The sequence below is a fragment of the Tauraco erythrolophus genome, chromosome 5 (genome assembly GCF_009769465.1).
Source record: "Tauraco erythrolophus isolate bTauEry1 chromosome 5, bTauEry1.pri, whole genome shotgun sequence".
In the NCBI taxonomy this organism is placed as follows: domain Eukaryota; kingdom Metazoa; phylum Chordata; class Aves; order Musophagiformes; family Musophagidae; genus Tauraco; species Tauraco erythrolophus.
Genome location: NC_141469.1, coordinates 29,724,866 through 29,785,813, shown reverse-complemented (window position 1 = coordinate 29,785,813; position 60,948 = coordinate 29,724,866). Strand labels below are relative to the sequence as shown.

The 60,948-nt window shown below is 42.0% G+C and overlaps 1 protein-coding gene across 1 annotated transcript; it reads left to right on the top strand.

The window, feature by feature from the left end:
• Positions 1-4,602: 4,602 nt before the first annotated feature.
• LETM1 (leucine zipper and EF-hand containing transmembrane protein 1) lies at positions 4,603-34,447 on the top strand. Its single transcript, XM_086611717.1, is given in 18 exon segments — positions 4,603-4,681; positions 9,152-9,209; positions 11,834-11,933; positions 11,935-11,998; positions 12,001-12,026; positions 12,028-12,288; positions 17,149-17,295; positions 18,295-18,432; positions 23,201-23,404; positions 23,897-24,016; positions 24,618-24,749; positions 25,372-25,551; positions 26,145-26,300; positions 29,077-29,211; positions 29,789-29,979; positions 31,950-32,088; positions 33,488-33,546; positions 33,548-34,447. Coding segments are annotated over 18 exon segments (2,277 nt in total). The 3' UTR covers positions 33,636-34,447.
• Positions 34,448-60,948: the final 26,501 nt, after the last annotated feature.

Genomic DNA, 60,948 nt, shown 5'->3' with positions numbered 1-60,948 from the left:
TTCTCTGCCTGCACATCAAATTTAATTAATGACAACCTAATATGTTATTTTGTGTTGCTAATTTGCGTCAAGCCTATGCAATCTTTTAAAATACCACTTTTTGACTACATCTGAGCAGGTAATTATCCTTGGATCTGGAATGACTGTTTACAGCACGTTATTACTGTCAAGGAAATCTCGGAGGAGCTTTTCACCGCATTGTTTGAAAAGGCACCCAGGGCAGATTGTTTCTGTGCTGTTGCCAACGTGTAGCCACTGCTGCTCGGTTTTGGCACATTAGGAGTGAACTTGTGACCTGGACGTACATACAGAGCCAGTCTGCAATCCAGCGACCACTTGAACTTTTACCTTTGGGCTCTAACACTTACAGAGAAACGGGCTTCAGTATCCTGACAGCCTCTCCTAAAAATCTGTGATGATGAATGGGAGCATTTAAAAAAAAAACCCTACTAATAATCTGTTGGTTTTCTCTCGAGTGGAAACTTAATGCAACTTGCTACAAAGTAATGTCTTTTTTTTTTTTCTGTCTCTCCAGATTTACACTGAACAGCGGTGAATAAAGATGAGGTTAATCCCATATTGTTAAACCTATTCAAGGAGACAACCTGGGATTGCCATGGAAACAGATTCTACAGACTGAAAGCATAATCCTTCTTTTAAATACTGTACATGGACCTGTACCACTGCGTAGCTGATAGAATCGCATCGTGTACACAAACATGATCTTGCAGCAGAGAGATGGCACACCTGTCTCCCGTCGCATCAAATGCTAATTATGCTCCCAGCTCCTCCCGTTTACAGCCCTGAGCATCAAGCATTGCACCTCCTTCCCCTCCACCCACATCCATCTGCTGCCAGCTGGGCTTGTCAACCGGCTGTGACGGGGAACCGTGGCCATGCCCGTGTAACTAACGTGGTGGTTCCAGCAAGAGCGTTACAGGTTTTGTATCACTGCACAGCCACTTTCACAACGTACAGGGCAACTGACCATGTGTCTGAAGTTGGGAGTGGGAGTCCTGTTATCCGTCCTCCAAAAAAATCAACAAGACCTAGGAAGTGCTTCCTGGGACACATCCCCAGGGAAGGGGTAACAACCGTGGTGAGCATGGAGAGGGGCCCCATCCAGCTCTGCGGGTGTTTTTGGCAGGGCGCAGAGGGATCCTGCCCCCTGTATGCATCCACCTACCACCCACGAGAGCTTGTAAGATGGCGAAGAGGGAACAAGTCAGAGACAATAGCAGATAACGTTTTCATATAACTATTTACTAGGGGAAATCTGTTGCACTGTGAAACAGAGATTTTCTGAAAGAGTAAACTGCGTATATAGCTGTTACCCTGCAGTTTTGCTCCCTATTCATATTGACGTTTGCCCCCCAGTTTCTAGACAGGTCTCTAACTTCCTCAATGAGAATTACAGGTTCATCTGCTCCTTTCTCCACATCTATGCAAGTAATGCACAGACGTAGGCATATTCTGTGCTTTTACAGGTCTTGCGCACATACCTACCTTTTAGACAAGTAGAACATTCTTGCTTTTTTCATATCACTGGGCTATGCTCATATATCAGTAAATACGTGTTTTGATATTCTCACAGACTATGGAATCATTATTTTCTGTTATTTGGAGTTTGTAATTGTTTAGAGAACTCTCCTCTTGCATTTGCTTCCATTTAACACTCGGGGGGGGGGGAAATATGTTTAATACTAAATAATAATCTTACTTTTGTTTAAATATCACATTTATTTTACTCATTCTCAGATCCTTATTGAATCTGTCTAGAAAGAAGGGTTTGCATTTCTTCCTTTTAGTCTCTCACCCTGTTCCTCCTAGAAAACACATAATTTTCAATAAGATGGCTGACAGTTTTTCCAAACAACATGGTTGCTTTAAGAACCAGGTCGAAAATGGCCATAGCAGCTTAAGTTTTTTTAAAAATAAACCCCTAGTAACTATGTGTATCGTGTTTTAACCTGGGGATGAGTGTTTTCATTGTGGACTCATAGGCTGTTGGTCTGGATGGAGCGAATGAGTTTTTTCTTTAAAACAAAAACTGAGTTGCGTGGAAGGCCCATGTGTCACCTACAGTCACTACGCCTTTTCATCTGGGAGCAATTCGTACAACTACTCGAAAATTATTAATACTTCATCTTTTCTTAAGTGTTATTTCACAATGCTTAATAAATATGCAAAATCAATCAGTATTTTGAAACTGTATCCGTTTAGGAATTTTTCAGAGTGTACTATCATTCATTTTCATATACCGTATATGAAAACCATGAACTTCCAGGTATAAACAAATCTGGAACAAAAGACTGTACAAAACCATAACGGATTCAGCTCTGAAAAGGCTCATGCATGTACATTGTCTGCTACCCTGAATACTAATGAATTTAATGAAACTATTGAAAGTCTGGTTACTTGTCTGCATAAATGTATTGAGACCTCTGTAATCATCTGTTTGCTGTCTGAAATCTTGTCAATAGTTTAATGACTTCAGAGCATATTATTCTTCTTGTATAGGCTTCATATAATGTTTCTACATAATTAAGCAGCTTTGTTAGAGGAACTGCCATTAGTTGCCCCATTTCATTTGGTTTTGTTATCAGCCAACCAGAAAGAAAAAGAATAACAAGAGAAGGCTACAGACCCAGTCTAGTGAGAGAAATGCATAGATTAGGATTTTGTTGTTGTTGTTTTTTTTAAGATTGCCGTATTAACATAAAGCACTATTGTTAAGTTGCACATTTTAAACAATTTTAACTATTTAAATGTACTACATGTTTAAATGCTCGTAAAGCAAACACAGCTGCCTAAAAATCTTGCAATACATTTGGGAGCCTAACACTTTAAAAGTAGCTCTAATAATAAGTACATTAATAATACTACCAATTTTTTAATAGTCACTTAATTTAAACACTGGTGTGTCTGTAGCCAACAGAGTCAAAAGATGTGAGAAAAGGGTGTCTTGATTTTTTTTTTTTTAATTATTTGGTCAATTGTATAGTCCATCTTTACATATTTTTTTGAATTAAAAATACAAGTAGTGTAAATTAAATCTAAATTTCTCATACTTAAGAGTAACTCATAGGATTTTCTTTAAATACATAAAAGAACTTTAAAATATTACTAATTAATTTCCTGCATTTGCCAAGTCTCAAGCATGAAAGGATGACTGCAGACGCATTTGCTTTTTCCTGCTCTATGAGATGCCGTTTCAGTCATGTTTGGGTCAAACCTGAAGCTTCTGCTACCTTTTTACATTAAAGTTAAACAGCACCTATTTTCTTTGGGGCTTAGGTGTGTGCATAGGGGAACAAATGCATGACATTATACTCTGTGAAATATAAGAGGTCTGAAGCCATGGTATCCTTGTCACTTTTGGGCAGCCATCTTGTTGACAGGGGGTGTCAGCCATCTTGTTGAAAAACACTTCCAGCAGCTTTTCCCCCATTTTTTTGAAGTAAGACATTAACACCTAAACCTCACATACTTTTTTTTTTTTTTTAATTTCACTATTTTCAGATTAAATTATAATTTCTGCAGTTTCATTCTGGTTATTCCTTGCATCTGTCTATACAGTTAAAAACTAATGAAAAATAATGGTACTATTTAATACTGTTTCAACTGAGTACTGAATTATTTGCTAAAAGATCCTAATGCTGGTCAGGAGTAGACTGATATTTGAAGAATAGCGCGCTCCCTGTAGCCAAACTCTTAACCAGCACCAGCAAAACACATCTTTGGTGGACTAATTTATGTATTATATCAAACATATCTTGGCTCCACACGGAAGGTGTTTTTTCTGTCACATCCCGAGATCCACACGCAGTGAAACAACCGCTGCTAAGCAGCACTTAACAGCGGCATAAACGCCAGATTTTGGCCCCAAACGTGACGGAACGCCGCTGCGCACAGGACCCGGTACTGGTGTGCCGCACTTAGCGCTACGGTGACGTGCTCGTTGGCCACACCGGCCCAAACCGCCCAGGACGGCTTCACGAGGTACCAGCGCCCTCCCCTTCGGCGGCGCTCCGTCAGCGCACACGGCCGCCGTGACCTTCCCGACACGGTCGGGGCTGAGCGGGCTGCGAGCCCACGGCCCCACCGCACGCCGTTTCCACGGTCGCCTCGGGTGAACGAGCCCCGCGCTGCCTCCAGAGCGGCTCACGACAGCCGCCTGCAGCCCCGGCTCCTCGCAGGTCGCTCAGAACCGGCCACCCGCTGCTCCCCTCCGACAGCCGCCGGAGAAGGGACACGACCCCGCGTCCGGCGCGCCTGAGGGACGCCTACATCTCCCAGCATGCACCGCGCCCCGCCCCCCGAGCGCCTCGACGCGCGTCACGCCGCACCACCCGGGACTACAGCTCCCGGCATGCCGCGCGCCCCGCGCCCGCGGGCGCCTCACCGTGCGCCCCCCGAGGACTACACTTCCCGGCGTGCCCGGCTTCGCGGGGCGGTGCTATGCAAACGCGGGCAGCAGTCGCGGCTCGGCGCTCCTGGGCGTGTGGCGATCGCAGCGCGAGGCCCGGGCAGCGGGACATGAGCAGGCCAGCAGCCCGCCGCCGCCGCTAGCCCGCCGCCCAGCCGCGCGCCAGCGCCAAGATGGCGTCCATGCTGCTACAGACCTGCGGCCGGCGGGCCTGCCGCCTGCCCCGAGCGCTGCGCCGCCAGGCCCAGCTGGGTGAGTCTCCCTGCGGGCTGTCAGGCGGCTCCGGCGGCGGGGAGGGAAGCGCAGCCGGCCCCCGGCCCCGTCCCGCCCTGGGGTGCGGTGCCGCCGCGCTGCCGCCCGGCCCGCGAGGGCCTGTGCTGCCGGCGGCGCTGAAGGCCTCGGGGCGGGGGGAGGGGGAGGGAGGACGGGCGGAAGCGGCGGCGACGTCTTGGGGCTCCCGGTGTGGGCGGAGAGGTCGTTGCGGGAGGGAAGAGCCGCAGCGGGGCCATGGCTGAGTCCCCGCTGTCCCGTTCTGCGGAGCCGGCGTCAGCGAGCCGCGGCCGGGCACGGCGCTTTTCCCCTTAGCCGCATCCCGGTGCTCCTCCTGGCGGGGAGCTGCTGTCGGCACCGCCGCGGGGCAGCGGCGCCCTCGCTCCCGGCTGCTGTGGCCGAGCGTGAGCAGCTCGTCTCTTCCCGTTTGGTTCCCTGTCAGGGTGGTCTGGGGGGATGCGTTCCCCTAATGGCAGTTAGGACACATGCACCTCTTGATGGCAGCTGGCTGAGGAAGAAAAAATCGTGTGTTTTTCATTAAGGTACAGGAGTAAGTTATTACATTTCAGACCTGCCTGCCTTGTTCTCACGATAGCTTGCCTGTGAAGTCGTGTTGTCACTAGTTACACACTTCTCAGTACCCTTTGAGAAAGTACGAGAGGTTATTTTCTTAGTTTAGATTAGAAAGGAAATGTCAATTTGCCTTTTTCCAAGTGGCTTCGAAAGCTTGGGAAAATAAAAAGGAAACGCAATGCGTGATACTGTTTCCGTTAATAATCAAGATAATTTGGTGGTTTATGTATCTTTGGGCGGTGAAGTTTAATGACATGAAACAGCTGATGGCGTGTGACGTGCACGAGGCCTGTGGTTGCTTTTTACGTCCATGAGTTGGATCGGCAGGGCTTTAGTGAGGAATGAGTGAAATCTTAACAGGCAGCGGTTTGTCACCGACACTGAGCTCTGACTTGTCACTGAAGTGCTGTCATTAGGAACAGGGTATCTGCACACTCAGATTCTGTCAGACTTGATCAACCTTGTGGATGCTTGTTCGTTTTGATAAATAAGCTGACTTGTTGGTTACCAATAATCACTGGAGTGTGGTAGCTGCTTCTTGTGATGGATTTGGGATTTTTTTTTGCTACTGTTGTAAAGGCATTTATTTAGGTTGAGCTTGTACAGTAGTGACCTGAACGAAAGCCTGGGGTATCTTAGCCATCCAGTTTATTTAAAACAGGGAAGAAGCACATCCATGTACCTTGAAATTAGATGGGAGCTTTGATTCTTCTCGAGGCATAGCATAAGAAGAATGCTAACGATCACTAGAGTCTTGTGTGTCTTACCCCACATGAAAATTCTCATTTGTTGAATACTGCGATAGAATCAAATAATCTGTGTGCTGTGATGCACTCTGCTTGTGATACAATCAATGGTTTTATTTGTAGCGTTAATCTGTTACTAACATGTTATTGTGTGGTGTATTTTTTATATAGAGTTTTGCTTTACTTAGCTCATCTTCTTTGCTTTGCGTGTAAGTAGTCTAAGATTAAGTTAAAGCTAAGTGCTTCTAAGAATCCTAAATGTTCTTCCCTTAAAGATCAAGCTGTTAAGTACTGCAAGCTTATACTTCTGTAGGGACTCACTTTATGTTAGCCTTTTCTTTTTAAAAACTCTAAACATAGTAACAATACACAGCTTTTCTACAGTTAAAACTTCAGTTTTGATGTTTCATTAAATTAAAAATAAAATTTCTCATGACTTCTTTTCCATGAGGAATATGTTAACTATAGCTTTTTCTGGCACTATTGCCCCTTCTTACTTCTAAACTAAGTAATTCTAATGCAGGTGCTCATATGCTGAATGTGTACTCAAACGAAGTGTTGAGTATGGTAAGCTACACTGACCTTGTCCAGACACTTTTGGGTGGTTCTGTATTATCCTAGAAGCAAGGAGTATGGACTTGCTCCTTTCTGAAGAGAGTATATGTTTTATTTCAGGGCTGGCTTGCAGTTAGGTACGTGGTTAGAACAGACACTGCAAAACATGAAGAGCTCTTGTCAGAACTGGCAAAGTTGAAATTAACAGTTACTTTACAGAATCTTTTGATAGAATGATATTTCTGTGTGCCCATTCACACTCTGAATGGCTGTATGGCAAAAAGTGTTTGAGTCAGCGTATTTTCTAATGATAACCTTGTAATTTTGTTCTTTGACCCCTTCCTTAGCATCTGATTGAAAAAAAATAAAGTGAAGTGAAAGTGTCTTACTGTTACGGAGATTTATCTAAGAAATTTCAAGCAGTTTTGATCTCCGATCATCCTCCTTTGTTCTAAGGGCACCTGTCTGTAACAGGTAATGTCCTCTCCTAGTAAGACTCTCATTTATGGCATATAGGCTTTGTGTGCTTCCCGGCACTCAGGTGAGAGAAACAGATTACCTTGCTGCGACTTATCCCTCAAGACTTTGAGTACTTCTCTGATTTACTCAGCTATTCCTTAAAGTCAGGGACATCCCTTCTGAGATGGCTAGACTCTTGGGTCAAGAGATTCAATTACTGATGTTTCTGCAAATATTGGAGAGTATCAGAATGCCTTCACAGATTCTCGGGGCTTGATTTTTGAGCCAGAAAGAGACAGTTTTTTGCCTAATTTCTCCTTGCAGTGGCAGTGAGTACCTGTTAGAGTTTGATATGACTTGAGATGGGTAAATCCTTTTCCTTTGACTTTACAATGCCATAGCTTTTGCTATAATGACATCAAAGCCACTTAGCATGGACATCCCTTGCTTATTGAGATTTTTCTTGGATAAGTTAACTTATCTTTCTCCACCCCCCTCTCTCGTTTCCATACTATCTGATTGCCGCACCTTTTCCTCTAATAATTAGGATATTTTGTTGGGGAGGGCTTTTTTGCGATCAGCGTTGAGTGCTGTGTTTTCTCAGATACATCTGTCTACTTCAGGTTCTGTTCATAGGCTATATCTTAGCTTAATGGTGGAAAGGTCGACCACTAACCTCTAAAACGACCTTTCTATCCTGCTGTCTCTTAGGATTGACCAGAAACAGTAGGTTCCAGGGGGGAGAAACAAGCCACAGCATGCCCACTCCATCAGGGCTTCCATTTTGTTTTATTACGGTGAATTCTGACAAGATGGCCAAAAAGAGTCAAGGCATTTGGGGTCTTGCTCATGTGATTTTCCTTTGTTCTGTTCAGGAGTCTTTTTGCACTGCGATATTGAGTTATTGAGCTAGATATCAATACAAGATTTTTTTTTTTTTTTTAATTGCTTTAGGGAGATTGATTCTTTTCTGGTGAGCTTGAGGGTGATTTGAGTGATTGTACATTGCATACAGCCACTAGGTAGCTTTTTACGTAGCTGATGGTGCCATGGCGTTGGATGATTGGAGGCTTTCAAGCATGGCATGTGAACTGACTTAGATAATTTGTCATTTCATGGTCTCCTTAATTTATTAACCAGACTGGGTTCTGCTTGTCTCTCTACCTGGATAGAGAATGCCCATATATAGGTGTCAGTCCTCCTCGTGGACTTTATTAGTTATTATTAGGATCGATTCTGAGTGAACATTTCAAATAAAATTCATTTTGAGGGACACTCGCTGGAAAACTAGCCTTTCATATTCTTTGGATCAGTCTCTTGCCCTTCAAGACAGTCTGTATCCTTTTCAGAGAGATCCAGGGGTAGAGCTATTTTTACCTGCTACTAATCAAAATGGACAGCAATGTATTAAAATGGTGTTGTAGTTCCACCTCTCTAGCAAAGTGTGTTTAGGTTCCTACTCACATTTTATTTGTTGTCTTACTTAAAACAAAAAAAAAACCCAAACATTTTCATCCTAGACACTTGGCAAGTGCTCTGTTTAGGTCATCTAATACTGTGTTGTCATGGAGCATTCAAAAATACATTTGCTGTCAGTGAAGTTTTTCTACAGTATAGTTGCTTGTCTGAGAGACTTGAAAACCTGTCTTCAGGCAATTGAACAAGTGCAGGCAATATCTCACAGAGTTCGACTGTATGCACAGACAGTTTGTGTCAACGCTTATGGAGCTGTCATCTGTGTTACAGAATTGCTTCCTACTTGTTTTCTCTTTTTTTATCCTATAAATTGGGATTACAGATTGAGAGAAAAAAGAACAAGGCATGTGCTTTGACGTGTTGGAATAGGATGAGGTGCTTGGACTTTAGTACTTCACATGGTTGTTGTCAAAGAGTCTTGGCTTTTTTTGATGCACAATCATCCAAAGTGTGAATGTGCTGAGAAACAGTGCACCATAAGGAAGTCCAGTTGCTGTTAAGCAGCATCATTTTTGTGCTTTGAGTATTAGCCATTCTTAAGTAAAGGTCAGTCTTTTAAATCATATATTTGTGTACAGTTCACTATATGGATAAATGTCTTCCTGAGTTTCAGAATTAATGCTAACTGTTGGTATTTTTCTAGGTAACTTGGGAGATCGGGCATGTCTTAGCTGCACGTCCCTGAGGATGGCAAACAAAATGTGAGTAAACGTGAACTTTTTTCCTAAACTCAACACTGTACAAAACCATCAGTTAGTATACTATCATAGAATGTAGGTTTAAATCTTCTAGAAAAAGTGTGAAAATATTAGCTTCAGCTTGTGTTACTGACAGATTAAAGGAAGTCTGAGTATTCTCTCTTCACCTGCTTGATAGTGTGTGGGAGAGAGTGAGATCTTCTTTTTTTTGCCTGCTTCTTCCCTTTTTGTTATGCTTACGATGTGAAAGCGATAGAATATTAATCTCATTTTTGAGTGATTCCAGGTGACATCACGGGATATCATGGGTTTCTTGCATACTTTCTCTGTGCTATGGAGTAGAGAGTCATAGCTAGTTTGAAAAACATAGTTTACAGTTAGGATTGTAGATCATTTGAGTTGTATCTTTATTAAGCCAAAGTAGTTTTTATTGTGTGTTACAGCCTTAGGTGAGGCTCTCCTAGGAGATGGCATCCTCTTCTTAAAACGACTCCAGCCGCCCTTGTGGAACTTAAGGAGTTGGATGTTGGCAGAATCCATTCTCTGTTTCTGACTTGGCTCACAAGGCATACTTGTGGATATGAATTTCCTAATGTCTTTCCTTGGAATGTTAAAACACGTTTTCTCTAGTGTATTTACAGTCTAACTCCTCAGGAAACAGTGACTATTCTTCAATTTCCCAAGTTTCTGTTTTAGCATAAGGGTATGTCTCTAGACGTAACCCTTTCATACAAAAAAACCCAACCTAATTCCTTTCTTTTCTTAGTCATGTTAGTTCTATATCACTGTGTAACTAGTTATGAGAGTTTTTAATACAGAATACGTTTTAAAATCTGTGTGCTTTTTAATAGATTATTATATGGCACCTCTCTGTTGGAAAAATGGAGACAAATTTTAAGTCTGGTGTATGAGCAGCAGAATATTGGGACAGAAATTTTTGTTATTCTTTTGAGAAGTTTTTTTTTTTTTTTTAAACCAAAAGCTGCTGTTATTGTAATGTTGTTGCTTAAAAGAAAACAATCTAGTGCCTACTCCCCACATGACCCAGATCCAAAAGCAACGGACTCTAATGATACAAGTGCTGAGGACAGCTTGGGATAGAAGTTTTGTGTCTGACATCCTGCTAGTGAAAGCGTGTTCAAAGAGAAACATTCCTTAGGAAGACTTTTTTCCCTGCAGCTTCAGAACCAGCTCTGCTGGCAGAGCTGCCTTCCTCTCTGCATGCAGAAGAATGTATATGTGTGTAGGTGGAACTTGGTTGTAGGCCTGGAGCTCTGCTTTGGGAATCGACTTAGATCAGGATGGGACTGATTTATTGCAAGGTTTAATCTGGTTTTGAACGTGTACGTATTTCTAAAGACACCGTAATTCTCATTAGTTAATCTCTGTGCAAGTGTGTAGTTTTCTAGCTAATGAAGAAAATGTTTTGTGTAGCTGTGTATGTTTCAGCAGTTGTCTGACCAGTGAATGGTCAGATGCTTAAAACTTTAGTTGAGCTAGAACAATAAATTATGTGTCTTTAAAAAGTAACAATTAGTATTTTTATTTGTGCAAAGCTTCTTGAATAACATTAAATGGATAAAAACCATTCAAGTAATTTAAATTCATTGGATCGTGGTGAGGCTAGTACTCATTGAAGTGAGAGACGCTTCTAAATTTTCAATAAACTTTTTTTCCCCTTAAACTTACTCAGAGCTGTAGAGCCACTTGAACCTATTTTCTGTTCATTGGCTGAAGACAAATAGATATTCTGATTTTGTTTTGGTAATACAAGAGCTCGGTGAAAAAACACCTCAGTCATTTCTGTCCTGGAGATGACTTAATGCTGGCATTTCAGTTTGAGGGATACCTAATGGAACTCATTTATATGAAATATTTTATCTACTCTATACTATTTTATTTTATCTACTGTTTTATATTATATATATTATATATATACTATATATATATACTAAAATACTATAATATTTTATCTACTATACTACTTATAAGTTTGTCATATCCTTTTATAAAAGTGTGTACAAGCCTACTATAGTGAGTAGTTCTTCTGTGTGTTTAATGAGTGGGATGTTTGAGCAATAATGGAATTTTGTGCATAAAGTTTCTGCTAAAAAAGGAAAACTAGATGCATGGAAATAGTAACAGAGGAGCTTTAATGAAATTGGATTTCTCTGATACTAATTCTCTTCCTCTAACTCAGCACCTATCCCAAGTCTACACCTTGTATTTTTTTCTCAAGTGTTTTGTTCAAACAGGAGAAGTAATAGAAGGGGCTTTATGTTACTTAGGAATTTACAGATTTATTTTCAAATGTAGCTTTCTAAGTGGAAAGCACTTCTGCTTGTAATTTGTGTAAAATAAGCCATCTTCTGAAAGCAGTTCAATGGAAAATTCACTGCAGGTTATTTTTTGTCATCAAGTACAGCCAAACATTCTTCTCAGGTAAAGTCATCGTGAGACGTTTTGAGAGTCACAGGTTTGTTTTTTTTTTCTTAAATATGCAGTAGATATTTCTCAAACGATGCATTTTAGAAGTACGTAAGTTTATATAACTGTACAAATATATATAAATATATAAATAGTTTATGATCTGTTGCTAATTCTTGAATGCTTTTTTTCTTCTGAAGGACTGTACACTTTAAATACTGCACTAGTGTCCCTCCTGTTTACACATACTGCCAAAAAGATCGCTACTGTTGTGGACTAAAGGATCTGAACAAAATACACTTTTACTCTTACGAGCTCTTCTGGCTCATGGACCGCCACTAGCACCCTGGGTGTTTTAGGTCCCCAGATCTTCCAGTTAGATGGTGGCATTCATTCACGTCCCCTTCAGCATGACTCCATAGTGAACAGTCACTGGAAGTCCTTAAAGGACAAAAACAAGAAGTTGGAAGAAGGAGGTCCTGTGTATAGTCCAACAGAAGTGGAAGTTGTGAAAAAATCCATTGGACAGAGGGTTGTGGACGAACTGAAGCACTATTACCATGGTTTTCGGTTACTGTGGATTGACACAAAAATAGCTGCAAGGATGCTCTGGCGAATACTTCATGGAAACACTTTGTCTCGTCGAGAACGGAGACTAGGTACTGAGCAAATAATTTCGTTTGAGTATCCTGAGCGATGCTCCATTTTATTTAACTGAGTTGTTTCTTTCTGTTGTCTTCTGTTCCTAAAATTAAATTGCTAGTTGTATTTTCTTCCTCCTCCTATGTGGACACTAAAAATTTTAGATTTTGACTCCAAAACATTTTAGCTCTTGTTTCCCACTATTGAAGATAAATTAGGTATTTTCTAGTTGGAACAGCAGAGGATTCTTCTGTTTTGTCATGTGGACAGCAGTTGTGGTTTATTCTCAAGCTCCCATCCATGTGCTACATGTGTGTACAGGGCTGCTTTCTCTGCTTTTTCACTACAGCTGGAAAAATAGAAGGAAAAGACTTCCATTAAAGATTGGGTTTGTGCCAGTTCTGTTGTGGTGGTTTTTTTTAACAGAAGAAAAGCTTCAGACTGAAATGCATGATTGATAATCAGATATTAGTACGGTCTCAGTCATAAATATATTTCTGAGATAATTGTAGTCCAAAGAAGATAATTTGAGTAAAGTTTTTGGTTTATACTTTTGTTTTTCTTTATGCCATGTAGCTTACATTTATGAAACTATAAAAATGCAACTCGTAATTTTAAAGAAAAGAGGAAGGAATGAAATCTGGAGTGCAAAATGAGAGTGCTTTCAAATTCGAACTAATCTACATGCATTTCAATAGTAATTTTCAGTTTGTGGATGAAGAAATATGCTTATTCAACTATTCAAGATACGTGGATATTTAAAAACATTTGATGTGAGCTCTTATATATGAAACACTGCAAAATAATAAACTGTTTTAAAACTGGTATAGTTTGAAAAAAAATTTTGAAAGAATGCATGGTATTCAACCTTCACCAGTTCATAACAATATATCCTTTTATATAACAATATATCATTAACTGATTTAATAGTTCTCGTTTTACTGTTTTTAAAGACAAGACGTTTAAGCCATTTATACAGATAAAATATGAAAATCTGTCTTCCTGTCTTCCTTTTTTTTAAAAAAAAAGGCATTTCAGCTGTTGCAGGAAAAAAAAATGTGCTGGAAGAAATGTTGGAGAGTGAAAAGTGTATGTACTCTGGCAGCAGGAGTGAATAGTGCTGCTTGCAATCACGGTCTGGTTTGCTGCACTTTGTACACTGTACACACAATGTGTTAGGTTCACATCTTTGCCTTCAAAAATTTTGTTAAATGATCAAAAATATGAATATTTTCTCTTTGGTTAAATAATTTCCTGATAAAATTCAGTACGTAGTTGAATATTTCAACGTGTAATTAAAAAAACATCACTTCTTAATGCGGTATACGGAAGTTTATTTTCTATATTCACAAGGTTAGACAAAAAGATTGTTAAATGCACATGTAGCAGTTTTTATCTGTGATTATGTTTGGTCTCTTTCTACGACAGCACTGGTTGATGGTATTTGGTCTCAGCATCTTTGTGTTACTTATTTTTGCCCTCTTCCCTATGCTGTTACAAGAGCATGCTTGGCAGCTGATCCAGCTGAAACATTGCTCAGCAATAAATATAACAGTGTGCTGACATAAGAGAGGGGATTATGTAGTGCCAGGATGGAGTAACTGAGGATAGGGGGGAACGAGGACCACAGGACTGCTTGAAGTTGCAGTTCTGGCTTGTGCTGGCTTATTGAGAGCTTTGGGAGACTTGGAAAACCAAGTGAGACAAATTAATTCATGGTTTAAAACAGAATTGGAAAACCTTCAGAAGGCAAGATTGGAACAGTTGGTTTCCCTGCCTGTTCCATGCTCAGTGAGCCATACTTCTGAGAAATTGTACAAACAACAGCAAAATATGGATATCATGGAAATATTTTTGGTGAAAGATTAGGACTACTGTATTCTAGAAGTAACACATTATCTTTGGACGCATGCATTGTTCCATCAATAGATGGATTTATTCATTTGATTGCCTTTACTGTCATCACCTAGTGATGACAGAGCTGTCTTTCTCTCATTTATGTAGTGGTCTGGCACTTGGCCTTCCTGAATATTTTTTTTTTTTTTTTGTGCAGATGTGCAATTTCAATATCAATTCCCTTAAATAAGACAGGTTTCTTGTGCAGGTATAAATCAGTGTTTGCATTCATGCAGCCTGTCTCTTATCTAATGATGTGTGTGTGCATATGTCTGTGTGCGTGCAATCCAGTGTAGAAGATGTCGAGAAAATAGTTTTAAGAACTACAGTAATGTTGTTTTCTCAATCCAGGTTTTCTGTTTTCTCTATATGGAGGTAGAGTATGTTCTGTCTCTTGAATGAAGTCACAGTAGGCTTAGAAGCCAGGGTCACTGAAAAGCAAACCAGCCTTCAGTTGAACAAAACCCTTTACATTTGCTTTTTTTAAACCTTATTTAAAATTTGTTTCGACAGAGTTAATCTTTTATCAGTTCAGTCTTAGATTGTAGTACACTGACTAATTTAAAGAAGTCTTAAAACTCTGATGACAGATTAGCTACAACTTTGCAAAAGTTGCTCCTGAACTTCTTAAAAAAATAATAAATTTGAAGTACATACTGCTTTAAATATATGAAACTGCATGTGAACTGACAGTCCGAGAGAAACCTTACCTTCACGCAGACTGACAAATGAGTTATTTCTGCCTGCCCTTTCCTTCCTCTTTGGAGGCAATAATGGAAAGATATCCAAGTAATCTAACCACATGAACAAGCCATTGCAGCATGCGAGGGAGCTATTGCTTATGTAAACCAAAAGTCGGTTCCAGATTCTGCTTGTACAGTTGCTAGTAGGGTTTGGATTCAACAAGATTACCTATCTGCTCTTAGGAGAGAAGGCAGGAAGATGTAAAACATGCAAAATGTGATACTGGCTGTTAAAAACTGATTGCTCTCTCAAGTGCTGCTTCCTACAGCAGGGATGGTTCAGGGCATGGAATTGAGATGGCAAAACACGATGGAGTTTGTAGCGAGTGTATCAGCTTTTCCAACTCTTCAGCCCTGCAGAGGAGGGAAAAGTGGATTACGTGAACTGTAGCGGCAGATACAGAGTAGTCACAAGTCTTTCATGCTGTGCTGCCAAATAATGTGTGTGTAATCATAAACCATTGTATTAGATTCCTGTCCAAAGTTGTTTTCCTTGAGTTAGCGGAGGGTGTAGTTTCGGGATTTATGTAAGCTGATCCAGGAGAGTGCAGCTGCAAAAAAGGCTAGTCCTGCTGCTTGGTCTTTAAATCAAGTTTTCCTACGTTCCCCCAACCCCTGCCCCGCTTTTGGTTTCTACTGATGCTTTTCCGCTTGTTTGTGTCTGTATTTAGGTTAGTTTTAGCTGGATCCCTGGTGTACCTTTGCATTGTGACTACTTATGTCCGTTCATGACTCTGTGCGTTTTCTCAGGTTAGCGTTAGGTCAGCTTAATCTGGTTGTAAAACTGCTTCCTTACATACGGCTTTTTGCCTTGTGCAAATACGTGCGTGCGCTATCTAAAAATAGATATGGAATATAAATAGGAACTCTGTACTATTTTTGTAGAAAATAGAAATTTTTGAGCTTTTTTTTTTTTTAAGGGAAAATGTACTTGTTCTTCTGGCTTCTAAAATTTTCTTCCAAGCTTTCTTACATATTTTTGAACTCCCTGGTAGTCATTTGTCTTCTATTGTTGGAATGAATGGCAAAATCTTTGTGCCTGTAAACAATGGACCAAAGCATCCCTTCTGGGAAACTGAATTTTTTATATACAAAGAAATGTGTCGAACTTTGGATCTGTGGCGTTTGTGCATGCCTCAAACTGTATTTAGTATTTTGTCTGGTTTTATGCTAAGAAAATGATGGTTAAGAGCTTTACTGGTTCTGTATTCTAGCAAAGTGGTCCCAGTGACGTGCAATCTATACTGGTGGTTGCTGCTGTTCCCCTGGTTTGGCAGGGGATGGAGGGAGGGGAAAGCATGCGTTTACTTGTGTAATAGCATTTATGTTGCCAGTTTTTGCCAGTCGTAGCTGTGTTTATCAAATCACAACGTTGAATGACAGTGCTGAGGCAGTGATGTACTGCAGTGTATGTCTGACCTCCAGTCTCTGATTTAGGAACTGACATTGTTCCCAATAACCAGTTATTTGCTTTGTGAAATGAGGTGGAGTCAAACAAGATCTGCACTCTCCAAGAGAAACCAAGTTGTTAAGCTTCCAAGGAGTACTGAAAGATTTGAATATAGACTGTACAGCCTAATATATACATTTGTGGGTGTACAGAAATCAGAAGGACAATATTTATTTTATGCAGTTCAAGATTTGGTAACTAATGCATCGGCCTCTTTCAGAGGATTACTGCTCTAGAAAAGCAGTTATTTAAAAAAAGAAAAAAAAAAAAAAGAATCTACCAAGCTGGGCTCATTACCCTGGATTTAAATGTACATTACAATTGTTATAAGGCAGAGGAGGACGAATCTTTCATTTTATTCTTGATTACTTAGTCCACAGTAGCTCATGCATGTAAGAAGTGGTGGAGCACAAATAAAGATGAATAAAAGAAGTTAAGCAGCTTTAATGACAACAAATGACCACCTCCTGTTTTCAGGTGCTTTTAAGAGGTTTAAATGAGATACTTGTTCAATAATCCTATTGAGACACAGTGAGACTTTTGAAATACTTTCTATAAGTGTTGAAAACTGGTGAAACTCTGGCACTCTGTAGTATATAGCAACTTGAAGAAAAAGATATTAAAAACTGACGTCACATCATTTTTCTGTGTTATTTTACATTTCATTTGTAGCAAATACATGTATGTGAGCTTAAGTGATAATGTAGATGATCATATCAAGTATTTTTAAAATAAATATTTAAAATTTTCCGTATAAATACATGTCTTTTTTTTTTTTTTCCTCCAGTTTCTTCGAATATGTGCCGATCTTTTCCGCTTGGTCCCTTTCCTAGTTTTTCTTGTTGTCCCATTTATGGAATTTTTGCTTCCAGTAGCTCTTAAATTGTTCCCTAATATGCTTCCCTCTACATTCGAGACAAAGTCTAAAAAGGTAAGCAGGTCTGAATTTATAATCCAGTAATATGTTTTGAAAAAATAAAAACTTTCTTCTGTAAAGAAAGAAATCAGAAAAATTCTAAAAATTAGATATTTTTTTTTAACTTTTGTCTTCTTTATGTTATTTTGGTGATCTTGCTGTTAGCATACAATAGTGAACCAGTGCCATTCTGGTTTACCTTTTTGTATGCACAGGTGCTTAGCTATCAGGGCTGTAAGCTTCTCGTGTCTTTTTTGCTGTCCTCATCTCCATTTTCTATGACTCTTACAAAGCAGAAATGAAAGCTGCGAAACTTTATTTTTCTAGTTTATATTAAAATAGGTAGACCTTGTTTTAATGAAAGTCCTTGTTCTTCATGCAAGGATTTTTGTATATATAATTAATATGTAAAATAGCTTCTTATTCATTATTTTTAAAAAACTTTTTTAGTTAAATTTTCTTGGAATTGTTTGCTTGTTGTAAAACCATACCAAAAAGCCCCGCAAGTTCTCACTTTCAGAGCGCAAAATACGTGAGGTTTGTACATAGTGAGCTCCCAGTCAGTCACACACGATCAATCATGATTGTATACTTGGATCTAAGTAACTCTAAGTAATTTCTAATTCTGTGATAAATTCCTGTTTGTTTGGATGAGATGTAGCATAGGATTTCTGCGCTGGTTACAAGAGTTGGGAATTACTGAAACCCAAATTGATTAGTTTCTGGTTTTTTGTTACTAATTCAGAGGATATGTGTTAGTTTTAGTAGGCGAGACCACTCATGCTGTACTTCACTGTTAGCATTGCATCTCATGCTTCCTGGAGCTTTGAGCTGATCAGCCTATTTTTCAGTGCGTTTTGGGAATCTTTGCTAAGCTTGAATGTCCTCTTGTGATGTGTGTGTTACAGCAGAGGTTCAGAAGTACTCCACATAACTTGTCAGAGGTCAGAAGAAATGGTATTTAATACTCATATTTCTGGAAAGAACTTTTAAAACCAGATATTTTTTTAACAGGAGGAAAGATTGAAGAAAGAATTGAGAGTAAAGCTTGAATTGGCTAAATTCCTTCAAGACACGATTGAGGAGATGGCCTTGAAAAATAAAGCAGCCAAAGGAAATGTTACAAAAGATTTTTCAACATTCTTTCAAAAGGTAAAATAGTTTTTAAAATGTAATTTCTCTTCCTACCAAAAAAAATAGCTTGGTGTTTTGTTCTGTTCTACAGTAATCATCAGATACCTTAGTTCTGTTAGATTTGAAGGAGCAGAATGTAATAGTGGTTTTAGGATAAATTACTTTTTTGCAAGTAATACTTCAGTGTGCTGAAGTGCTACTGTGCTGAAGTGTTACTGTTCTTAGCTTTGATATTCTAGCTGGTACTTTCACTCTCTGATTCTAGAAGCAGTATATTTCTGCTTATTCCCTTCTCATTCTCTTATTTTGTTAATAAGTTAATTCTATCATCAAAACATGATGTGCTCAGTGATTACTCAGGTAGTTTTTCACCATTTTTTTTGAACATTGGGTGCAAAAAGTGGGGAAAAAGGTCTGTCTTAATGAACTGATTAAAACTTAGTGGGAGAAAAGGTAAACTTTTTTTGTCAAATTTAATTCTACTTATAAAACCAGTTTTTAAATGCACAGTTGCTATACTGCTGAAATCCTTTTGGATACTGACTGGAATGTGGTATAATCTGAGGTTTTGCTAGCACGTGAGTGCTGTGATTAGTACAAAATTTTTCTGTCAACGAGCAGTTGCTGACACAGAGACTAAATGTCCGATATCTACCTCCTATGTTGTGGCTTTTAGGTTTGACAGTGTTTCCTTTCACCAAGTAGTAAGTAAGGGTAAGGTATTTCCTAGAGAGATGAAAAATACCTTCTTAAATCTTCTCAAGATGGGATTTATCTCAGTCCGCTCACACTTCTGGTTTCTCTTAACTGGGAGGCTACTGAATAAGAGATTGAGCTTCCAACCATCGCTAGGTGCTTTGTTGAAAGTCAGAGCGTGGCCTCCTCCTTTGGGGAGAGCATGTATGTGCACTGAAAAAAGCACATAAGCCTGGGGGGTTTCAGACTTGAATAAGTGATCAAGTTAACCGGGTGATCAGTTAATGATAATGATAAGTTAACTGGGTGATCAGGCCCAGTCAACATGGGTTTATGAAAGGCAGGTCTTGCCAATCAAACCTGATCACCTTCTATGATGGGGTGACCCGCCTGGTTGACGAGGGAAGGGCTGTGGATGTAGTTTTCCTTGACCTCAGTAAAGCCTTTGATACAGTTTCTCATAGTGTTCTGGTTGAGAAACTGATAACTGCTGGCCTGGATAGGCACACCCTCCTTTGGGTTAAAAACTGGCTGGATGGCCGGGCCCAAAGAGTGGTGGTAAATGGGGCTAAATCTGGCTGGAGGCTGGTCACCAGTGGGGTTCCCCAGGGCTCAGTGCTGGGTCCAGTTCTGTTTAACATCTTTATCAATGACCTGGATGAGGGGATTGAATGTACCCTCAGTAAATTTGCGGACGACGCCAAGCTGGGAGGCTGTATCGATCTGCTTGAGGGTAGGGAGGCCCTTCAGAGGGATTTGAACAGACTGGACAGTTGGGCTGAGGCCAATGGCATGAGCTTTAATAAGGCCAAGTGCAGAGTCCTTCACTTGGGGTATAAAAACCCCAGGCATCGCTATAGGCTCGGGGAAGGGTGGCTGGAGAGCTGCCTGGAGGAGAAGGACCTGGGGCTGTTGGTTGACTACCGGCTTGATATGAGCCAGCAGTGTACCCAGGTGGCCAAAAAGGCCAATGGGATACTGGCGTGTATCAAGAATAGTGTAACCAGCAGGAATAGGGAAGTGATCCTGCCCCTGTACTCGGCACTGGTGAGGCCGCACCTGGAATATTGTGTCCAGTTGTGGGCCCCTCGCTTTAAGAGAGATATTGAGCTCCTGGAGCGAGTCCAAAGAAGGGCGACTAAACTGGTCAATGGTCTGGAAAATAAAACTTATGAGGAGCGGCTGAGGGAGTTGGGGCTGTTTAGCCTGGAGAAGAGGAGGCTGAGGGGAGACCTGATTACTGCCTACAAATACTTGAGAAGGGATGGTGGGGAGGTGGGGGAAGGGCTCTTTACATTAGTGTTGGGTGATAGAACAAGAGGAAATGGGTATAAGCTTAGTCAGGGGAGATTCAGGTTGGATGTTAGAAAGTATTTCTTCTCTGAAAGGGTTGTCAGCCACTGGAATAGGCTGCCCAGGGAGGTGGTTGAGTCCCCATCCCTGGATGTGGTTAAGAATAGGGTGGATGAACTACTTAGGGATATGGTTTAATGGGGGATTAGGGACGGTTGGACTCGATGATCTCTAAGGTCTTTTCCAACCTAGAAATCTTGGAATCTATGAATTTTACAGGTCCTGCTTGTCGGTGCTGAGAATAAAGTTTTGAAGAGTGAGGCAATAAGATCATGTTGATAATGCTGAGTAGGTTACCTCAGGTAATGATATCGGCAAGTTTTGCCAGTCGATATCTGCTTGCAAAGTCCACGTGCTTTGAAGCTTCTATACAATCATCTGTTTCTGTTTTTTTATCTGTGGAACATTTAAACTGGTTAGTTATAGCAGCTAGTAGCTGAAGCACTGACACTGCAGACTCTGGGAGCATGCCATTGCCATGCTTCATGTTTGGAACATCTCATTTTCTTCTGGAAGAACTGCTAGTGAGAATTTGCATTTGACGGTTAATTTCTGTGGAAATAATGACGTATCACTCCATGTTTGCTGGAGGAAGTCCCAAGTTCCTCTGATGACTAAAAAGAACTTTCAAACTTGCATTTCTTGTGTGTGGGTGTGCTTTTTACAGCTATAAATTTCTCATTTGTGCCATGGAGACAAACTTCATTGATCTCTTTTCACTGTACTGAGTAAGAAATGTCAGAGCAAGAAGAAATTTAAATGTTTCCCACCTTTTTGCTGTTCTTTTATAGCTGTTTCTGCAGTGAAGTATTTGATGGTGCAGGAACCATTGATTACAGGCTTAAAATGTTTGCTGCAGAATTCCAGAATTGATCTGTGTTGCTTTGTAGCTAGTGATGTACTAGAAAGTTTCAGTTTATGCTCTCAAGAAACGTCTCTCTGTCAAAAATCAGCTTTAAACAAGGAAGAAAATACTTTCTGTATTTTTAAAGTTCCATTTTTGGCTCCTGTAGTGAAGGAGCTGGTGAAGTGGAACAACAACACGTTTGACCTTTCTTTCTCTGACTTGGTTTCTCTGCTACACAAGCGTCCTGGCGGTTAATGATCTCAAGACCATCTTGTCTGCCAAATTTTCATCTTTTCCTGTACTTGGTAGCTGTTCACTAAAAGATTTGAGTTGGCAAGTAAAACAGGTAGGCGTAATAAATCAGGCTGTATAGGTTATGTTAGGTTTTCAGACTGTACTTTGTATCACTTAGCTTGTGTTTTCTTTACAGGGTTTTGTGTTTTCTCTTAAAAAGGTAGAGGGATTGGGAAAAGTGTGTTTTGGATATCTGTGTACTTTCTGTTTAGACTGAAGGTGTTAAGTGGCTGGGAGTACTTCATAGTAAAGTTCTGTAGATTTTGGATTCAGTAATATCACTAGTAAGTGCTTGATGGTATACTTAAAATAGAAAAATCAACATTTATACAGGTGATAATGTTCTATTATGACCTGATAAGACTAGGGAATTATTTTTTTCCTACTTCTTTGAACTGTTATTTCCACTTCCAGTGTTTGGATTTAATTGCTACGGTAAATAAGTTAGTTTTTTTAAAAATAATTTCATGTCTTCCTTGTGTCCTATTTCCTATTATCAAAATTGATACAGAGTACTTGATAGATGAGGAGAATATTTTTATTGTTCAAAATAATCATAGGATCATAGAATGGTTAGGGCTGGAAGGGACCTTCAGAGGTCATCTAGTCCAACCCCCCTGCAAGGAACAGGGATATCTCCAACTAGATCAGGTTGCTCAGGGCCTCGTCCAACCTGGCCTTGAACGTCTCCAGGGATGGAGCATCCACCACCTCTCTGGGCAACCTGTTCCAGTGTTCTACAACTCTCATGGTAAAAAATTTTTTCCTAATATCCAATCTGAATCTACCTCCCTCTATTTTAAAACCATTACCCCTTGTCCTATCACAACTGGCCCTCCTGAACAGCCTCTCCCCATCTTTCTTGTAGGCCCTCTTGAGGTACTAGAAGACCGCTATAAGGTCACCCCGGAGCCTCCTCTTCTCCAGGCTGAACAGCCCCAACTCTTTCAGCCTGTCCTCATAGGAAAGGTGCTCCAGCCCTCTTATCATCTTCGTGGCCCTCCTCTGGACCCTCTCCAACTGGTCCATGTCCTTCTTATGTTGGGGGTTCCAGAACTGGACGCAATACTCCAAGTGAGGTCTCACGAGGGCAGAGTAGAGGGGGAGAATCACCTCTCTTGACCTGCTGGCCACGTTCCTCTTGATGCAGCCCAGGATGCGGTTGGCCTTCTGGGCCGCAAGAGCACATTGCCGGCTCATATTGAGCTTCTCGTCCACCAGCACTCCCAAGTCCTTCTCCTCAGGGCTGCTCTCGATCCATTCTCCACCCAGTCTGTATTTGTGCCTGGGATTGCCACGACCCAGATGTAGGACCTTGCATTTGGCCTGGTTGAACTTCATGAGGTTGGCATGGGCCCACCTCTCTAGACTGTCGAGGTCCCTCTGGATGGCATCCCTCCCTTCCAGCGTGTTGACGGCACCACACAGCTTGGTGTCATCGGCAAACTTGCTGAGGGTGCACTCCATGCCACTGTCCACGTCACCGACAAAGATGTTGAAGAGGGCCGGGCCCAACACGGACCCCTGAGGGACGCATAATGCCCAATCGTAACATTTGCTTTGAAAAGCTTTGTGTGTGTTTGTTTTTTCTTACAGATCAGGGAAACTGGCGAAAGACCCAGTAATGAGGAGATCTTAAGGTTCTCTAAACTGTTTGAAGATGAGTTAACTCTGGACAATCTAACCAGGCCTCAGTTGGTGGCACTTTGTAAATTGTTGGAACTTCAGTCAATTGGGACAAATAACTTTCTCCGCTTCCAGCTGACTATGAGGTTGAGAAGCATAAAAGCAGATGACAAAGTGAGTTGTTCTAAATAGGCACTGGTTAATAATTTTGACATATAAGAGTAATGAGCATGTATATATAGATGTATGTCTTTCTAGGCATTGTCCTTTGTCTTAATTGCCTTATTTTTGAGCTAACTGAGAATGAAAAGGCTTGAAGAACTTAAAATCAGAAGTGTCCTTATTTTCAAAGAAAGAACCGACCTTTTTTAATCTACTATTAATTGCAATGAAAGTAATTACGTTACAAAGAAAAGCATTTCTATGAAACTGTGATTCGTAAGGGAGTTGATAGAAATGTTAAACTTAGAGAGAGATTGACATTACCATTATGGAGCTGTTAAGAATACAGTATAACGTCCACTGTTTAAAAAGTGGAGGCTGTTTAGTGTTATCACAGCAGCCTCTAGTGGCTGTTGTAAAAATGCAGACTTGTGGGTGTGCATCGGTGGTGGTTCTTCAGTTTTGAGCCGTTACATGTTAAAATTTATTTTGCACTTTCTGCAGCTGATTGCTGAAGAAGGAGTTGATAGCCTGACTGTTAAAGAGCTTCAGGCAGCTTGTCGTGCCCGAGGTATGAGAGCTCTTGGTGTGACAGAGGAACGTCTCAGGGAACAGCTGAAACAGGTATGGTTTTGCGAGACTGAATACACAGACCTAACTTCACTTGCTAGCTCTGATTTTTGGTATGATTCTGAGAAGTCATGTTGCTCTGTTCTCATTAAAGACTTGGCTAAAACAGCCTTTCTCCTTAATAAGCTTTTGTCATGTGTCAAAACGTAAGTATGTAGTAGCAATGGGTTTCTGGCTTTTGACTGGGCCGTGATGCTTTGGTGATGCAAATAGATACTTAAAAATATCCAAAATACGTTTGAAATTTTGACAGTTTGTCTTGTTAATGATTTCTGTTACTCTGTAAAGAACTTTTCTCCAAGTAAATCAGTTCTTTGCCCTTTGGTATTGCCTGGTTTAGAGGAAAATGTGTGTGAAACAAAAAAATATTCGTTCGATACCTCTTGAAATACTTCTTCAAACAAAATACTGCTTCTTATCTTTCAGTGCAATTGCTGTAATTTTTAGCTCTTATAGCCTGTAGTTCCTGTGCTAGGATATTGACTGATAAGTAGTGATAAAAAAATTAGCATTTACTTTTTTGTGTGTGCTTGATTTATCTGTAAAAAAGAAAAATAGTCCAAGGTTGAAGATTTGTTTTGTCTTGCATTTATAGTGGTTAGATCTACACCTGAACCAGGAAATCCCTACTTCGTTGCTCATTTTATCCAGAGCCATGTATCTTCCAGATACCCTTTCTCCAGCTGATCAGCTCAAAACAACGCTTCAGACACTACCCGATAGCGTTGTAAGTATTGATGTACATAGCTTGTAACCAGCTTTCAGTATCGTCACTGTAAATCCATTTAGAGAAATAGATATTCTTTTTGGTTCCGTTCTTTTCCTTGAAAAGCTAAGCCATAGATAGTTTTATTTGAGTAACCTTCAAACAGAAAGAGTTGACTTTTATGTGGAGGAGTCTTGAGAATAAAGCAAATAAAAGGCAATGTTTCGTTGCATGATGGTAGACAGGAATAGCAGAAGAAGTTTTAGAATACACTTTTTACTGATATAAAAAACAATCTATGCTTCAGGCAATAGAAAGACATTAATATGTTGAAAATGCTGATGATGTTATGTAGATAGAGAAATGATCTCAGTAGATTATTGGGAGTCTTGAAAGAAAGAGAATAAAGAACACGTACGATTTCAGGGTGGAAACTTCTCATTTACGAACAAAGAGAATCATCTTTTTCTGAGAAATGCAAAAATAGGGTAACTTTTGAGAGTTTTAACTATATTCATTAGCATACCGGTACTATCTATCTCAATAAAGATGTATAAATGTATAACATTATGTAGACATACATATATACACACACACACACACACACATAGAGACTTTAATAGATTTCTTACATTATTTTTAGGCCAAAGAGGCTCAAGTCAAAGTGGCAGAAGTTGAAGGTGAAAAGGTAGATAACAAAGCACGACTGGAAGCAACACTTCAGGAGGAGGAAGCCATCAGAAAAGAAAATGAAGAAAAAGAGATGGAAAGAATTTCTGAAGCTGCAGAAAAAGCCAAAGAACCCCTTCAAGTTGCAGCTGTGGTAAGTTCTGCTCTCAACTGTTGAGAAATAAATGTCAGTGGTCTAAAAACTAGCATGTTTTGAGGTACTGTGTCTGCTCTGGATGTTGCCTGCAAGAAACTGACCTTTAAATTCACATATGGAAGATGTGGGAGAATATTAAAAGACTGCAATGCGGAAGGGTTCACTGTGAAACAGGAAAGATTGTCTCAGTCTTATGTATCTTTGATTTCTCTTTCCTCTTAATTGGAGTAATAAGAGGAGCCTTTTGTTCCTCGAGGAAAGGTGGTGGTTTAAATCTTCTTATCTTTGGCTCTTTCTATTTGTCATTAACTGATAATGTCATTGTATGATACTTGACTACAAAAGCTGCTGGCCTGCTTTACTGGTGAATTAAGCCTCAGGAGCTCATAGGCATAGTTCACTAAGTGCGGGTGGGTATTTTAGTGTGACACCACTCAGTATGTTGCAGTTTTTTAACGTTGTCTTCTCATAAAAATGTCTGCGTCTATTTTGGCAACTATCTCCATTTTGAGAAGTCATTCTTTACTGATGCTAATACAGATAATGTTACCTTTGTTTCAATTAAAACTTTGTGGGTCTCTCAAATTTAGAAAGAGGTGGAGTCAGTAGTAGATCTTGAAGCAGCTACTCTGCAAGCTAAAAAAAGTCAGATGGCTATGGATGCTGAACAGGAAGTGGCAAGGGCAGATACGGCAATGCACTCGGAGACGCTGAAAGATACAGCACCGGTATTGGAAGGCATTAAGGTAATCTGGATAACTGTACGTTTTTATACTTTTCGATGTAAAGATTCAAAACATCCATGTAAGAGCCATGATAAGTTGCCTAGACATCCTTCAGTTTTAACCCTCTCACCACATTCTGTCAGTTAAAACCAGCTGATTAGTAGATTGCAAATTCTTAACCACCAATGCAGAAATTGATGCTGGCACAAAACGTCTCTTGAGTATCTCCTTTATCTTCTTTGTTATTGATACTAATATACCTATTCTGGGGGACGTTTGCACTGGCTGTAGACCTAATGAATCTGTCCATGTTCAATCTGTGCATAGTTAACACATGAAGATGGAGAAGGCAAGAGTAGGTAAAGGTGAGTGTTCCTTTCGTTTGAAGGATGTAGCTAAGACCAAAGGACTAAGTAAGGAACTAGATTTGGACTTGACTGTACTAGATTTGTATTGACTTCCTCTTCAAAACTGATATGTGCAGTATGTATACACTGTAAAACTTTTTAGCATACTCTTTCACTATTTCTTTAGTATGATGTTGAACGTATTTTATAGCCCTGTTAAAGTAACAGGTTAATTTCTAGGATTAGCATGCTTTGTTAGTCAGAGCATGCTGTTTTTAACCATTTGCTACCTGACTGGCCTGTAGCTCCCCAAATTCTCCTCCTTGCACTTGCTGAAGATAGGAGTGACATCTGCTTTCTTCCAGTCCTCAGGAATCTTCCCTTATGACTATGTCCTTTCAAAGATAATCAAGAGTGGCCTCTCAGTGACATCAAACAACTCCCTCAGCACTTGTGGTTGTATCCCAATAAGTCTCATGCATTTCTGTGCGTTCAGTTTGTTTAAATGTTCTCCAACCTGATGCTCCTTCACTGACAGTAGATTCTCCTTGCTCCAGACTTCCCCACTGGTCTCAAAGACCTGGGATTCCTGAATGCCAGCCTCACTAGTAAAAACTGAAGAAGGCATTGACTACCTCTGCCTTTTCTATGTCCTTTTACACCAGGTTCCTTGTCCCGTTCAGCAGCAGGCCTACATTTTCTCGTGTCTTCCTTTTGCTCCCAGCGTACTTGTAGAAGCCCTTCTTGTTGCCCTTCACCAGATTTAACTCCAAGTGGGCCTTCACTTTCCTGAACTCATGTCTGTACACTTGGACAGTGTCTCTGTATTCTTTCTGGGTCACCAATCCCTGGTTCAACCTCTTGTATGCCTTTTTTTAATTTCCAGTTGTACCCCGAGTTTTATTTGTAGCTGAGCATTTTATTCTTGTCCATAAGGTTTGATGTCAGGATTTTTCGAAGCCCTAGTGTTACTTTGCAGAAAAACAACTTTAATTTAAAATCGATGGCTTAGGTAGAAAAATATTTTCTGTTTTCCTGGACAGCATCATTATCTACCTGCTATTGTTGTAACATTGTATAGTTTAGAATGCTGCCAAGGTTTTAATGATAATAACAAAATGGAACTAATCCATGTTGAAATCATACGTTTTAGTGTGATGAGTTAGCTGACTCCTGACTGTAACTGGATGCATGATAGTGGAGCCACGAGGAATGCCATGGGAGGGAGGCAGGCGAGGCTGGGATGATCTCGTTTGGAGACAGCAAGGATGTGTGCCGTAGCAGCTAGTTTACACTGCCACATCTGGCATTGTGTTCCTGCCGTGCCACCAGCATTGTGGGAGTGTGTAACACTGGGCCACAAGGACTTCCTCAAGAGCCCTAACTGATAGGAGAAAACAAGAAGTTAGTGTGGCGTTTCTTAACCAAGGTTGCAGTGTGGCCTGTCCCCTAAAGATGCTTCCGAAGATTTTAAACACTGTGGAATACATTCTTGCCTCTTATGGGAAAAATGTAAGACTGCCAGCTTCTTGAAGGTGACTGATTTTATTTGAGGCAGAGGAATTTGTTTTTCAAACTGAGTTGCTTTTTTTTTTTTGTAAGATGAGCTGTAGATACTATATTAAAATCAGAAGTGAGGTTGATGACTAGATACTAATAGGACACTTAAACTCGTTCTGAGTTGACAAAGGGACTGAGTGCCTAGCTTGTGAACTGTTCCGTAGTTGTTTCTTGGAAACATACCATCATTCTGCTCTGTGTTTCTGGCATCCTGGTTTGCACGTGTCTTTCTATACTCTACTTAGGTGGCTGTTCAGAGTTTAGTCATTCACAATAAAAACTGGTGTCTGGGTAAGATTAATATGCGAACTGCAGCTAGTATTACGAGATTTTAAGATTTTAAATGAATCATCTTGAAGTCTTATATTTCAAGTATTCAATTGGGAGTTAGATTTTTATTCTCAGCTTTGTAGGAGACAAGTATAACTCAAACTATGGATGTTCATTCTCATTTTTACAAAGGTTGTTGAAGATAACTTTGCTCTGCAAAATGTTACGTAATGTATCTTTCCTATACATAGTGAATCGTTTCTCAGTTGTTTCGATTTTTCACACAGCAAAGAAGGAACTAAAACATTCTTAAATGAGATGACTAGGTACAGAATTTCAAATAGCCAAAACCCATGTGATCAATCACATTAGCTGAATTTACTACTGATGCACTTGAAAAGTATGTACCATAGCTGACTAATTGCCTTAGCATTTAAGATTTCGGCATTAGCTTCAAAATGCACATTTCTACATTAGCCTCAAAGTGCCAGTCTGTACAATGTGGGCTCCAAATATGGGAAAAGAATCTTGAGTCTGTCTTCTTCCGGTAAAAGACTCAAAATCTTTGAGGAAAATCACAAATATGTCTTTCTCTAATTTGTATGTGTTTTCCGTTACAGGGTGAGGAAATCACTAAGGAGGAGATTGACATGCTGAGTGATGCTTGCACCAAGCTGCAGGAACAGAAAAAATCACTAACAAAGGAAAAGGAGGAGCTTGAGGAATTGAAGGGCGATATCCAGGAGTATAATGAGGTGAAGAATGGGACATGCAAGTTTGGCGGGTTTTTATTTGTTTGTGTTTAGTTTTAGCATAAAGGCTCCACAAAGTTAAATATTATCTTTCTTGGTTGTCTGTTAGCCTGTAGCTGGTAGCTGAGTGAATGAGCTTTGTACTATTTTACAATACAATGCAGAGCCTTGTTTGTAGAACATGTTTAAAGCCGAGTTAAAATCATTGGAGTAGTTCCCACCAGATGAGAATTCTGTTCCTACTCTTATTCCCAGGGTGACTAGGCTAATAGATGCTGACTAACTGCTGTATGCTGCAGTTCTTTCTTACCAAGCATAGATATCAGTGTTACAGGTATTCCAGGTAAAATGAATCTTATCCAATCTTATGAAAGATGTGGAAAATAACAAGAGGTGCATTAAAATGGCTGCAGTGTTAGGATTTATTGTTCTAATTCCAGTTTGGTTTTATATTTCTTAATGTACATTTGCATTTCATTTACAAATGGTTCCTGTCATGAAATGCTAGTCTGTCAGTAGCGTCTGTTGTTGAGAATTGGCGCCAGCAAAAGCTTCTCTCTCTCTTGACCATTTCTTTTAGGATTTGCAAGAGATAAAAGAGCTCTCTAAAACTGGCCAGGAAGAGGTAGTGGAGGAGTCAAAGGCAAGCAAGCGATTGACCAAGAGAGTGAACCGAATGGTTGGTCAAATAGACAAAATTATTGATGAATTAGAGACAAGTCAAAAGACAGTGGATGTAAAGCTGGACAGTGGTGGTAGTCCTCCTGCTGGGTAAGTGACTTGAGAGCACTGAATGTGTCTCTGTCTTCAGTCTTGCTTTTGTCTGATGTGTGATTAGAAAAGAATTGCTGAAGAAGTTGATTAGAATGCTAAGATAATTTAATTCAAAACTAAAATTAACAAAATTGTGCTGTAGATTTTCTCTCTTATTAGGTGTTTTTAATACGGTTGGAATGAGGAAGGAAAAAAGCAGGTATAATTCCCCAGATGTTAGTCCTGAGGGGGTTCTGAAAGTCAAAGTGTCAAGTAGTATCTTACCATCTTGTTCAGGCCTGTAGCACTAACGGTGATGGAGATGAAATGATGCCTTTAGTCATGCTCCTCATGTAGTAGCATTGATTGAAATGCTCCTCCTATGTCATTGATTGAAAAGGTGCACAATAGTATGTCAAGCATATTCATATTTGTTGTTCTTTAGTACTGAAGGTGTCAGTGGGGAGAGAAAATTGCAATAAAGTCTATTCTGTCTCTGGAGAGAAATGGGGGAACAAATCTAATGGAAGTAAGGAGATAATTATACATGGTCCCTTTCTGAAAGATTGCTTCATTTCAACTGACACTTGCAGATTTTCAAAGATAGATCTTTCTTGATACTTTCATTGCAAAATTCATTTATCAACACTTATATGTTGAATGGTCATATGTTGCATGTTATGGGCACTGAAACGCCTAAGAACTGTGACTGTAATGCTCACAGTTTATGATTATGAATGCTCTATTAATCAAGTTTATGCATGCACCATTTTGTGTGCTTCATTAAGAGAGCTTCCCAGCTCCCATAGAGCATAACCTAAACAGAAATAAGGATTGTGCTTTTGTTGCTTCCAGACTTTGTTTTTTCCAGTCCCCAGGGCAAACGGTCATTTGTTTCAGATTGTATGTAATAAGATTAAGGGGGGTCATATGAATGGTGCTATAAAGAAGCTGTTGATCAAAACCATCTGAATCTGTAAATTAAAAATACAATATACCATCTGCTTGTACTGAATGTAGTTATACTTTATGCAATGAATGGTTTTGTGGATAATTTTGTAGGTGATTGTGGATGACTTAAAATTATTCGCCTAAATATTGCTTAATTGTCAAAGGCTTGGGTTTTAACCTTCAAATTAGTGCCGTTATTAGCAAGCCATCAAGAGTCATAGAAACAACAGAAGTCCAGGACGTTTAGTGGCAGCTTGAGAAATGCTCCTTGAAAAAAAGTCAGTCTGTGCCCAGAGGTTAGGGACAGGTATGGAGCTGGGACTATACTGATAGAGCCCTTCAGTTTTCACTGCCTCCTGCATTTCAGTTTGACCTGTGCATGGAAGATGGTTCTTCAAACTAACAAAACTACATAGGCAAGCAGAGGCTTTAGGTTGCAGAAGACAGACAACTTTAGCTTCGTAAGATGAGTAAGCAGACAGTGGAAACATTTGAAATATGCTAGTTATGATGTCAAGTTTAGTCCTTTCCTCTACAAAGTCTATTCCGTGACTGAGCAAATGAAGCCTGTTCTAACAAAACAGCTAAATTGCTAAAGCAATTAGTTCTCAGCTTTTATTTTGCCATGACTTTCATTAATTTTGTGTAGGCCAGCCTCTCTAAATCTAAAGGGATGACAGGTGCACAGTACTGCATCTTTGGTAAATAGCGGGGGAGCAAAGGGTGTTAGATACAGTCTGGGAAGCACAGAAACTGTGCTAAACTTTATTTCAAACGCTACTGGATGCCTGTATTTGTGCAGTAAAGCACATGGAAACCAAAAGTGTGAGATTTGATGGTAAGATAAAGATTCATTTGAAATCTGCTTGCTGATCAGTAACTCATTTTTGCTTTTTTATGTTCTGTTCAGCATTATAAATAAATAAATAATGTTGTTAGAAATGACCTGCAGTGTAGTGACTTTCAGTACTGCCTTTTGTCAACTTTACTCCTTTGGAGTAACTGCTTGCCATGTACAGATTGTGCTTCCTCTTCAGGGAGAATCTCATCAGTATTGCTGAGCTAATTAATGCTATGAAACAAATTCAGAAGATTCCAGAGGAGAAGCTAACTAGGATTGCAGAGGCACTAGATGAAAACAAGGATGGCAAAATTGATATAGATAATGTTGTTAAGGTAAGTCTGTGGACTGGGTAAAAAAAGTAATTCTAGTCATCCTTCAAACATTGTATCTGTGTTGACTTAAATTGTTATTGCTGTCTTTTGCAAGAGTCTTAGCTTGATGCCAGTGAAGTTTTTGGTAATGTATTGTAAATTGATCTTATAATACATATTAGCATCTTCAGAATTTATACGGCTATTTTTGAGGGGAAAAAGAAAAAAAATTAGCCTGTGTCTGTTACCCACGTTACGTTTAAAGCTGTAGGTTTTCCCATATGCATATGTCAAGTTCCATAAAGTATGGTAATTTTGTTGTGTGACTTACAGGTGGGAGGGAGGATGGGAAGGAGCTTTAGAAGAACAACTTTAGGAATACCAGTATTAGCCAAAGTCTTGACATAATTTGTATAGATATACTTTATGTCAACACAAGGTAATAGCTTCTCTTGCCTACTTGTATACCTTAGATATTTCATTGAGATCTGTATTTCCTATACTTGAAAGACATCATACCATTGGTTGTCCTTTAGGTCTGTTGTAAATGACTTGTGTTCTTTGCCTGATTTGTCCTGTTTTCTCATTTTGAGGAATGTTCTCAGATTTTTCCTGTTTTTCCTTCATTTTCTTGTTTCTTTTTTTACCTGCTGTATTTAGAGATGTCCTGAAACTTAACTTCCTTGCAAGTAATTTTCCAACTCAATACAGAAATAGTGCTTAAAGTTAGGACACTGTGACCAGCTAGAAAATCCAGTATCAGCCTTTTGAAACACATTTTTCCTCTCTACTGAAGTTGTCCCAGTGGTGATTATCTTCCCTGTTCCTTTCAACAGTGGTTGTACATTTAGCAACAGAGGTAAAACGTACTTCTCAATTTTGCAGAGTAATTCTAGAACTTGAGCAGCTATGCCAAGAATACATGTGTACAGCAAGCTATGTAAAGGAATTTGGAAGCGCCTGCTAAGTTATTTTTTCGTTTTGCTTTCTGAAAGGCCTCCCCCCCCCAGCTTTTAAGTTTTTGTAAATTTATGCCTATTTAGTGCAGTAGGTCTTTTGATAAAATTAAGCCTGTAAAATAAGTATTGTCTTAAATACTGTTTCAGTAGATACTGAATCTGAGCTTTCCATTGGAACAGGTATAATAAATGGGTCTGTTTTACTAATGCTTTAAAATGCGACTCTGTGCTGAGGTGAAAAGTTCTACATCATTTGCTCTAAATTTGCAGGGTTTTTTTAATACTCTTGATATTTTGAGGCACTGGTTGTGGTTGAATTTGTGTTTTTATGTGGGGAGAAATACTGTTTTTCTTGAACATGAGAGAACCGATTACTTTTTATCTTAACAAAATTTATAAGCAAATGCCTCAGTTATGTAAAAATGAAAACATTCTGTCAATTTCATTTTATGTTCCTGTAGGTAGTAGAATTGATTGACAAAGAAGACATTGATATTGGCACCAGTCAGGTTGCTGAGATATGGCACTACTTCAAAAGAAGAAAAACTGGAAGAAAAAGAGAAAGCAAAGGAAAAGCATGATAAAGAAGCTGCGGAAGCAAAGAATTAAGCTTCAGGATCTGAAGCTAATCCCCGTTGTAAACCAAAACCTTGTATATCTTTCTGTGTCAATGGCTACATATTACTTGCGCTTTTGTGATTATTATGGGAAGTGTTTTGAGCTGACTCTAGTAATAAATTATAAATATGTTTTCTGACGTATGGAATGAAATTTCCGTTCATCAGAGAAGTGATTTACTGTCATTCCATAAAGATGAAAACAAAAGATGCTTCTTTAGCAGTGCTCCTGCCCACAAAATCATGTATTTGCACTCATTGTTGTGGTACAGTGATCCATTAAAATTGCAAGTTTGCTGTATAAATTAAGTGTATCTATCATGGAAAAATATTTCTCATTTATTTCCTTTCATCATTACATGCGGCCCAAGCTTGCTCTGCTTCTATCTTTTAGCTTTTTCAGAATTTAATACAAACTTTCCCTTCTGTCACAATATTACATTTTTTGTAACCTATTAGCGAAGATTCTGTGGCTTCAATAAGAGCTCTTTAGATTGAGTTTTAAGTTAAACATTACTAAGCTGTTGCCTCACTGATGGAGAATGTGGCATTCTAATCACTTTAAGAATTCATGATGATTATTTTTTTCTGTTGAAGGGAAAATCAGATTTATTTTTCCCTAGAATGAAAACTTCCCATGAAGTTTGCTTCTTATGGGTGCCTTAAATTTCTTAAGACTAGGAATAGAGAATGTCACTTCTACTCAAAATTCCATGAATTACTAACGCATTGGAGTCACAGGAGCCTTTCAGTTTCAGAAACAGTCTGTCACACAGTAGAGTGAGTTAAAGTGTTTGTCTAAATAGCAAATGAAGATAATCATAAGGGGGAAAATGTTAGTTGTGATCTTTTTGCATGCATTTTCTAAAAATGCAGCTATCTTCACATGCTTGTTGGTTTTCGTCTGATAATTATTTACACCATAACTAGTTTTCTGACCTCTTAATTTTCATCTCAGGTATAAAATCACTAACCAAGTATAGTCAAAGTACATAAATACTTTCATCTCATGACCTTGCTTACTGTGTAGTCAACAAGTCATGTCTGCTGTTGCCAGTGCTTGATTACATCATTGGCTTTCTAATTAATTTATTATAGTTTCTGTCTTTAACTGTGTGATTAAATACTGACAGTAGGTCAAGGTTTATTCAGTAATGTCTGTCCTTAGTAGTAAATTTTTAAGTTTAAAAACTAAAATACCAACTCTGCGGTGTTCCATAATTCCTGATAGCCCAAATTTTTCACTATTTCTTAAAATTTGTTATGAAATACACATAGTGTGACTTGAACCAGCAGGGTGTGGTTTGGGTTTTTTTATTTTATTTTTATTTTGTACCCAGTATTATAAAATAACATGAACATCCTTGATTTTGCATACACTGTAGAGAGCACACCTTACAATGGTGCTGTATACAGTGATATTGAGGTGGGCAGTTAGTACTTAATGCTTTTAGTCATAGTGGCATATTTTTGTAGAAAATGTTGACTCCCAATCATATTTCAGCATAATTCCATGTTCAGTATTTATTCTAGATTGGCTAAATTATTTGTAAAAACTCGTTTGAAGTTAGTGGAACAAAAAAAAATATTGACAGTCTCATGGCTTGCGTGATGGACCATTGTATTTACTGTACATCTTGCTTTGGAAACAAGTACAATTAATTCTAGAAAAAGAGTCAGTGTTTAGTTCAAGTATTGAGTTCGTATTCTGTACAGTTTGCAAAGCTGTTTACAGTAAGAACCTCCTGAGAATTGCTGTAATTTTAAGTATAAAATTGCTGTGACAAAGCTGAAATTTCAAATCAGTACAGTCTTTGCAGTTAATGTACCCTTAAGCAAGGGGGCTATTCTCTTCCTTGGAAATTGAGATTAACTTGAAGATTTCAGCATGAAAGTCAGTTTGTAGATTCTGAAGATAAGACTTCACTAGGTGCTTTTTAGGCCAAAATTTATCTTAGATGAAAATGCAAGAGTAGAACTAATTTCATGAAATACAGTTTTAAAACTAATTTTACATCGTATGATTTACAATTAGAATTAGTGGGCTTTGAAGTACACGAAGTTTCACAGTTGTATATCTTCAACTTGAAAACAGTGTATAACAATCTTACTTGACATTCCTGAAACATAATACAGATACTCTAAAATCGTCTGCTACCTTTCACAGAACATCAAAAAACGAGAATTGTATGCACTTGAATGCATGCAAGTTTAAAACAGGAAAGTAGCAGAAAAAGCTGTTTTCAAAGATTTATTGATTAAAGTTCTACAGAGCTTTAACTGTCATTGCAGTAAATTGCCTGATTTTAGTAGCTGGGAGTTTAAGACACTTTGCTGCTGTTCTTTTTCCTTGTGTACTGTTCACTTAAATTTCCTGTGGATTAAATAAGAAGGGAGCCAAAAATAGCTGATTTATTTTTTTTTTAATGAAGAATGTCCTGATTACAAACAATTGTGATACGTTTATGAACATTTTTTAGCTTTTGAACTTGTTTGAAATTGGCATAATGTGACATTTTAACAGGTTACGTAAAATAAGTTTAAATGTCAATCGCAATGTCAGTTTTCCCGTTACCTAAAGCATTTCAAGGACGTACGCATCAACCATAGTGAAGCGTTTTCATGGGGAGTATTTTCCTTCTGATGTTGAAAGTAGGCAAACCCGTGACAGCTGGACTTGAACAGCACGTGTTCTGCAAGCTTACAGAGATTAGGACACCCTCGGCCATTCCCGTTTTCCCAATTTTGAACCTTCCCCAGCAGCTCTGTCCAGGCGATACAGACAACTCCAGAAAATCCGTGGCTTGAGGACTAGCTTCAGATAACGGGCTTTGTTGTCTTTCGTGTTGACCAAAAAAGCAGAAGCTGCGTTACCTTCAGAGAAAGGATGACTTCCGAGTGTACAGTAACTGGTCAGAACTTATTCCTGAGTGAGTATTTAATCAGGAGATGTAAATATTTGTTTAAATAATTAAAGGATATGTGAGATTTTGGTGACCTTGTGACTTACACAGGCAGAGCCTCTATGCTCAGAGTTAGGTAGTTGGTAAGACCATTGTTGGAGTTGTTTCAGATTTAAATAAGATCAGATTTTGATTATAAACTATTCGAGGGGGAAAAAAATGTAAAACACAAGCTTTCAAAAAAATCCATTCAGCAACAGGGAAGAGAAGTAAAGTAGGACATCGTTTCTTTTTTTCCCTTCAAAACAAGCAGGTTATAGGACCTATTTTATTGAAAAAACTTGTTTCCATTTCTTGTTAGCTCCAAAGATGTTTTTTACTGAGATTTTCGTCACTGACTACATGCTGTGAGAGTAAATCTGCCTGCAAGTTAAGTACTAGAAAGCTAATTTAATAGGTAGTTTGTCAGCAGGACTGCATGCAGGTAGAGAATATTCTCTTGACAGGATAGTACCTTACACTTACATAGGCTTTGTCTGGGGGAAAAGGTTACATCTTTTATACAACTCCAAAATACTTCTTGTAATCTTGTATCTACACACCTTGCCAATCATGTAAACTTTCACTACTTCAGCATGTATTTAAATACTTCAAAATTGTTTATATCAAATTATTGGGTATATTTAATTAAAAAATAATCCTATGTTATGTTCTTTGTTACGTATTCCAAGTTTTGCTTTTCAGTTAAAGAATTTCAGCCCGTGTTATAAATTTAAGTTGAAAATCGTTTGTCTGCTCTGAGCATACTGGTCCTGTGTTTGCCATAATACAGTATAAAATTTTTAAGTTAATTGGAGCTTGTGTCCTTTGTTTAGTTATAATAAACGTATCATTTTGAAACCTAGTCTCTCTACTATTTTCTGTTGCTTTCAATTATTTAGTGTTAATTTATTGCTGTTCAGATGAGATGCCAGTCACGGAGCTAGATAGTGATGAACTGAATATTATAACTGCAGTGTTTGGGGTAGAAGAGGGCAAGTGAAAGATAAATCTTTAACCCAGGCGAGTGGTGGGTTGTGTGGGATTTGGGAGGGTGTTAATTCTGCAGAAATTCTCTAGATGAAAGTGGGACCGCTTGTCTGGTGTAGTGAACTTTGCTAAACTGTTCTTTCCAACTTACGTTTCAGGTATGAAAGTGGGGGAGCAGTGTATTCAATACTATAAGAAACTAATGGAAAGGTAAATATCTATTGCAAATAGAAATAAGTGCTTAGGAAGGATCTGCGTTTGGTCTTTGTTCAAGTTAGGGGAGAAAACATCTGAAATGGTTCCAGAAATGGATTATTTTATGCCATGCCCTGCCCCTCACCCCTGTTTTTGCAAAATTGTGTATTCCTCTGTAATCGTATTATTCACAAAGTTAATCTCGGTGTACAGCAGACTTTTAAGTCTTGGGCATATAAAATAATACAATTTTTCAATTAAAAGCTGTTCCCTCTGCTCCTGAAGCCTTGGCAGCCTGGGTGGGAAGGCAGAGAGAGGCCGAGCCAGCAAGGTGTCCTGTGCATGGCTGGTCCATTGGAAACAAGTGAGGTACCTCAAACAGGACTTGTATTGCTGCTGTTTCGGAAGCTTTGACGCTCGTCTTGGCCCAGCTGTGGTCAGTGCTTACAGAAATGCAGAGCAAAGATGATGCAGACCTGAGATGTGGAGGTCCTGTTGCCCAAGGGCTGCATTGACAGATGTAGCCGCCTGCCTGCTTTCAAATAGGATTTGGGAACATGCAAACATTGAATCTACTTTCTAATGTCACATTATTTCAGCAGATGTTTGAAAACAACCTTTAGCCTTGAGATGCTTTTAGAAGAATTTAATAGATAAGCTAGATTGGGTCGCAGCTTTCCCCCCCCCCCCTTTTTTTTTGTTTTTTTGTTTAAGCCAAATATCAAACTAAATGGCTTAAAAAGTGGCAGAATTTGTTGCTTTTTAAGTTTTTGCTTTAAAAATTTCCTTTAACGACAGAGTTATTTAGGGTGAATAGGACTGTTGTGCAGCAGTGTGGTAAAGCAGACTAAAGCAGAGAAATTGTGGCTTGGAATTTGTAAATTAAATGTGGACGTTGACAAATGCTCTTGATAGTTTCTCATGTTCTGAATGCCCAAGAAAGGGACTGACTTCTGGATCCAATGTTGTCCTTGCTGAGATATATTGGTTATATCAAAGAAATGGTGCCTCTTCTAAAGCTTTTATCACACATTTATAGCAGCTATGTCATTGTTACAATCTAAAGAAAATTAGGGGGTTTTTGGAGTCTCTTGCCTTGACGTAAGTGGGAGACAAAACAGTGGTGCCCATGACCGAGCAGAGCACCTGGCCAGCCTGGTTGCTGTATAGGTGGTAGGCACAAGTTAAATTCAAGTCTCAGAGAAGCTGAGGCTGGAAGGGACCTCCAGAGGTTGTGTAGCCCAGGCCTCTGCTCAGAGCTGGTTTCCTAGGGCCGTGACCCATCAGGGTTTGAGTATCTCCAAGGATGGACACTCCACCACCTCTCCGCATCCTCTGGATGGATCTCTCCGTGTCCTGTGCTAGTATTTGATCACTCTCAGGAATAAAAGAGTTTTTTTCTTATGTTTCCCTTGCGACAGATGAGGATCATCTATTATTACAGATGTGAATCTGTGCATTGTCCGCAAATACACACAGAGGGAATGGTAACTGACTTCACTGATGAGAATAATGGAGATATTGCTGTAACTTCACCAGACAGAATCTTCTTTTACATCAGGCTGGTAATGCAGGTGTGCAGAAAGCTGGTTGGAGAAACCTCAGACTTTGTGAAATCACGATCTTAAAAGTATTGAAATAGAGTTTTGTCACAAACTTTTGGTGAAAATGTCATTTAAAGGCTGAACACGTATGCATAGAGTTTGGGAGAGCTGGGTAGTCTTGTGGTTGTTTTATCCACCTGAGGCTTTGGAAATCTGTGTTCAGTTAATGCCTGTTCTTTCAATAATGCATTGCTTGGCTCTTGTGCCCCTGTAACATAAAACCTCCTTGACAGTGACTGGGCAGATGACAAGTTCTCCAGAGCAGAGTGTCTCCGTACAAGGACCTAGTATAGTCTTTTGTAGTGATAAGGCTTTTAAATACGGAAGTGCAGACAGTGACAGACCATACCAAACAGTTTCTCTGGCTAAGGAATCTTACTTTTCTCACTGTTTATATATTGAAAAGGTTTCTGGTATTTTCTTGAATTATTCCTCAACTCTGATGTGAACATGAGGATGTTTGTAGCATGTTTCTAATTCCCCGTACTCGGTGCTCACTTCCATTTCGTGTATTACTGGATATAAATGTTTCTCAGTAGTTAAATATCCTTCACAGGTCAAAATTCTTTGGGGGCTTATTAGCATTGTAAAATGTTACCCTTGCCAAACCTTCTGTGGTTTTCAAACACCAGTTTCTTTCATCTGACTGGCGTAAAGGATTTCTGCTATGCAAGAGATGGATCTAATGCAGATTTGCCTCTTTCCGTCTAGTATTTCTCTTTATGTATATTGGCAGTGCAGCCCCCTTTGTGAATGGCCTGATTTATGTCCCAGTGAACGCTGCAGCCAGCAGTTCAAGATGTCAGGTCTCCCGTGCGTGTTGGAGCGGCTGCGGATTCTCCTTCTCCCTCCTTTTGTCTTAGCTCCAGCCCGAGAGCCATCCAAGTTTCTTCCTAGTTTCAGATCCTTGGCTAAGCGAGATCTTCAGACCCCATCCAAAGGAGAGCTTCTGCAAGGAGCAGAAGATGGGACGAGCAACAAAACAATAACAACAAATATTATTTTAACGTTGTTGTTGTCTTAAGAGTCTTACTAAATTAAGATGGGCATTAACAACCTGTTATGCTGAAAACCCGAGGATCTCCGCAGACTACTTCAGACTTGAAAGTAAGATACCCCCTCTCCCCAGATTTAGTCAGATAATATATCCTAAAGAACTAAGCAGATCAGCACATTTTTCCTCTCTGTCCTTCCTATCCTTCAACCTTTCCCTTTTCTCTATCCTTTGCTTAATATGCAGGACTAAGTAGGAGAGATTTATGAAGTCCTTATTGCACTTCAGTTTCTCAGTACCTTGCTTTGCACTGGTGGAAGTAGAGTTGCAATAGTGACTATGAATCTTTGTAATGGACGTCTGTCTCCTCACTAGATGGCTTCAAGCGCTTGGTCTACATAAACTCAGTCATTAGTAACCTTCAACCTGTCTTACCACCCAAGCTGTGGAAAGAACTAGCAGGGACTGTGAGGATGAACCACCGCCCACTGTACTTGAAGAGCAGGTTCGGGAACATCTGAGGAACTTGAAGGTGCACAAGTCCATGGGACCTGATGAGATCCATCCGCGGGTCCTGAAGGAACTGGCAGATGAAGTGCCAAGCCACTGGCCATTGTATTTGAGAAGTCGTGGCGGTCTGGCGAGGTCCCTGATGACTGGAAGAGAGGGAACATAACCCCTATATTTAAAAAGGGGAACAAAGAGGACCTGGGCAACTACAGGCCGGTCAGCCTCACCTCTGTGCCTGACAAGGTCATGAAGCAGATTCTCCTGGGAACCATGCTAAGGCACATGGAGAGTAAGGAGGTGGTGGGTGACAGCCAACATGGCTTCACCAAAGGCAGATCGTGACTGACCAACTTGTGGGCCTTTTATGATGGGGTGACAGCATCGGTGGACAAGGGTCGACCAACGGATATCATCTACCTGGACTTGTGCAAAGCTTTTGACACTGTCCCGCACGACATTCTTCTCTCTAAACTAGAGAGGCATGGGTTTGATGGATGGACCACTTGGTGGATAAGGAATTGGCTCAATGGCCTCACTCAGAGAGTAGTGGTCAACTGCTCGATGTCCAAGTGGAGACTGGTCACGAGTGGCGTCCCTCAGGGATCCGTGTTGGACCCGGCCCTCTTCAACATCTTTGTCGGTGGACGTAGACAGTGGCATGGAGTGCACCCTCAGGCAAGTTCGCCGATGACACCAAGCTGTGTGGTGCCGTCGACACGCTGGAAGGGAGGATGCCATCCAGAGGGACCTCGACAGGCTGGAGATGTGGGCCCGTGCCAACCTCATGAAGTTCAACCAGGCCAATGCAAGGTCTTACATCTGGGTCGTGGCAATCCCAGGCACAAATACAGACTGGGTGGTGAATGGATCGAGAGCAGCCCTGAGGAGAAGGACTTGGGAGTACTGGTGGACGAGAAGCTCAATATGAGCCGGCAATGTGCTCTTGCGGACCCAGAAGGCCAACCGCATCCTGGGCTGCATCAAGAGGAGCGTGGCCAGCAGGTCGAGAGAGGTGTGATTCTCACCCTCTACTCTGCCCTCGTGAGACCTCACTTGGAGTATTGCGTCCAGTTCTTGAGCCCCAACCATAAGAAGGACATGGACCAGTTGGAGAGGGTCCAGAGGAGGGCCACGAAGATGAATAAGAGGACTGGAGCACCTTTTCCTATGAGGACAGGCTGAAAGAGTTGGGGCTGTTCAGCCTGGAGAAGAGGAGGCTCCGGGGTGACCTTATAGCGGTCTTCCAGTACCTCAAGGGGGCCTACAAGAAAGATGGGGAGAGGCTGTTCAGGAGGGCCAGTTGTGATAGGACAAGGGGTAATGGTTTTAAAATAGAGGGAGGTAGATTCAGATTGGATATTAGTGAAAAAATTTTTCCCATGAGAGTTGTAGAACCTGGAACAAGGTTGCCCAGAGAGGTGGTGGATGCTCCATCCCTGGAGACGTTCAAGGCCAAGGTTGGACGAGGCCCTGAGCAACCTGATCTAGTTGGAGATATCCCTGTTCCTTGCAGAGGGGTTGGACTAGATGACCTTTGAAGGTCCCTTCCAGCCCTAACCATTCTATGATTCTATGATGATTCATCAAGCTCCACTCTCACCTTCCTCTATCGTAATTACACCAGCTCCACCATAGTTCCTGTGCAGTCTCTGCGTGCAATTCTGGTAAGAGAAAAATGCTTTTATCCGTCCCCTGAATCCTGTGTGCTTTTGTCACAGGGAACTGTGTACGCCCTTTCATAAGCCACAGCGTTTCAGGGGAAAATATGCTCTTAGGATGTCTTCAAAATCAAGAGTGACATTGAGAAGAGATACACATTCGTATTTTCAGACCTGCCTTCTGCAACCAGACTTACTGATCCGAACTCTGTGATTAAACTGAGGCTGTGGTCGCTTAGTGACTCAGTATGATTTAATCTGAGGTGTACCTAAACCACTTGGGTCATCTTTTTCCCCAGAAAATCCTTTGTACTTACTCTGAAAGAGAGATCCTTTTGGGTATCTAGGTTTTGGACTTGCAAAATCAAGAATTGACTGGTGTCAGCCCAAAAAAACCTCTTCAAATGAATGATGGGGAGGGAGCATTAACAGAAAAAACCTTTGTACCTCCTAATGCCTTTGTGATCAAGAGAAATCTGGTGTGGAAAATAGCTCAACTACGCAGGCTCACACAGGATCTGTAGCAATGAATGGAAATAGATGACAAGGGGCAGGGGGGAAGGGTGATGGGGTTAGCATTTGCTTGTGCTTTCTTCCCTGTGATTTGCCCTGGAGCCAGCAGGGTACTGTAATACTTACTACAGTTTTGTGCATATCAAGATATACTCAGTCAAGAGAAATATAATATATCGTACCACTGAACTTGATACTTCTAGAATCACAGAATGGTTAGGATTGGAAGGAACCTCAAAGATCATCTAGTTCCAACCCTGCTGCCATGGGCAGGAACACCTGCCACTAGATCAGGTTGCTCAAAGCTTCACCAACCTGTCCTTGAACAGTTCCAGGGATGGGGCACTTTTACTGAAGTCTTTGTGAAAACTCAGGCACTTAAAGGAAGCAAGGTAAAGTCTTTAAACCACCTTCTTTTTTTTTTTTTTTTTTTTTTTTTTTTTTCCTTTTATTAAGCAATAATGCAGTGGCTGATCGAGCAGATACACATCACAGAATCACAGAATGTTAGGGATTGGAAGGGACCTCAAAGGATCATCTAGTCCAATCCCTCTGCTGGAGCAGGACACCTAGATCAGATCACACAAGAACGCGTCCAGGCGGGTTTTGAACATCTCCAGAGAAGGAGACTCCACAACCTCTCTGGGCAGCCTGTTCCAGTGTTCTGTTACCCTTACTGTGAAGAAGTTCTTCCTCATGTTTAAGCGGAACCTCCTATGGTCCAGCTTATATCCATTTCCCCTGGTCCTATCATTGGATGCCAGTGAGAAGAGCCTGGCTCCATCCTCATGGCAGTCACCCTTTACATATTTATAAGCATTAATGAGGTCCCCCCTCAGTCTGCTCCAAGCTAAAGAGACCCAGCTCCCTCAGCCTTTCCTCATAAGGGAGATGCTCCACTCCCCTTAATCATCTTTGTGGCCCTGCGCTGGACTCTCTCAAGCAGTTTCCTGTCCTTCTTGAACTGAGGGGCCCAGAACTGGACACAATATTGCAGATGCAGCCTCACCAGGGCAGAGTAGAGGGGGAGGAGAACCTCTCTCGATCTACTAACCACACCCCTTCTAATACGCCCCAGGATGCCATTGGCCTTCTTGGCCACAAGGGCACATTGCTGGCTCATGGTCATCGTGCTGTCCACCAGGACCCCCAGGTCCCTTTCCCCTGTGCTGCTCCCCAACATTTCAGTCCCCAACTTGTACTGGTACATGGGGTTGTTCTTACCCAGATGCAAGACTCTACACTTGCCCTAGTTTTGCAGAAGACTAGAGAGAGAGTGAATTTGCCTTTTTGCGCACAGGGATCAGCATCCCAGGAACGACACCCACGCTGCAAAACAAGACCCTTCCCCTCAACACCCCACCCGTCCCCGCCGCGTCTGCCCGCGGCGCATCCGGACCCGTCGCCGCCGCCGCGGCCGCCCAGGCGCGTTGGCGGCTCCGCCCCACTAGGTGGCGCTCTCTGCCCGCCCGCGCCCCCCTCGCGCCGAGGCCGCCGGTGCCGCGTGGTGTGCGGCCGCTTCTGCACGCGTCGCTTCGTCCCGCGTTTCGTCCCCTCTCCGTTCGAGATAACCCGCGCTGGCAAAACCGAGTAAACCTCCGCTGTCCAGTCCAATGGCCCGATAGAGCCGAACTTGCCAAAATTAATCCTCTTTAAAATACGGCAATCATTTCTAGGAAGTTGTCCCATCCCGGTTTAGCATTTGAAAGAGGATCCACCGCAATCCTTCGTGAGCTCTTGTACTCGTTTAGTGCTGTCACTCCCCGGTTCGTGGGGGTTTCCTTGTGGAGGACGGGAGAGGGAAAGAGTCTTTAAAAACAGAAAAATAAATTAACTCCCACCCTTGGAAAATCAAGCAACGAAAAGCCCAACTGTCTCTAGTGAACTTGGTGAATGCCAGTTTAGAATCATAGAATGCTTAGAGTTGGAAGGGACCTTAAAGATCATCTAGTTCCAACCCCCCTGCCATGGGCAGAGAAATCCTCCACTACACCAGGTGCCCAACGCCTCATCAACCTGGCCTTGAACACTTCCAGGGATGGGGCATCTACAACTTCTCTGGGCAACCTGTTCCAGTGCCTCACCACCCTCAATGTAAAAAATTTCTTCCTTATATCTAATTGAAATCTCCCCTCTTTCAGTTTAAATCCATTGCCCCTTGTCCTATCAGTACACACCCTTGTAAAAAGTCCCTCTCCAGCTTTCTTGTAGGCCCCCTTCAGGTACTGGAAAGCTGCAATAAGATCACTCTGGAGCCTTCTCTTCTCCAGGCTGAACAGCCTCAACTCTCTCAGCCTGTCTTCATAGCAGAGGTGCTCCAGCCCTCGGATCATCTTCGTGGCCCCTTCGTTTCTGTTCGTTTGACTTCTGGTGGCTCAGTGGAAAAGCTGCACTGACGTGGGTAATGCCGGAGCTGTCGGCTCTTCCAAAGTTTCCTGACTCTCGTTAGTGACCCGTTTCCTGCCCTGCCCAGAGCCCTTCCCTTGGGGCTGCTGACACCTAAGGTTTGCTTATTACCGACACAGTGATCGAGGTGTTGGAACGTGCCTTGTGGGTCCTTCACTTGCCTTGGCTGCAGAGTGTTCAGTCTGGGCGTCTGAACACCCTGAAGACCCATGCTAATGTGGGTTTGCGTCTTCCCACGGAGCCCAGCGCTTTCCCGTTGCTCTCCAAGCAGCCGTGTCGGTGTGCTGTCTGGAGCAAACAAAGGCAAGTTTGGCTCTTGTCTCGAGGGCTTGACAATGTATTAGAGCTATAAACACTTAGTTAACAAAAAACTAAGTCCGCTCTCATTTCTTTGGTATGAGTCATTTTTAGGGTCAAATGCTGGGTCAGTTTAGAGTGGGTTACACACATGTGATTCAGAGGTTGGATGCGATGCTTCAAATGACTCAGGCATGCTTAAAAAAAGGTAGCTTGGTGAAAAGATGTGAATAAGCGAGTCGGAATAATTCAGACTGGAAGGGACCCTTCGGGTCATCCAACCTTCTGCTCAGGGCAGGGCCAAATTTAGATCTGGTTGCTCCCAACCTCGTCCACTCATGTTTTGGAGATTGGGAAGGAGATTACACGAATCCCTGGACCCTGTGTGTCTGATCACCTTCGTGGCGACAATTTTTTCCTAAAATCTAGTGGTTGTCCTGTGTTGCAACTAGTGTCTGCTGTCTCTTGCCCTATTGCTGTGCACCCCCAGGAAGGCTTTGGCTCCATCTTCTCCACACCTTCTCACTAGGTAGTGGCAGATTGCTGAAGGCTTCTCTTCTCCAGGCTCAGCAGGCCCAGTGGGCTCAGCCTCTCCTCATACACTATGTGCTCCAGCCCCCAGCCATCCCGGTGGCCTTGCTGGATCCACTCCAGGATGTTCATATCTCTCTTGTGCTGAGGAGCCCAGAACTGGATCCAGCACTCAAAGTGTGTCTCACCAGTGCTGAGCAGAGGAAAATGACTGTCTTCCTCTATTTGCAAACCATGACCTTCCTAATGCAGCTGTTGGCTGATGGCCTTCCTGCTGCGAGGGCTCATTGCTAGCTTATGGTCAACTTTTCCACCAAGACCTTTTCTGCAAAGATGCTTTCCAGCTGGTCAACAGCCACCCTGTACTGGTGCATGAGGTTAGTCCTCCCTCCCAGGTGCAGGGCTTTGCATTTGCCTTTGTATCGCTTCAAGACATTCCCATCAGCTGGTTTCTCCAGTCTGTTGAGCTCCTCTAGATGTAGCCCTCCCCTCTGGGGTAAGGACCACTATGAACACACTGCTGAACAAGAAGGATTGAAATGGAAACAAGGAGGTCACATGGTTAACGCACAATGTGAAATAGTTGAGTCTCACTTGCCAAATCCAAGAGGTTATTCAGGGTAAAACCATTTTAATGACAGACATGGAATCAATGACAATTTACGCAATTATTATTAAGTGAGCAAACTACCATGTCGTGTTATAGAAGGTCTGAAAAAAATATTAATAGACTGTTGGTTCAAATGTGAAAGTGCTAAACTCGTCGACTATGATGTGCTCTAAAAATAGAGACTTGAGCCTCTGCATCCAGAAAAAAAAAATGATAATGCTTCCCTTAGGAAGACTTAACCAGGTCTAAATGGAAAGCTTTCTGGCTGATGTCCAACTATTTTTTTTTTTTTCAAGTCTTGTAATTAACTTTTTTTTCATTGCTTTCTGGTGGGAAGTTTTCTTTTTTCTTTTCTCCACTTCTGTTAAGCAGTGGTGTGTGTTCAGTTATTACGATGATGAGAATAATGGCGTTCCTATCACTGTGAAATGTTATAAGTTGAAAAATTTATGTGGGTTTTTTTTGTATGTACTGGTCTTACAAGTTATAAACGACCTGTTCATTATTTACGCCAAGTGGGGTAAAACTTTAAACAAAAAGTTGTTCTTCAATTCACCTTTGAATTGCATATTTTCTGTCCTACATGTTTTCTAGATGTGAACTATAGCAGTGTGATAGTTCGATGTGGGGGAGGGGGTTCTGGTGGTAGGAGAGGGGATTTGCTCCCTGTGCCACCAGATCGAACTCCCGTCCCCCTTGGGGTTGAGCCAATCATTGGCACCTCTGTGAATTGCCCTATTTAAGTTGGGACAAAGGAACAGGAAAAGGTGCTTTTGCCCAGGAGCGAGGAGAAGGGAGGAGGGCACTGCCCTCGCTCCCCTGCACCCAGCCAGGCGGTTGCTCGCGTGGGGCTGGCACCACGAGCTCAAGATGGTGGCGATGAAGCCACTTGGGGAACTCGGGGAGTGTCCCACTCCTGGGGTGCCCGCTGGGCTGAGTTCACCCAGGGAGGACTGAGATCTGAGAGAAACGGCCACACAGACACCAGGTCAGTGAAGATGGAGTGGGAGGAGGTATGCTGGAGCTGAGTTTCCCCTGCAACCGGTGGCGAGACGGCAGGTGGCCCCTCTGTAGCCAGGATGGACTCGGCGGAGCAGAGACCCACTCACGGCCCGTGGAGGAGCCCACGTCGGGGAAGAGATGCCTGAGCCTGAGAGAGGTTGTGGAGCATGGGATGCACAACAAGTAACTGTTAATAATGGAGCATGGGATGCACGACGAGATAGTGAGGTATCTAGAGTCCATGGGACGACCAACACTGAAGCGACTGGGCACAACTCCCTAAGAATCCGAGACTGTGGTAAAGCCCACACTGGAGCAATCCGATGGGGAAGGATTGCGTTCTGCGGGTAGGACTCATGCTGGAAAAGTTTGTGGATTTTCCTCGTGAGTAGGGGATCCACTGGAGCAAGGGAAAATAGTGTAAGGACTTCTCTTCCTTTAAGAAAGGAGTGGCAGTAACAACATGGATGAACTGACCTGCACTCCCCCATTCCCTGTCCCCCTGCGCCGCTGGGGAAAAGGTAGAGCCGGGAACAATAGGAAAGAGGGGTGGGGAGGTGTTATTTTTAAGATCTGGCCTTGTTTTCTCTTTATCGTCTAAAGTAACCGGTTATGTTTCCCTTTGTCCTTTTTAAGCAACTGTTAATAAATTGTTAAAATGCTGCTTCCATAGTTCATAGCTACTGTTTGTTTAAAAGTGCTCCACAGCCATAGGGACTGTTGGGTTGTTTGTTTCACAACAGTAAGGGTTATGAAAAAACAGATTAGAATCCCGAACTGTCCATTTCTAAGTCCAGGCAGAGCCTGAATCCAGGTGAGGATTCCTTCAGGCTCAGCATCACAAGGCAAGTGGGTGACTTCAGACTACAGAGAAAGCAGTGGGTTAAAAAGTATTTTCAGACTGTAATGAAACTGAATATAAAATATAACAGTATGAACAAAAAATATAGTGATATCTTCCATACTGAGTTCCACACTCTCTGGCTCCCAGCCCCAAAAGACTTGGTTTATGCAATGGCTTTGCCTATAGCTGCTGTCTAGCTACCAACTCCTTACATCATACTGTAGCCTTGCCCATATGGAAACCTCCTCAGTACCTACTGTGAGCCGAAAAGTAGTTACCTGGAAGTTAACTATTGAAATAAACCCTCGGGCAGTGGTGAAGCCTTGTCTTCAAACCAAAGTCTAGTTGTCATGCCTTACAGAGGATGCACAACTCCTTAGAGGGATAAAAATTACTTTTCAGGAGGAGTTAACCACAAACCTGGAATCAGCAAGACAAATTTCAGCAAAGATGTAAGCGAGAAGGTGTGATCCGGGGCACAAATTCCTCAAGAGGAGGCAACAGCTGGTGAGGCCACAGTGCGACAGAGAAACATCTGGAAGCTATGAGAGACTCTAATCCAAGTGGGACAGCATGACGCCGTTTGTCTGCCTCTAAGAGCTTTCCGGGCCAGCTTCATAGGAACGCTGTGTATGAGATAAGGGAGGTGGCTGCACCGGGTGTTGATGAGGTCTGAAGTACAGTATATTGGATCCAGGTTTGGGTATCGCTCTTCACCGCTACTACTGAGGAACTGGAACGGTTCCAGATTAACAAGAATAACGAGCGTTCAATTGCTGTGAGGAGCAGTTAACAGCATTGCATTGCTTTAATCTAGAAAATAGGTGACTGAAGGGAGGGAACATCCAAGTTTGGAAGCGTTTGCTGCATGGGGCCCGGTACTCTGTTCTCCTCTGCAGCTGCCAGGGTGAGAGGAGTCCAATCAACTTAATTTTCAGTGAAATTACCTGAACAGTGGGGTTTCTGCAGACTTTCGCTAGCACAACTCGAGGCATTGCAGGTTCTGGTGCTGGCTGGAGGTTGCTAGGCTTGTAGCTGACAGTAAATGCCAATCTGTGACAGCAGCTGCGATGCAGCAGTTGATGTGTTAATTTAAACCAACACCACTCATGCTGTAAGTTATTGCTCCAGACTACAGTATAGAAGAATTTGGGATGAGACTGTGGAATGTCTCTCATCCAACGCCCTGCTCGAAGCAGGTCCCAACCAGACCAGGTTACTCAGGGCTTCATCCAGCCAAGCTCAAGGATTCAGTCCCAGGATGGAGATACTACAACCCTTCTGGACAATTTATTTGAGGTATTTGATGACCTTCATAGGGATTTTTTTTCCCTATATTTGATTATCATTTCCTGTGTCCGTTGCCTCTTGCCTATCACGGTGCAATCAATAATGTTAATTATGATTTAATAAATCGCTCAGTTAATAGTATGTTTCCTGGTAATCGCGTACTGGGCTTTAATTCATGGTGCTGCAGAAGTGGAGGAGGTGAACCATTCCTGCTTTGGCTGGGTTTGAGCATCGTAACAGGTCGACTGTATTGGCCAAACTGCAGAGCTGCCGTTCTGCCCTCATGCTGGTGCCTCTCCCACACAGCCTTGCTCAGCACGGCCAGCTGCAGCCCTGGGAACAGCTGCCTTTTCGCAGGGGAATCAGTTCGTCTCTGTCCATAGCTGGTGCGTGGTGGTTGAAAGCACTCTGGGATCCTTGGGGACGAAAAGCTCTGTAAAGACTGGAGTTGTTTATTGTGATGATTGCTAAAATAAAACTTTAAAATGCCTTAATGTAAGGAGTTCATTGGAAGGTTTACAGTTTGGGGGGTTTTATGAGGGAAGAAACTATTTCCAAGCACCAAGTTAAAGTAAGTCCCCCTTAGGACGATGCAAAAGGAGAGTTCCAGTGTATTACAAAATTAGCACTGCTATAGCTTTCTAGGCTTTTAAGAACCCTTTGTATCAGGGGGAAAAGGGAAGGGAGAGTCAGGCAGCCAGAACAGGAATCTGTCTCTATTGGGAAACTGTTAGAAAGATGCAATGTGGTGGCTGGGACCCAGACAGAATTTGAATGTTATCCCTTTTCTATAAATAATGCATAAGCATCATCAGATTTTTGAATGCGAAGCCCAGAGGGAAATAATCTCTCTTGATTGAACAGGGGCGTAACATTGTGGACTGGAATTCAGAGGTCCCGAGTTCAGGGGTCCTGGGTGGTGTGTCTCAGCTGCTGGGTGCTCTCCCCTCCTGCTCGAGCATCTCGGGAGCAAAGGGATGAGGACTTGCAGCAGAGGGCTGCAGCCTCTTACGTTGGAGGTTGTCCGAGGTGCAACCCCCACCAGAAAATGGGATGTGAATAATTTTTCATCTCTGGACCATGAGTGGAGTATTTACCACCTAGATCCCAAGTGGCAGGGTTATATCTCTGTCAGCTCAGAATGATGCAACTCGAACAGAAGGCTTTTGGGGCAAATGTTGGCGTTTCCTGTGAGAAGCCAGGGTGAACAAAGAACAGAGGGCACGTCGCATCCAGCTTTTGGGAGCGATGCTGCTTTGTGTCTGGGACGCTTATGTGGTGCTCAGTCACTGTGCTGTCCAAGTCACTCCTGTGTTACTGTCATGACATGCTGCGCATTGTCCCATAGGTGATGGGATGACGTAAGGCCTTAGTGGTCTATATTTTTAAATTTTTGTGAACGTGGCTCCAAGGAGTTGTGCAATTCTGATTTTAGTGATAAAATTATGCTAACAAAAGTCCTGGTGTTTTATGCCATGTCAGCTTAACCCGCATGGCCTCATGGCTTAGAGCACAAGATCTGGCTTTGCCCTCATTCCCTTTCAAAACCGATTCACATTGACTTTGTATGAGTTTGTGCTGATCATGGGAGTTTGCTTGTGACTTGACATTGCCCAGCTCTGGCCTGTTGCAAGCAAGCAACGAGAAACTGCCATAACATTTTGCCCTGTTACGGTATCCCAAGATGCTCAGAAATATCCCAGCCCCTTTCTGCTATGCACTGAAATCAGAGATGTGCCCCTTGTTTGGTGTTTATGATATGAACAGACAAGGCAGGAGCATGGATTTGATACCAAAACACAGGAAGGTTAAGCAACTTGGTAAGCCAGCAGATGTCCAAAGTGGCAAACGAGGTGTCCCACGTCCCCATCAAGTGTCCCGACTGGTTAGAGGCACTGCCTTGTTCACCTCTGACCTTGCTGCCATTAAATCGCTCTATGTGCAACACATTTCTATGGGGACTCGCTTATTTACACAGCCTGCCCTCCCTGTGGCTGAACTGGAGAAGAAAACTGATGGAAGAGAAATTAAGTGGTTACTCATTAGCTATTAGTTCATTAATAGAAGACAACTGCTTCACATTAGGAAGGGAGAGATGAAGAAGGCTGAATCTTGTGTCCCCAGTGACTGACTGTTTATGGAGTCTGCATTAAGCTAGAAATCAGGCTTCTTTTAAGGTGGCTTTTTTCAAGGTGGCTTTTTTCCACCTTGATCATGTCTGTGTGTTGAGGGCTGAGTAATGGTGAATACCAGTGATAAGACAGGGCATTGTGCAGCACAGGGGACTCTCCTGTGAAGGATCCCAATTCTGCTGGGTGCAGGGATGACCCACCCTGCCCCGCATCCCACTTAGATGCTGGCTCTGCCTTGAACCTAACTTTGGTATGGGCAGAAATGGGAACAAGGCTTCCGGATTTGGAAGCAGAAACTGGAATCACTCCTACAGTGAATTCAATCTGGCTTGAGCCAAGATTTTAAGATACCAATGAGAGCAGTCTCCTGTACCAGGTGCCCAAAACCCCTCTTGGGACATGCAGCCCACTCCAGGGAGGTGATGAAGCTGGGAGGTAGTTTGCTCTTATGAACTCTGGGTACAAAATCCAAATCACTGGATGAACACCAACAGCTAGATGACCAAACAAACCATTTTTGAAAGCACTTGGAATTATCGGCTTCCTCAGCCACCCAGGTGCTTTGGGAAATGCCCATCACTGCATTGGGTGAATATTTCAGAGCAGGAGCAGAAGAAGGTACCTGCTCCTCCAGACCAGCAGAGGTTTTCTCCTAGAAGACAGGGAGAAGGAGGATGAATAGTTTCACATAGGCTGCTGTAAAACTGAAATACCACGAAGTTCAAAGGTGAGCATCTTGTACATGGCCTGGAGAGCGCTGGGCAGGAGATGCCAGGAAAATTCTTGCAGGTTTATCTTCTGCCGGAGAATTTGGAAACCATGCATGTGAGGGAGCAGGGCTATCAAAGAAAACAATTATCAACAGTGTTTGGGAAAATGCAAGCTGTCTTTCCCTGGTCATGCTTCTTTAAATGTGTCCTCCTCCCTAAATTTTCCCAAACTCTACTCAGTTATCTTTCTGTTCAAATTTTCTTTCCTTCCAAAGCTGAAACACTTTGTTGTATTGAAATTGCATGGAAAAAGATATCTCTGACTAAACCTGAAAGTGATAAAAATTTTTAATCTAAAAAGCCATTTTTCCTTGAAAACCATTCAACTGGCCATAATCAAATCCTCTCCTATTAAAGCAGCAAAATTATCCTAGATTTCAGCAGATTTTGATGCTGACAAGGGCAGCAGACTCCTGAATGCATCAGCTATGAAACTCCTTTCTCTGGTCACTGCATGGATTTTCTGCCTATGGATCAGGAGCATTTGGTTTTGGGAGCTTGTCTACCAGGCAAAATTGTCCAGAACAACCTATTTTGCAAGAGCAGCTCTGGAGCTGTTGCTGATCTGAAACCTATCAAGGGAATGTATTCCAGAACAATTATTTTGCTCTGGAAGACAGCATTAATTATTCCATTGTAAAATGACTCTTATTGTGGAAGACAGTGGTCTGAGCAGGGATCTGTTCCAGCATGGTGATTGTGGAATAGCTTATTCTGCAATAGCTCTTCTGGTCAAGTTCCCTGTGTCGGCAAGGGAATCTGAATCCCTGTGTCTGAATCCCTGCTGCAGTGCGGGTGGGAATGCACCCAGCACGCGCAGCCTCTGGCTTTAGGGACGACTGTGTGGCTGCAAGCTGATGAATCCAAAAATGTTATTATTGTGCTTGCCTTTGATCGAGAAAGAAAGATCTCTGTTAACACCGCCGTCTCCTGGATTTTTCCCCTCCATTAAACGCTATGCACTCATCTGCCTCTGCATAGGTTCGCAGGGTTGCTTGACCCTTCTCCCATTCCCTTCCCGCTGAAAAGTTGACTTTTTTTATCAATGTTTCTTAACTCTCTCGACTTCATGGGTTTCATCCTTCTGCCCAAATGGATGCAACCCCCTTTTATTTTAACTGCATCTGTGACTTTTTGTCAGCGCTCCTTGGATTCCCTTTTTTTTCTCCCAGATGGCCGATGAGGTTAAACTGCAGCAGGCAGCTCTCTGGCCTGGCAGAGCCCATGGCGAGAGCATCGCCGCATGTCATTAGCCCGTGTTTACGGTCTTCTCAGGCAGCTGCGTAAGCGTGCGTGTGCCAGAAGCGCTTTCCCCGGAGAGTCCATACAGTTCATTTCTCTGGTTTGCGAATTCCCTGATAGCCGCTGAGCTCCGGAGCTGTGCATGCCACAGGCAGGCGGCTCGCCCGGCTGAAGGCACGGGAGCAAAATGCTGCTGCAGCTGGGTGGTGACTGCTCACCCGAGATTGCTGTGGACCAAGCCAGTTGGGAACACCATGTAAATGTGTGAGGAGAAAGCATGGGAAGGGAGAACTGACTCCGAGTCAAGGAGTAAACAAAAAAATAAAAAAAGATGAGTTGGTTCAAACACCTAACTCTGAGTGCTGTTCCATGGGAGGTGTTTCTGCTAAGGCTGGATTGGAGGAGCGCGGTGGTGTGTGAGTGCTGAGGAAAGGGATTGCACAGCCAAAAAGAAGTTGCCCAGTTACCTCCAATGGCCTTCACCAGCTCAGCTGCAGACTTTAACACACTTTCCACTTGCTCAGGGCTACGGTCAAAGCCCTGGTCCTGTGGAAAGGATCTGTGCTTAGTTCTTCTTCTGAAACCCTTCCAGGATGCTTCACCCAATCCCCAGCACACGCTACCATGTAAAGATGAGGTTTTGCAGAGGAGCGTACCTTCTCCTGATACTCTGGTGTAAACGTGAGGTTCATAGGGAAAACACACTGAAGTCACATGCTTATTGAGGAGGTCTCATCCACACCCTGGTGTTTCACCTGCTGGTGGTGAATCTCATCCCTGATCGGTGTAAATCAAGAAAAACATTAGTTCACTTGTTGGTGGCATTATCCCCTCTTGTAAACAATCACTATCCTATCAAAATCAACTGAAGATATAGATTGAACTGTTCATCCCTTTCCCCTTGCTTCCTCAACAGTGATGTGATAACCTGGGATTTTCAAGAGGCAAGAGAAGCAGTTTGGAGCTAGCCCACAGCCTTCTGCTGAACGGAAGGCCATCCTTTGCCTTCAATAGGTTTTAGAGTAGTGAAAAGGTTTGGAATTGGCATTGCAAATGTATGGAGCAGCATTAAGCTGCTGCAGCCGTGATGATTTAAGGGTACAATTAAGTAAATTTGGATTTTTGTCAGCAACATGGACAGTGGGATTGAGTGCACCCTCAGCAAGTTTGCTGATGACACCAAGCTGTGTGGTGTGATTGACACGCTGGAGGGAAGGAATGCCATCCAGAGGGACCTTGACAGGCTGGAGAGGTGGGCCTGTGGGAACCTCATGAAGTTCAACAAAACCAAGTGCAAGGTCCTGCACGTGGGTCAGGACAATCTCAAGTACAAGTACAGGCTGGGTGGAGAATGGATTGAGAACAGCCCTGAGGAGAAGGACTTGGGCATGTTGGTTGATGAGAAGCTCAACATGAGCCGGCAATGTGCGCTGGCAGCCCAGAAAGCCAACCGTGTCCTGGGCTCCATCAAAAGAAGCGTGGCCAGCAGGTTGAGGGAGGGGACTCTGCCCCTCTACTCTGCTCTTGTGAGACCCCACCTGCAGTACTGTGTTCAGCTATGGGATCCCCAACAGAAGAAGGACATGGGGCTCTGGAGCAAGTCCAGAGGAGGGCCACAAAAATGATTCAAGGGCTGGAGCACTTCTCCTATGAAGACAGGCTGAGAAAGTTGGAGTTGTTCAACCTGGAGAAGAGAAGGCTCTGGGGGCGACCTACTAGCAGTCTTCCAGTACTTAAAGGGAGCCTGTGGATGACCTTTCCCTAGAAGTGTTCAAGGCCAGGTTGGATGAGACTTTGAGCAACCTGATCTAGTGGCAGATGTCCCTGCCCATGGCAGGGGGATTGGAACTAGATGATCTTTAAGGCCCTTTCTAACCCAAACTATTCTATGATTCTATGATTTTTCCTCATTCGTTTCATCTGAATGTTTGGGAGTAGAGGGAAACAAGCAACTCTTGGGCTTTTCTTCCCATCTGTTTGTACCTGTGACTTCAGAAATGGTCTGTGAGCCCTTCTACAGATGGAGGGATGCAGCTGGAGCAACCACAATTCCTGGAACATGAGGACGGGCATCTCTGATGCCTTTTTCAGAGCTATGTGCTACAGAATTTATCTGATCTATTCTCAGTTTGTCTGCCATTGCTGTCTTTGAGCTGAAGTGGGCAAGTTAAAGGGCAGCAGGAAGTGGCTGCTGTCTCGTGGTCTTGTGTGACTGCTGACCCATGTCTGCTAAGATGTGTGATGCCTGTACTTAAACAAGTAGATCGCAGACGTTCAGGATGTTCTGCCAGAAGCCCCAATGGTTTGGCAGATTTCCTGAAGCTCATGCCCCTTCTTGCTTTCATTGATGTCCGTCCTAATTATTTTATATATATTGTTCCTTGCTGCATGAAAAGAGTTCTTCCACAGCTCTCAGTGTGTGAGAAAGAGGCTTTGTTGTCCAATATTACTCATGAAATTAGGCAGTACTGGTAACTTTATGTTAAGGAATATGAAAATAATTAGATTGCTTTCAGCCAAGCCCATTACAAACATCAGAAGCCCCAGAATTCAGATTAATTTCATATTATTTTAGGTTTTCTGTAGTCTTTAGAGGAGTTTAGCTGGCTAGGTTGATGGCACAGCCAGTATCTTCAGGGCTTTCTGTCCCTTTGTTGTTATATATCAACCTCTTAAATCATGAATTAAGCCTCCACCATTAATAATGGCTGGGAAACATTCTCATAGGCAAAACTAAACTAGCCCATATGCTTTAACAATCTGCAGTGAAAGTGCTTGTCACCAGCTCTGGAAACAGCGGAGCATGTGAGTCTTAAACAGAAACGGCTCTATAGGACTAAAGAAACAAACGGAAGGCTTGCTGTTTTATTAGAGCAACAAACTGCATTTCGCTCCTGTCTCTGTTTCCCTTTCTGCTTAGCAGTATATGCCCTATTTCCAAAATGCTCATGTAAACAATGGGGAGGAAAGCCTTTTGTGTGGCTTTTGCTAAGATTGCAAGTTGTGTGGGCAATAAAACTCGAGAGAACTTGGGTGAGATTTGCATGCCTGTATGCTTATGCACAGGGAAATGTTTCATGACTCATATTCTCTCTTAATTGACTTTTTCTTGCACACAATAATTTATATGAAGGTGAAAACGAAAAGTGCTTTGACAAAACCGTCAAGACTGACTTTGAAGAACTCAAAAGATATTTTATCTGGATAGATTTATTCATTCTGTAATTAAAACACTGATGCAAACACGACATACTGCAGAATTTGTAAACCACTGCTCTGCTTGGTGTTCTGAAGGTTTCTTTTCTTTCTGTCAATATTCTTCTCTGAATTGTACATTGTGCATTGATTTGGGGGCCACTTGAAATATTTTTTTTTTTTAATTTTGCCATTTGGTTCCAGACATTACTGAAGAAGTTCAAGTTCCTGTTGACTGTGCAGTATCTTCATTCATTCTTGATGTCTCTACAGCCATTGTTTTATTATGACAGTGAAGAGTGACTTAGGTACCGCTTGCAGCATCCAAATTGTTGTGCATAATGAGCAATTCAAGCTGCTACCTACTGTACATTGTGCAATGAATACGCTAGGCAAAGTGTGTGTGTGTGTGAAAGTCTGACAGCTCCAGACAGTAAGGTCTGAACATAAACAAAGTAGTGGGGCTACTCTTAAGTCTACACTGGGTGCTCCGGCAGGCTGTGAACACGACTTTCCATCTCCCTGTTTGCAGGCAGCTCTTTGCAGGGCTGAACATTTGCACATTTTTGTTTCGGCCTTGTTTTTTCCCATCTCCCTCAGCAGTGCAGCGTCTGTTTTTTATCTACTGGTGGCAGCTTCAGAAAAATGCAGATCCTGCCGTAGTTAATAAAAATCTCATATTGCATAGATGGTAAGGCAAAAAAAACAAACCCCAAACCCACAAAAAAAAACCCCAAACCCCAAACAAACAACAAAAGCACCTTGGCCGTCTCCTACAAGGTGTGACATTTATGCTTTTACATTAAGAAGTTTCAACACTATATGAGATCAGGAGGGAGGCTGGGTAAAATCTTTCTCTCCCAACTTTTTGCATCTCTGGAGTTTTGAAGAAGTCAATGGAGTTTCTGTTACCTGTGGGCAAGAAAGAAAGGGATAAGACTGTTGTCTTGCCTCCTCTCTACCTTTGCCTACAGAGGCAATGATGTGAAGCTACAGTCTTCAGCTTGACTACAAGACCATGGGAGCAAGGTGTGTGGTGGAAGGCAGAGGCCAAGAGATACCGTGCGGGTCAAAGCTGACACATGAAGGAGTGGTTCAGGTGGGCAGGCTTGGGAAATGGGAACCAAAACCATTTCATCCACAACCTACTGGTAAGACAAAAGTAAGAGGTGCACACGCCATCTGAAAAAGCAGCTAAGTAGCATGGGTGTGCTTAATGGGCTACATTAAAGTGATAGGGCTGTGAAGTGTGGGGTCATAGGCTAACCAAGGCAGAGTGCCTGCTGCCTGACCTCTTGTAGGTTGGAAGAAGCCTTGCGTAGCAATGATGTGGAGGCCAGGAAACATCCATATTTGTTGTATGAAGGTCTGTCTTGCACACAAATTTGAATGCATTCTGTTAAAGTTTTGAGCTTTACAGTGTTTTAACACCTGGATGTATAGTCTCAAGCTCCTACTGGTATTAAGTAAAGAGCCTATTGAAGTATATAGGATAGAAGAAAGTTAATAGGAGAATGTGGAACAGGTTGTAATACAAACAGTCAAACATCTACCAAGGGCAACCACATACTTTCTGGACTGGCTAGGTCCTGCTGGGTTGCATTTGCTTATGAATATCAGTTTTGTGCTACTATGCAATTGTAGCATCTGAACCTGGCCAGAGAAACATCTCCAGAGGTCTGATGTGGTTAGGCTAGACCAGCCTGGTCCCGAGGAGTGATGGATTTACATATGCTGGAATAAGCGTTTATAGTCAGAGCAGCTGTATCTCAGAAGGCTGAGAGTGGCCTGAGGTCCCCAGTGTGGTGATGGTGAGTTGTGGAAAAATGCAGACCCTTGGGAAAGGCAACCAGTCTGTGGTGGCTAGTGAAATGGCTATTCTGGATCTCAAGGGGCTTTGACTTCAACTCGATCTACCTACCTGATGTGCTGACAGTGGAGGGGTGGCTTCATGGGACCTCTTCTGGGAGCATGTGCCATGTTTATTCTTCAGCATCCCTTTGAAATAGACAATGAGCATCACTAGCATTTCTAGTTCACCAGTGAAGAATGGAACCACAGAGCTTGGAGGTGGGACCTTTGGGGGGTTACCTACAGGGTAACACAGACCCCACACTTGGCATGGGAAACTCCTTTGTCTCAGGAAGACAAGAGCAATAGGAATGTTGAACTCTGAGAAAGAAGCTGGACATTGAGACTGCTCTCTATTTCCTGCCCTGTTGCAGACAGCTCAAGGTGCTTCGTGCTCTCTCCAAAATACTGTGTGTGAACTTTCTCAAAACCCATTAGCCAAAATTTTTCAGGCATAAATTGTGAAACCTCCATTTTCATACACAAAAGGAGGATTTGGAGAAGCCCCAGTGGGCAGTAAGGTGACTGCCCAGGAAGCCCTGCCAGCCGTAACAGAGGCATCTCCAGTGGCATTGGCATCAGCAAGGCCTTTTGTTTTGTTCTTGGCAAACGCCAGTCGTGCCGATGTTCTGGGTGAGAGGGTGCAAGGGGGAGCTGTGCAAAGTGGGATGTGTGGCTGGGGTCCGTGTGAGCCCAGAGTGACTCCCACAGCAGAGCTCCCTGCCGGGGAAAGCCTCTGCTGAACCTTGTTCCCATCCACGTTACTGCAGTCGCTGCTCCGGAGCATCAGGTGAAAATATCGCTTTCAATCTTGTAATGTGCTGCCCAAGCAAATGTGAAATATTTAATCTGGCATTACCAAAGTGGTGCTTTATGACTTATGCCAAATTACATTATATAAACATAATTAAAAGGTCAGCTTTGTTTGAATCTGTCGTTCTAAGCAATAAAGATTTCAGATAATTTAGTGTTACATTTTGATACTCACTCTATTAAGCTAATAAGTGGTTTTGTGTGTGCACGTACGTATACGCGAGCGGTGTGCATGGAGGTAGGTTTTTTTCAAGGGTGACTGAGTCTGAAGATGTTGCTGATGGAGTCCAGGAACGTTGTCTGCTACAAAACCAGCTTACAGTGTTTGCTTTTGAGCCTGGATACTTGTGATTCCCAAAACTGCTTGGGGAGGCTGAGAGGGGCAGGGGTCCCTCCTCACGCATCCACGGCAGTGAGGGTCTGGGGAGGGGAGTGGGGAGGTGCTGGCACTGCTGTTGGGGCAGAGCTGGGCTTGTGCTGATCGGAGCTGTATGTATTAAAGGTGGGATATGACTCCTGCAGACCAAAACTTATCAAGCAGTCATGGGCAAGGATTTAACAACATGAAACATTAAAAATGCATGATGCATCTTATGAAAAAAAGATTTTTAATGAGTTCTCTCTTCTGCCCTGTGGACACTTCATGCCTGATAAATTTCATTTTGCCTAGTAGGCAGGTATCACAGCATCATAGAATAGCAGATTGGAAGGGACCTCAAGGATTGTCTGGTCTAACCTTTCTTGGCAAAAGCACGATCTAGACAGGATGGCCCAGCACCCTGTCCAGATGAATCTTAAAAGCATCCAAGGTTGGGGAATCCACCACTTCCCTGGGGAGATCATTCCAATGGCTGATTATTCTCATTGTGAAAAATTTTCCTGTTGTGTCTCGTTGGAATCTCTTCAGGAGTAACAT